Source organism: Vigna unguiculata, chromosome 6, assembly GCF_037176805.1.
Source record: "Vigna unguiculata cultivar grain cowpea cultivar isolate G323 ecotype 2 chromosome 6, ASM3717680v1, whole genome shotgun sequence".
Classification (NCBI taxonomy): domain Eukaryota; kingdom Viridiplantae; phylum Streptophyta; class Magnoliopsida; order Fabales; family Fabaceae; genus Vigna; species Vigna unguiculata.
This window is the reverse complement of record NC_140797.1, coordinates 4,778,981-4,851,069: the sequence shown is the minus strand read 5'-3', so window position 1 is coordinate 4,851,069 and position 72,089 is coordinate 4,778,981. Positions and strand designations below refer to the sequence as shown.

Below are 72,089 nucleotides of genomic sequence, written 5' to 3'. Positions count from 1 at the left end.
CTAATGTAATGTAGTGATCAATCAAGGATCAATCCTAGGATAGGCAATTGGACTTTAAATGATTCTTGAACAAGTTTGTGAAATGGAGGAAATTTGTTTAAAATATATTATAACAATTACTAAAACTAACGAAATTCGTATGTAAATTTATGTGTGTAAGGTGTTTGATGAAATTACTAAGAAAACTAAAATACATGTAAGTTGTTTGTGAAAATGTCAATGTGCAACAATCACTCAAAACTCTTAATCTATATGCAATATAATCCTAACATGCTCCTAATACACAAATTAACTAAATGCACTTACTAGAAACAAGATTAGAATATGATAAGCACGAAATGAAAATCTAAATGAAGAAATATGAATATACGTGAATGCAAAGTGCAGGGCAATGTCACAAATCAATATAGCATGGATGAAACAATGATGTAATGGTACAAAATACGTGAAGTGATCTCTATTGAACATGGAAACTGAAATCATGCAAAATGATCGAGTAGAACATAATTTCCCAATTTTTGAACCTTGATATAACGTAATTAACGGTCAAATCCACATATGAAAAAATGAACACAATGAATCATGAAATTGCTATGGAAATGGTTCAAATGAGTAATGTATTGCATCATAACTATATTAGGAACGAGAAACAAACACAAAAATGTACTGGAGTCAGTGATGTGGTGTGTTGGTGATAGCGTGAATGATTGTGGTTTGAGAACGTGGTGTGTGTGTATATGTATTTCTTGCAAAATGATGGACCCATGTTTTATCAGTTTTTTTCAAAATTGAAATTGTCTATTACAAGTCATGTAACTACCACAAATCCATTTCCAAACTAACTAACTCCTTGCTGAAACAACTAACTAAAGTGCTCTACACTAGCAACCTAGGTAGCAGGTTTCCCATAGGAGCTACTGACTGGAGAAAATCATCATCATTTGTGATTGTGTCCATGCATGCTTTGCAACCTCTCATAGTAGGTGTTGCAACCAGCTGTATGATAGCTCACCAATTCCTTCGAATTTAACTCTATCACGTGCATCTTCCAATGGTAGCTTTGGTCCATCACAACCCTCCATCTCAACAACTTTCTTTGGTGTTAGGGTTGACTTTAAAACCTTAAACCTTTTATCTGCATTATACTCACAAAGCTAAAAATTAATGTTAGTCACATTAAAACTCTTCCTAATGACACTTAAGCTAGACCACAAACTCTACTCCTAAGTCTATTTATCTAAACTAAGATGCTATGAACCTATATATTAATCTACCATCTATTATAAACCACATTCACTAGACCATCCTAAGAGTACTTTTAGGACTTGCACTAAAAATGTACTTAAAAAGGCCTAATTAAGCTATTTTAGTAAAATTAGACTAAAAACCTTATTAAACTAAATTTGAGCTAATTACTCCTAGTTAACAACTTAAACTTACCCAAAACACCACAAATAGCTAAGAAAAACTCTAAAGATAAGGGACTTATCACACCAGCACACCTCAAAACATCCAAAGTACATTTATGCAACTAAAAAGATATTTTAACACATTTTTGTAACTCATGCACAATAAATCCAAGTATAACAAATCTTAATTTAAACAATTTATTAAGCATAAAACCAATTAAGAAGCCAAGATTAAAGGCTAAATGAAGGCTCAAATTTGCACTCATCACTAAATAAAGTATTATTTCCTTGTGCACACTACAAAACTCTCAAAATCCTAGCCCATCATAACTCACTCTACACAAAGAAACACCTCATATTTGGAAATTTGAGCACAACCACGGGACCTCTGACACTAGAGACTCACTCTCACCTCATGAGTAATAGATGCAATCATGACCCAACCACATGTAAGCATCACCCAAACCAACCAAATGGAGAAAGTTATAAAATACTTACCTCAAGTCAGCTTCTAACTATCTTTGCAAAAAGCCTTACTCACCATGAGCTCAAAACCACTCTTTTATCTTAAATCAAACGAGTAGGTCACCACAAACTTTAGAGAGAAGTGAGAAAGAAATGCGAAGAATAGAATTCTAGTGAGAAGTATAATTTTTCTAATAACACAACTCAATGAAGAAGATTTTTTACTTATGCGTGTTTTCTAAAACCAAGCCAAGCACAAAGTTAAAAGCTCTTTAGCCCTCTCTCGCACATTTGTCCTCTTGATTTTTCCTCACCACTATGCTATCACACTCACGCGTGAGTGAAACACCTTCACCACGCAGTCAACATGCAACTAAACTGGTCAACACATACATAACTTCTAACGCTCTAAACCTCGACTCATCTAACCAATGTAAATGCCCTCATCGTTTGCCATGTGTCTTTCACACCAACGATGTTTGCCTAGTATAAAACACATCTAGCTAGGGATTGGCAAAAATCCAATTTTCTTGATTCGATCTACTTTTTCTCCAATCTAATCCATTTAAAATCCATTTTATTAAATTTGGATTTCAATATGATTTATATCTTATAATTTTTTGGACTCGATATCCATTCTTTGAATCCAAATTTTCAAACATGGAAAATCCAAAATATCCAATGCAAATTTTTAATCTAAATTTTTAGTTGGGTTGGATTGAAGGACGAGATGGTTTGACCTAGACTGAAGGTCGAAACAGACCGGTACAGGTCGAAAGTTGACATGATCGACCTTGATGCAAGGTCAAATTGGGTCAGCTCAGGACGAAGGTCGAGTCTGGTCGACCTTGGCTGAAGGTCGACTGAAATTAACCCTAACTCAAATTTGGACAAGTCAGGCCCGATAGAAATTTGGCTCATTCAGCCTTGACCAAATTTCTATGGAGAAGGCCTCAACTGAAATTTGGCCGAATTCGGTCGAGTCGGTCCCAAACGAAATTCGGCCGACTTCAGTCGAGTCGGCCCCGACCAAAATTTAATTGAGTTTGTCGATTCGGCCCCAAACGAAATACGATCGTATTCGATCGAGTCATCCCTGACTGAAATTCGGCTAAATTCGAACCAGTTGGTCCAGCTGAAATTCGTCCTAGTCGGCCCGTCTGAAATTTGGCCGAGTCTGGTATGTCTAAAATTTGGTCAAATTTGCCTTAAATCGGCCTTGACCAAAATTCAGTCGAATTAAGCTAAGTCAACCCCGACCTAAATTCGGCCTAGTTGGTCTAATTAAAATTGAGTAGAGTCGGTCCCTATCAAAATTCGACCAAGTTGACTCCAACCAAAATTGGGCTTAATTCGACCGAGTCAGCCCTGATGGCACAAGTTTTAAAAAATTCAATTCAAGTTTCTTGTTTAAAAAATGGATTTTTGATTTTAAACTTGATCCAAATATTTGGATCTGGATTTTAAAAATAAATCGTAACTAGTTTTGTAGCAAAAATAAATTTGGATCCAAAATATGCTCCAATATTTGGATATAAAATGGATTTGGATTGAAACTTTAAAAATCCAATCTACATCTAGCACTTGATTTCTACATCTTACATGTAACATCCTAACCGGATATTACTAGTTTAAAATAGAATAAAATAATAAGAAATACCAAATCACGTTTATTTAAAACAATTTCCCAAAATGTAGGAAAATTTAAACTCTATTATAAGCACCAAAATATAAAATCCCTAAATGCGTTCAACGTTTATTGTTGAGAATAAAGAAAATAGGGATTGAGATTAATCTCCCTTATGTATAAACCACACATAAGGTAATCTATTTATAATAGAGAGAGGTACAATTAAAAAGAGTAATTGAAAATAAAAAGAGTAAATAAAAGATATTATTTGATATTGTGATTAACAATATCTAACAATATCTTAATAATATCAAACAATATCTAACATTTTAAAATACCAAAATGAATTATAAGTAACTGATTACAAAATAGTCATGAAAATCCATAAAAGTCCCTCATGCTAGCCTATTTCCGCCTCTAAGCATCCACATGCTCACTTGCAACAACATCTGCTGTAAGAGCCGCATAACTTAATTAATTAATTAATAAATGCGGGTAGGAAGAACATTTATGGTATTTAATTCTAATTTGTATGATGTGGAAAAGTACTAGCTCAAGTGGTTAAGAGTACTTAATTATGTGAGAAGACTTGGGTTCAAGTCCTATGTATGTTGTAAGACCCGCTAAATTTAAATAATTAAATAATTAATTATTTAATTAATGCGAGTGAGAGAAGCCTTTATAGCATTAAATGCTAACCTTCATGACGTGGAAAAGTACTAGTTCAAATGGTTGAGATTACTTTGATTGTGTGAGAGGACTTGGGTTCGAGTCTTATGTATGCCATTTGTGTAGGATTTAATTTTATTTATTTCTTTTTCTAATATGTATGTGCGTGTAAGTAAAAAGATAGCAATTGGGTTATACTAGTTGGCATGAAATATGAATTGGCATGATGGTTTGGTATTAACTTAGTAATTGCATGGTTATGGGTTCTAGCCTTAGGAACCAAAATTTATCAAAGTATTAACTAGGGGCGAATTCCAATTTTGGGCCAAAGTTCAGGGACTAAAAACATACTTAACCCTTTTTTTGCTAATGCTAGATTTGGGTGGAATGGGAAGGGTTAGGGGAAAACCCTAACTGAACTAGTAGCCAAGGGAGGCTGAAAAACAGCCATAAAGGGACCATGAATGGCCATTAACCATTAATTAAGTGAGAAACCCGTTTTTGCCTTATTAACCTAAATTTAAGCATTGTTTAAAAGGTGAAATTTGAGTATTAGGAAGGGTTTTGCCAAGGTTGAGACTATACCAGAAAGAGAGTGCAAAAGGAGAGTAATTGTGAGTGTTGGGTGAGGGTTGGAAACAATTATGCATGACATAAATTCGTGATTAGCCACGGTGTTACGAAATCAAATTATTATATGATCTACATATATTTGTTGATGTGTATGAATCTGTGAAATGGTGTGTCATGGGTTTGGTTGATGTTTTTGTTGAGTTCCAAACTATGATTGTATGCCATGAGAAGTGTGAGGGATAAATAGAGGGTATATATTGAGGGAGAACAGTGGCAAGAAAGGAACTTTCATCACAGGTTATAGGTTGAGTGTGCATGAGGGGTAGTAAAGGAGAAAAAGAAGAGTGAGTTAGCTAAATGAGTGTATGTTGGTATGCACTGAAAATTATAGGAAGTTTATGACCATGTGTTAATTGCCAATAAAGGTAGGATTGATATGAATGATATTGCATGTGTGGTATCTATGTTTTAATCAATGAGTTGAAAGCAGTTTTGTGATATTATGTTGAACTATGTTTGGTAAAACTGCTGTGGTATGAATTTTTATAGTCATTAAATGGTATGACCAAAAGACTGTGAGCATGTGTCCATGATGATGAGCAAATTGGTGGTGTTGTGAATAGATGTGATGTATTCTAGTTAAAGGTTTATGTCTGGAAAAGCTTACTGTGCTGTAATTCCATGTGCTGAATGTTTTGGGATCCTATAGGACCAGTTTTAGTGCCAAAAACCAGTATCATTGTGCTATTGGTATAGCGCCTGGCGGCGTGAGCGAGCCGCCAGGCGAACGGGAAATAAATCAGTGACAGTGGTCACAGCGTAAGTAGGGCGTCTGGCGGCGGGTGAAGGTCGCGCCAGGCGGTGACGACGGAGCAAGGCGCCTGGCGGCGTGGTGCTGGCCACCAAGTGGTGGCGGTACAGAGACGGTACTATAGGTGCGTGGCGCCTAGCAGTATGTTATGCCCGCCAGGCGGTCTGGAGCTGAATTTTGCCTAGCGGCGTGAGATGCGCGCCAGGCAGTTTTGGTCCAGTCATGGTGCGCGAAGAAAATTTTCTACACCGCTTTGGGGGATGTTCATGATGCGATGCTTTGGTTGGGGGGCCAGTTACAAGTGCAACTTGTATTGGGGTAACATGTGACCACTCTAGGTTGTAGCCTGGTGGTTTAGGAAGTCCAGTGGAGTGTGCAGATTGTGGCTCGTACAACGAGGTTTCGGATGATTGCCCTCTTCAGTGGATTCTGATAGAGATTTGGTAGTCTGGAAACAACTACAAACTTAGGTTTGTTTTGGGGAACTCCACTTGGTGTCACGGTGAGATGCTATGGCAAAGTTATTCCCACGTGTGGACTATCAAGTGGTGGCCTGTAGTCGAAGGGGCGAGTAGACACTCGTACACCAAAGATCGATCATTGATCTTACCTAAAGGGTATAGAGATGATAGACGTCTAAAGGCAAGTGTTGGGAGTGAAGAAGTAAAAGAAAATGGGGAAAGTGTACTAACTTGGGTTTAAATTTGTTGATGTTGTATTTTCATATTATATTGTTTGGTTTTATTTAAATGAGCTCACCCTATATGTGTGTGTCTGGCGATGATCATGTAACTTGTTACATGGGAGTAGATGTTGATGCAGGTGAGCAGACAGATGCCTAGAGACAGAGTGGAGATATCTCAGGGTTTTATCACTAGTCATTATGATGAACTATGATTATATATGTAATAATTTTATAGACGATTTTAATTGTAAACACATACTGATGCGATTTATTTTATCTATATTGGCGCGATGGACTTTAATGTTTAAATCTTCCCGCGTTTTTGGGAATTTGATGATTAATAAATGAGGTGATTATTTTATTTATTTTCTTATTTATTTTAATAAGTAATTTCCGGCTAGGACGTTACATATGCCAATTATGTGTATTTATTTGTTATTGTTTTAAATATATGTTAATCATGTAGTGGAATAATATAATACTTGAATTATATTAGTTAACAAGAAACATGAATTGGCTTGGTGGTTTAGCATTGATTTGGCATTGGCAAGGTGGTGGGTTCAAACCTTGGAGAACCTGAATTAAACTTTATTTTTGCCAAACTTAGTTTTGGCTTGAATGTGAAAAGTTGAAGGAAAACCTAGATGCATGGGCAGCCAAGGTTGGCTGAAAAACGGACCATAAAGGAGTAATGAATGATTCCATGGGGTCTTTGGGGAGTGAGCCTATCGTGTTAATGTGTGTATGTGTTGTATGCCTTGTTATGAAATTGAAATATGAATTGCTTGATTTACTAGTTAAAATGTGGCGCATCCACGCTATGGCAAATATGAGAAGAAGGAACAAGGCTGGCGTTGACGAGATTGCACAGGCGATCAATTGGATGGTGGACGCTATGCAGCCTGTGGCGGCACAACCCAAGGCCATAGTACCACCAGCGATACCAGTGACTATGGAGGATGTGCTGAAGCATAAGCCGTCAAAGTTCAATGGCAAAGCTACTCCTGATGAAGCTGATGCTTGGCTCAGGAAGTGCGAGAAAATATTCAGAGTGCTGGCGTGTACTAAAGCACAACAGTTGAGCTTTGCCACGTTCCTGCTGGTGGGCGATGCGGAGTACTGGTGGACGGGAATGCAGCAGATGCAGACCCGTCAGGAGGAGGTGAGCTGGACGAATTTCAGAACCAGATTTCTAGAAAAGTATTTTCCAGATTCAGCTAAACATGTACTAGAGGCGGAGTTCCTCACATTCCAGCATGGAAATCAACCTGTGCAGACCTATATTGATCGCTTTAAGTACTTAGCGAGGTTTTACTCGCAGGCGATCATAGAGGAATGGCGCTGTCATAAGTTTGAGGGAGGCTTGAGGCACGAGCTGCGCAGAGTTCTGGTGCCATTGGGGATCCGGGAGTTTCCAGTTCTGGTGGAGCAGGCCAGGACCGTAGAGAAGCTGGAGATTGGACCCAGTCGGGTCGCGAGAGCACAAAAAAATACTCTTAAGGCCAGACAATAGAAGACACCATACAACAGGCCACAGTCTTCCTCCTTAGAACTGCGATGTTATAATTGTGGTGGCCCACACCTTCGTAGGAACTGTACGAAGGCGGCGGGCAGTTCAGGTGCTGGTACGGAGCACGTGAAATGTTATAAATGTGAGAAGATGGGCCACTATGCCAGTCAGTGTCCCACTAAGAAGACAGCTGGAGGGGTAACACCACAGCAGAAACCCCAGAAGGCGTTAGCCGATCGACCCCGAGCTGCGGGGAGAGTGTTTGCATTGACCAGTACTGAGGCCACTCAGTCAGGTAACCTCATCCTGGATCGATGTATATTGCTTAATAACAGTGTTTTGGTTCTGTTTGATTCAGGTGCTACTCATTCGTTCATCTCCCAAGAATGTGTGAGTAGGCTTGGACTTGTAGCTCGTGATTTGGGGTGTGAGCTGGCAGTCTCGACACCTGCATCAGGGCAAGTATCTACCAATCTGACATGTTTCGGTTGTGTTATTGAAGTGGCAGGACACAAGTTCAAAGTGAACCTCATTTGCTTGCCATTAGAGGGATTGGACGTGATACTTGGGATGGACTAGTTGTCGGACAATCACGTCTTGATTGATTGTGGACGGCGCATTATAGTATTTCCTAAGACTGATGGGTTACTCTTTATCTCCACTCGTGAGGTGGTACAGGAAGCGGTTGGTGGAGGTTCATGTTATGTGATAATGGTGCAGCCGGGGAAGAGAAGTGTAGTTGATCTGGTTAGAAGCATACCGGTAGTGGGAGAATACGCCGATGTGTTTCCAGATGAAGTGCCTGGATTACCACCCAGCATGGATGTAGATTTCACTATAGATCTCGTCCCTAGAGCTGGGCCAGCATCGATGGATCCATATAGAATGGCCCCGACAGAGTTGGCTAAATTGAAGAGGCAGATTGGAGATTTACTAGAAAAGAAGTTCATACGACCGAGCGCGTCACTGTGGGGGGGCCCAGTGCTACTAGTCAAGAAAAAAGATGGGAGCTCCCGACTTTGTGTGGACTATCGTCAACTGAATAAATTGACGATCAAAAATAAATATCCGCTGCCTAGAATAGATGACTTGTTGAACCAGTTGAGAGGAGCAGGGGTATTTTCAAAGATTGATATGCGATCTAGGTACCATCAAATCCTGGTTAAACTGGAAGATGTTCAGAAGACTGCATTCCGGTCGCGTTATGGTCACTATGAATATGTAGTGATGCCCTTTGGAGTGACCAACGCCCCAGCAATATTCATGGATTAAATGAATAGGATTTTCAGACCTTGGTTAGATAAGTTTGTCGTTGTATTCATAGACGACATTCTTATTTACTCCAAGAACCGGGAGGAACATGCACAGCATCTGTGTGTGGTGTTAGAAGTGCTCAAGGAGCATCAGCTGTGTGGGAAATTGTCCAAATGTGAGTTCTGGCTGGAAGAGGTTCAGTTCCTTGGTCATGTGATCTCGACGCAGGGTATTGAGTTGACCTGGCCAAGGTTGAAACAGTGATGAATTGGGAGAGACCTAAAACAGTATCAGAGGTGAGGAACTTTCTAGGATTGGCGGGTTATTATCGAAGGTTCATGGAGGGATTCTCGAAATTGGTGAGTCCTATGACGCAACTCACCCGTAAAGATCAACCCTTTGCCTGGACGGACGGTTGTGAGAAGTGTTTTGAAGAGATGAAGATAAGATTGACCACGACTCCTGTCTTAGCCATTCCTGATACAGCTAAGACTTTCGAGGTATACTGTGATGCATCATATTAGGGGTTGGGTTGTGTATTGATGCAAGAGAAGCGCCCTGTGGCTTATGCGTCTCGGTAGTTGAAAGTGCATGAGAAGAATTACCCGACGCATGATTTGGAGCTAGCTGCAGCAGTGTTCGCTCTGAAAACTTGGCGACATTATTTGTATGGTTCCTAGTTTCAGGTGTTCAGCGACCACAAGAGCTTGAAGTACTTGTTCGATTAGAAAGAATTGAACATGAGGCAACGTAGGTGGATGGAATACCTAAAAGATTATGACTTTGAGTTGTTGTATCACCCTGGCAAATCAAATGTTGTTGCAGACACTTTGAGCAGAAAGAGGGTGCATGTATCTGCTATGATGATAAAAGAGCTAGAACTTATTGAGCAGTTGCGAGACATGAACTTGGGGTTACGCACCGGGGTGGATTATATACGGTGTAGTATGCTGCGAATCACTAACGAGTTTCTGGATGAGGTTAGGGTGGAACAGGGGAAGGATTTAGAGCTGCAGCAGATAATAAGTGAGTTAGGCACCGAGAAGAGGAAAGATTTCAGAATGAGTAATGACAACATCCTACAGTTTAAGGAGAGGGTCTGTGTACCCAGGAGTCGAGTACTGAGGAAGATGCTTTTAGAGGAAGAGCATAAGAGTCGTCTTAGCATACATCCAGGTATGACTAAGATGTATAAAGACTTGAAAGCAACATTCTGGTGGACGGGCATGAAGACGGATGTGGCTGATTTTGTAGCATCATGTCTGGTGTGGCAAAAAGCAAAGATAGAACACCAGAGGCCGGGGGGTACCCTGGAACCATTAGAGATTCCTCAGTGGAAGTGGGACAACATAGCGATGGATTTCGTAACCCATTTACCTAAGTCTACCAGGGGCTATGATGCGACCTGGGTGATTGTGGATCGATTGATGAAATGTGCTCACTTTTTGCCGATAAATCAGAAATTGTCAATGGATAAATTGGCAGAATTATATGTGAGGGAGGTGGTCAGACTGCATGGGGTGCCAGCCAGCATAGTATCAGATCGGGATCTGAGGTGTACATCGAGGTTTTGGTAGTCGCTGCAAGCAGCACTGGGTACGATATTAAGGATGAGTTCAGCCTATCATCCCCAGACTGATGGATAGTCAGAAAGGACCATTCAGTCCTTGAAGGACCTCTTGCGAGCTTGTGTGTTGCATCATTTGGGGAGTTGGAGTGAGGTACTCCCTCTGGTAAAGTTTACTTATAACAACAGTTACCACTCAAGTATAGGAATGGCTCCTTATGAGGCATTGTATGGGCGGAGATGTCGGACTCCATTGTGCTGGAATCAGGATGGCGAAACAGTAGTGTTGGGTCATGAATTCTTACAGATGACCACAGAGAAAGTGAAGATAATCCAGGAGAGGATGCGAGCTACCTAGAGTTGACAAAAGTCTTATGCTGATAAAAGACGACGACCATTAGAGTTTGAGGCTGGAGATCATGTGTTCCTTCGCGTGACTCCAACCACTGGTGTTGGAAGGGTTCTCAAGTCAAGGAAGTTGACTCCCAGATTCATTAGGCTGTATCAGATCACTCGGAGGATAGGTCCAGTGGCGTATGAGATTGCGTTACCGCCCCATTTGGCGAATCTGCATAATGTATTCCATGTGTCACAATTAAGAAAGTACATTGCAGATCCTTCACATGTGTTGGAAGCGGACGACATCCAAGTTCGGGAGGATTTGACGATGGAGGCTGGACCTGTATGAATCTTGGATTTCCATACCAAACAGGTGAGGGGTAAGGAGATTAGAACTGTGAAAGTCCTCTGGGATGAGGCTACACAGGAGATGACCTGGGAGATGGAGGACTTGATGAGACGCTCCTACCCACATCTATTTCCTGGTAAGTTCTAATTTTTTAGGACGAAAATTTTTATAAGATGGGGGGAATGTAAGACCCGCTAAATTTAAATAATTAAATAATTAATTATTTAATTAATGCAAGTGAGAGAAGCCTTTATGGCATTAAATGCTAACCTTCATGACGTGGAAAAGTATTAGCTCAAATGGTTGAGAGTACTTTGATTGTGTGAGAGGACTTGGGTTCGAGTCTTATGTATTCCATTTGTGTAGGATTTAATTTTATTTATTTCTTTTTCTAATATGTATGTGCTTGTAAGTAAAAAGATAGCAATTGGGTTATACTAATTGGCATGAAATATGAATTGGCATGATGGTTTGGTATTAACTTAGTAATTGCATGGTTATGGGTTCTAGCCTTAGAGAAAACCTAAATTAAACTTTATATTTTTTTGCTAATGCTAGATTTGGGTGGAATGGGAAGGGTTAGGGGAAAACCCTAACTGAACTAGCCAGCCAAGGGAGGCTAAAAAACAGCCATAAAGGGACCATGAATGGCCATTAACCATTAATTAAGTGAGAAACCCGCTTTTGCCTTATTAACCTAAATTTAAGCACTGTTTAAAAGGTGAAAGTTGAGTATTAGGAAGGGTTTTCCCAAGGTTGAGACTATACAAGAAAGAGAGTGCGGAAGGAGAGTAATTGTGGGTGTTGGGTGAGGTTTTGGGTCTGAATTGGTAGAAGAGCAAGAGGGAGATTGGCAAACAAGGAAGAAGTAGCACATTTAGCAAATTGAGCAAGGAATCCAGGTTAGGGGAGTTCCTGTTGATTGTCTGATGTTTTCTTTTATTCATTATTGACTGAATCGTGATGTATGCGGGGTTGGGATTGCAATTTATGTGAAAATCAGAGGTGAAATCGGGTTCCTGGAATTTTTCCAGAAATTGCCTGGCGGGTCGCGCGTTACATCCAGGCGACACAAGTACTAGACCCAGTTTCTAGGTATCAGCGATGAACCGCCTAGCGGCAGAGGATGAACTTCCAGGCGACACGAACCCAATTTCACTGTTTTTGGTCATTTTTTATATGAAATTGGGAGGTTAGGGTTTATGTTGAGGGTTGGAAACAATTATGCATGACATAAATTCGTGATTAGCCACGGTGTTACAAAATCAGATTATTATATGATCTACAACTATTTGTTGATGTGTATGAATCTGTGAAATGGTGTGTCATGGGTTCGGTTGATGTTCTTGTTGAGTTCCAAACTATGATTGTATGCCATGAGAAGTATGAGGGATAAATAGAGGGTATATATTGAGGGAGAACAGTGGGAAGAAAGGTATGATTGATACGAATGATATTGCATGTGTGGTATCTATGTTTTAATCAATGAGTGCAACTTGTATTAGGGTAACACGTGACCACTCTAGGTTGTAGCCTGGTGGTTTAGGAAGTCCAATGGAGTGTGCGGGTTGTGGCTCGTACGACGAGGTTTCAGATGATTGCCCTCTTCAGTGGATTATGATAGAGATTTGGTAGTTTGGAAACAACTACAAACTTAGGTTAGTTTTGGGGAACTCCACTTGGTGTCACGGTGAGATGTTGTGGCAAAGTTATTCCCACGTGTGGACTATCAACTGGTGGCCTGTAGTCGGAGGGGCGAGTAGACACTCGTACACCAAAGATCGATCATTGATCTCACCTAAAGGATATAGAGATGATAGACGTCTAAAGGCAAGTGTTGGGAGTGAAGAAGTAAAAGAAAATGGGGAAAGTGTACTAACCAGGGTTTAAATTTGTTGATGTTGTATTTTCATATTATATTGTTTGGTTTTATTTAAATGAGCTCACCCTATATGTGTGTGTGTGGCGATGATCATGTAACTTTTTACATGGGAGCAGATGTTGATGTAGGTGAGCAGACAGATGCCTAAAGACAGAGTGGGGATATCTCAGGGTTTTATCACTTGTCATTATGATGAACTATGATTATATATGTAATAATTTTATAGACAATTTTAATTGTAAACACGTACAGATGCGATTTATTTTATCTATATTGGCGCGTTGGACTTTAATGTTTAAATCTTCCCGCGTTTTTGGGAATTTGATGATTAATAAATGAGGTGATTATTCTATTTATTTTCTTATTTATTTTAATAAGTAATTTCCGGCTAGGACGTTACATATGCCAATTATGTATATTTATTTGTTATTGTTTTAAATATATGTTAATCATGTAGTGGAATAATATAATTCTTGAATTATATTAGTTAACAAGAAACATGAATTGGCTTGGTGGTTTAGCATTGATTTGGCATTGGCAAGGTGGTGGGTTCAAACCTTGGAGGACCTGAATTAAACTTTATTTTTGCCAAACTTAGTTTTGGCTTGAATGTGAAGAGTTGAAGGAAAACCTAGATGCATGGGCAGCCAAGGTTAGCTAAAAAATGGACCATAAAGGAGTAATGAATGATAATAAACATTACCATTAAAACTTAAATTCGTTTTTGGTAATTACCTAGTTCTAAGGCACCTTTAAAAGGCAAAAATTAGGTTAGGAGAAGGGTTTTGCAAGGCTAAAATTGCACTCAGAAAATAGGGCACGAATTTTGTTAGAGTGGTGAGGTTTGAATGAGGTTTTTGGAACCGAATTGAGAAGAACCAAGGGGGGTCTTTAGTGATTAAGGGAGAACTCTTCTAGTGTCAAAGCTTAAGCTAAGGAAACTAGGTTAGGGGAGATGGAAAATCGTGCTTTATTGTATATTATATAATTGCATGAACTATATGTTGAATAGGTGTATTTAGACTGTCCAAATTGTATGAAATTTTACATTTTTGGAATTTCTCCAAAAACCGCCTGGCGACGTGGGATATGTACGCCAATTCTAGATTTTTGTTTGAACTGCCTGGCGGTGATAAATTTCCGCCAGGCGACACGAACCATTTTGGGTTCGATTGTGACGATTTTGGGGTTCTAGGGCGATTTTGATCATGGGGAAACCAGAGTTATTCGTTGAAAAGTGGTTTGATGTTGAACTGACATCGAATTTCATGTTATGGATAAGTTAATTCGAATGAAACAGTGTTAAGGTTGAAAAGACTGAGGATTTTTGTTGCTAGACAAATTAGGGCTGTAATTTTAAGGGAAAATCTGTAGGCAATGATTGAAAGAATGCAATTGGGACGAGAATCGTATGCAATAAGTGTGAGAAATGGACTGAAATCATGGTTGTCGCAAGTCCTAGGGTTCACCAAAATTGGAGGAATTAGTGATCCTGGAAAAAAATGCAGGAACCGCCTAGTGGCTCTCAGTTTGAAGCCAGGTGTCGTACCAGAGAGCAGGATTTGGGGGTTCTCGGTGCATTTTGGTCGGAAGAAACCATTTTAGCTCATGAATGATATAAGTTTGGGGGTTGGGAATGATCTAACGGGAAAATTGAGGTACAAACTTAAATGGTTTAGGGTGATGCAATAGAATAATCCGGACTCAATTGAGGCTAATGGTATGAATAGAAGTGCAAAGAGGATACTGTAACAGAAGTAAAAGTGTAAAGGATTGGTGAGACAAGTAGTATGTACTTCAGCACAGGTATAGGTGAAAGTTCATAGGGTAATTTTGGGTTTGGTAGTTATGGAATAGAATAAGGTATAAAGACTCATGAAATCATGTAATAAGAAATGTGATATCAGTAGTATTGGCACTGGATTGTGAAGAGGACCCTATAACAGTAGTAACTAGCTTGGCATTAACTTAAGGATAAGGAATTCGTGATTAACAATAGTATGGAAATGAGAAAGCTTGATTTGGTAATTGTGATGGTAGTAGTAGAATATGAAATGCTATCAAATTAGGAGAGTGATGATTAAATCTCACGGTTGTTAGTAACCATCTAAGTTTTAGGATACTGGGATAATGACTAGATGAAAATGATGTGAGAAATTGTGCCAAAATGGAGCAAAAACTAGTAATGCGAAACACTGTCATGGCGCCTAGCGGTGATATGCGAACTGTCAGGCGATAACGGTGACACAGTGGGGTCCCTGGACTTGGGATGCCTGGCGGCAGAGGGCTTTCCGCCCAGCGATAGTTGCTACAACAGTGACATCTGGAGTTCGTGTGCCTGGTAGTGGGGGTGGTCCTGTCAGGCGGTATCTGCAACGTTGTGATTTATAAGGCCCTTGGCGCCTAGCGGTACGTGTCACCCGCCAGGCTGTTTGGAAGCTAGCAGCGCCTGGCGGCAAGTGTCCCCCGCCAGGCGATTTTGCTGCTGCAACATTGGTCTATTGAAACTGAATGCGTGATCTACAAGGCTTTTCGTGATGCTTCAAGGTGGAATTATTGGGTTCCTTGAGTTATGGCTCAGAACGTATCCCTTGAGTTGTGGCTCGAGATAGGGGTTAAAGCACGTGGTACTCCTTGAGTTGTGGCTTGGAATAGCATCTCTTGAGTTATGGCTCAGAATGGCAGATGAACACGAAGAACTCTTGAGTTGTGGCTCGGGTTGGCGAGTGTTGCCGGTGTAAGTGTGTTGGTTGTGGCCAGTATGGATGGATCCAGATAGATTGCCCCCCTGAATTGTTAACTGACGAGTTTGGTAGTCTTGGGACGTTGCGAATTAGATTCGTATTTAGGAACTCCACCTGGCGTTATAGTGTATGATGTAACATGGTTTCCAGCATGTGCTCTATCGATTGTGGCCGATAGGTATGGCAACAAGTCATCTTGAAGTAATCACTAGAAAATGTAGAACATGAATAGCCTGGTTGTGGCCAGGTGGTATGAATCAAAGGAATGGAAGTCCTTTGGAATGATTGTATTGTTTATATTGATATGTTGTATATGTGTATATATATTTGTATATGTTTGATCTGTTAAGCTCACCCTATGTGCTTGTGTTTGGCGATGATCGTGTATGCGGTACACGTGAGCAGATGATGTTGATGCAGGTGGTTCTGGTGAGACTTAGCCACGGAGCGGGGATAGCATGGGAGCTATAGATATATTTTATGTTTTTGGAAATAAATTGTAAACTCTTATGAATTTTATTTGGAAGTAATAAAGTTTTAAATTTCTCGCGCTTTATGGGAGATGAGGTATTATTAATTGCGATGTAATTATTGTTTTATCTATTTTATTTATTTAAATCTGTAATATCCTGACGAGATGTTACATCTGCTCTCGTGTAACACGTTACATGATCATCGCCAAACACAAGCAGCTCAAAATAAAAGATAACAATAAATTGAAACTTAAACCCACGACCCTTCTCAGAACTATAATCCTCAAACCCAAACATTAACATCTTCCAGTGTACGCCACTTAATTCTACAACCTTTGATGATAAGCTTAAGACGACTATTGCCGCCACAAACTCCAACACATAGCCCCACCATCTACTGGTCACCACCAATAGATCACATGTGGGAATTATCCAGTTACAGACTACAATTCGTAACACCGAGTGGAGCTCCCCAATACGGACCACAATCCATATTCATCAAAAGACTACCATCCTCACCGACTTCGACCGTGAAGGGCAACCAAGTGAACCATCTATACTAGCCACCACTAGTACAGTCACACCCAGAATTCCAATACCAACAGGCTCATCCCTAAAATGGTCACGTGTTTAACCCCCATTATAAGCTACAACTTGTAAAGGGTGTAAGACCCGTGGAAAAAAAATTAATTAAATAATTAATTAATTAATAGATGAGGGAGAAAGGGACTTTTATGACATTAAATGTTATTGGTATGACGTGGAAAAGCTCGACCAATTCGGTTTGTGTTGGATGCCTTATTGAAGTGGTAGGACGCAAGTTCAAGGTGAACCTCATTTGCTTGTCGTTTGAGGGACTAGATGTGATACTAAGGATGGAGTGGCTGTCAAACAATCACGTTGTAATTGAATGTGAGCGGCACAATGTGGTATTCCCGGAAGTTGAATGGTTGGCACTGATATTTACCCGAGAGGCCCTAAAGGAGATGACAAAAGGAGCTACTTGCTTCATGATAGTGGTTCAAGTAGAGAAGAAGAGTACAGTTGACCAGATCCAGAGTATACCAGTAGTTGAGGAATATGCTGATGTATTCCCAAATGAAGTCCCCAAATTACCGTCGAGCAAGGATATAGATTTCACTATTAATCTAATCCCTAGAGCCAAGTCAATATCTGTCACACCATTTAGGATGGCATCGAGAAAATTAGCAGAGTGGAAGAAGCACAAGATTTTCTAGAGAAAAGGTTTATTCGGCCTAGTGCATTATTGTGGGGAGCTCAAATGCTATTGGTCAAGAAAAAGGATGGAAGCTCGAGGCTTTGTGTGGACTATCGTCAACTGAAAAAGTTGACGATTAAGAATAAATATTCACTATCTTGAAGGAGATTACAGACTCACCTAGAAGGGTTTTCTAAGATGGTAAGTCCCATGACACAACTCACCCAGAAGGATAAACCTTTCTGATGGACAAAGTTGTGAGGTGTGCTTTGAAGAGATGAAAAGAAGGTTGACCATGACTCCAATATTGGCAATTCCAGATATGACCAAGACATTTGAAGTATATTGTGATGCGTCGTACCAAGGTCTGGGTTGTGTGTGGATGTAAGAGAAAAGGTCGGTGGCATATGCATCCCGACAATTAAAGGTGCATGAGAAGAATTACCCCACTTACGACCAAGAAGACCCCAAAATCTTTTTAAAATCAAGGCTTTGATACCAAATGTAACATCCTAGTCGAATATTACTAGTTTAAAATAGAATAAAATAATAAGAATTCCCAAATCGCGAGAAAATTTAAACTCTATTATAAGCGCCAAAATATAAAATCCCTAAATGTGTTCAATGATTACAAATACTAAAACCAATTATAAGTAAATGATTACAAAATAGTCAAGAAAATCCATAAAAGTCCCCCATGCTAGCCCCTTTATGGCTCTAAGCATCGACATGTTCACCTGCAACAACACTGCCCCCGTGTAACACGTTACACGATCATCGCCAAACACAAGCAGATAGGGTGAGCTCAAAATAAAATATAATAAAATATAACAATAAATCGAAACTTAAACCCACAACCCTTTTGAGAACTACAATCCTCAAACCCGAATATTCACATCTTCTACTGGATGCCTCGTGATTCTACACCCTTTAATGATATCCTTAAGACGACTCTTGCCGCCACAAGCTCCAACTCATGGCCCATCCATCAACCGACCACCACCGATAGATCACACGTGGAAATTATCCAGTTATGGACTACAATCTGTAACACCGATTGGAGCTCACCAATACGGACCACAATTCGTATTCATCCTAAGACTACCATCCTCATTGGTTTTGACTGTGAAGGGCAATCAAGTGAACCATCTATACTAGCCATCGCTGGCATTCTCACACCGTAATTCCAATATCATCAGGCTCCAACCTAAAATTGTAAGACCCGAGAAAAATTAAATAATTATTTAATAAATGCGGGTAATAGAAGCCTTTAAGGCATTTAATACAAAATGCTATGACGTGGAAAAGTACTAGCTCAAGTGATTGAGAGTACTTTATTATGTAAGAGGACTTGGGTTCAAGTCCTATGTATGCTATTTGTGTGTTATTTTAATTTGTGCATTATTTTATTAATATACTTAAATGTGAGTAGTGATAATGAAAGCCTAAAATTATAGGAATTATCATAAATATGAATGGGTTGAATTGGTTGTGCAATTGCTTTGTGTTTGAGTGGTTGTGGGTTCAACCCTTGCTGAGAACAAATTAACTTTCTTTTTGCCAAATTTCCATTTGGCATGGATATGAAAGGGTTGAGGAACCCTAGCAGCCAAGAAAGGCAACTTAGAGGGCTAAAAAGCATTCTGTTAATAGGTATTGAATAACCATTAAGTCACATTCTAGTTTAATTTTCGTTTTAGGGTGTTAAAGGGTAATTAAGAGAGGATTAATCTTGAGAGAGGGAGAGGAATTAGAGAGAGAGGCCTGGAATCGTGGTACGAGAGTTTGAGCAAAGAAGTTCTGGCACATTAGCATGGACTGTAGAGAAAATAGGAAGTGGAAGCCATTGTTGGAGAGAAAGCAAAGGATAGGGTGCTTTTGGGTTAGAGACATCAAATCCGAATTTGGAGCAAGGAATCCAGGTAAGGGAGTTGTTTTTAACTGTTTTGATTGGTGAATAATGTACTGTGAATTGGATGAACTGAATTGCATTAAACCCTTGTTAAATTATGTTGTTTTTGCAAATTCTGGGTTTTAGCCCAGAAACCGCCTGGCGGGCATGAAGGTGCCGCCAAGCGGCACATAAGTGTTTACCCAAATTCTGGGTTCTGTCACGTGTTGCCTAGCAGTGGGTTAAAATCTGCTAGGCGGAGCCTGAATTCTAATGTTGTTTTTGTTGCTTTGGTGAATTTGTGATATACTAATATTCTAGTTCGTCTTTGTTTCAATTGTTTGATTGATTTATGTTGTGCTATTGTTAGTATGGGGTGACTGTGATTAACCATGGAATAGGGAACATGAAGGGTTCATGTTGAAAAATTGTAATCCTTTTAATGAGTAGAATGAGTGATCCTCCAAGTTGTAATTGGAAGGGCTTGACTATAGAAGTATTGCATTGACAAATTTGGTTTGTATTGACCGAGACATCAGGACCATAAGAAGAGGGATGGATTTACGCGAGTGTAGAGAACTTGGGTCCTTACCCATAATCTGGCATGCCGCCTGGCGACATCTCATTGGCCGCCAAGCGATAGCGACGTTACAGGGTTATTTTGGGAGAATTGGTTAATCAGCCTTGGGGGGAACTGACAGGGAGATGAGTGATGACGAAATCGGCATGAAAAGATGATATTATTATAGGAAGAGGAAGTGTAGTGGACTATAGACAATATAATAGACCTAAGGATGAACTTGGAATGAATTAAAGTCAAGAAATTAATGGACTCTAGTGACGATTAGTAATCTTCATAATGGAACAGTGAGAACGAAATGGTATTGGTACATTCTGTGAATATGGGGGTTTCGGTAAGGTCAATTGATAATGATTGGCCGCTGAATAATACATTGATTGGTTAGGTATAAGAGTTGGGAATGATTAGGTTTTAATGGTAACTGAAGTAAGAAAAGCTTTGATGAGAGTCTTTAAATAGTCAAATTTATGACTGCACGCTACTTTTCAACTAGAGTATATTCACCTTAAGGGATAGATTGAATGTTTGGGAAGTACCAATAGGCTATCATTAGGGAATGCTATGATTGGGATAAGGGTAGAACGAGATAAATTGATATCAATAGTATAGAATGGAGAAATATTAGAATGGATGAGATAACCTTAAACTTGACTAAGGTATTGTGTAAGTTATAGTGACTAACGAGTGGTAGAGGTTCCATAAGGAATGGAGTAATAAATCTAAGGAACGAAAGGATTGCAAGGAAATACTGTATATGGAGTAAGTACTAGTCTTGGCGTCAAGAGTGAAGGTGTAATGTCATTTCCTAAGACAGTGTGGTCAGGTTCAGGTGCCAAAACTAGTAGAGATGTGAATCAGGTATGGCGCTTGGCGAAAGTGGGAATGCCCGCCAAGCGATAGAACCTCCAGGGAGGTCCCTGAACCGTGCAGCGCCTGGCGGAAGGGTGTGATCTACCATGCGAAAGACGTTCTACAGGAGGGGTTGAACTGACCTGGCGCCTGGCGGCAAGGAGTGAACCGTCAGGCGGTCTAGGCAGATTTCGCCTGGCAACACTTATGTTGCGCCAGGCGAGAATGTTGTTGTTCTTGGCTTGTTTGTGTGTGTGGTTTTACGCAATGATGCTATACTTGGATCAGGAAATGTTGTGCCTTGAGTGGGTAGGTTCATGGATGGTGGTGAACATGTGATGATATGAGTGGGGAGGTTCATATCCAGTTACTCTTGTGTGGGGATATGATCGAGGTAGGTTCGTATGTTCCGTGTTCACACTTGAGAGATGCTGCGTGCTGGGAGGTACGTGGCTAGTGGATCACATATGTTGGACTACGGACGGGTAGGTTCGTAGAGCAGGACTATGAGCGGGGAGGTTCGTATGGTAGGAATACGAGCGGGGAGGTTCGTAGAGGCATGACCATGAGCGGGCAGGTTCGTGTGAGCGTCAGATTCCTGAGTCCAAGGCTAACTATTTGTGTGATTAAAGGTTGAAAAGCCTTGGGGAGTAAGGTCTTGGCCAAGAACTAAGTAGAATGAATAAGATTGGTGTCTTAATTATATATTCTATTAATTTATACTTTATTTCAAATTTTATCAGCTCACCCTTTCTGTTTGTGATTGGTAATGATCGTGTGATTCGTTACACGGGAGCAGATGATGATACAGGTGATGTTGTGGATGCGTAGACGACAGAGTGAGGGCTAGCTGGGATTAGAGCTAGGAGATTTTACTATGATTTCATTTATGTTAAAGAATTTTGGAAGTTGTACATTTTTATTACTATCACTTTATAAATGTTGGCGCGTTGTTTGAACATTTTAAATGTTCCCGCGTTTGGGAATAATAATATTGCGACGTTTTAATTTTATTTTTCTTTATTTATTTATTTAATTAAGTAATATTCCACAGGGATGTTACAAAAATAGTCACGTGTTTAACCCCTATGACAAGCTACAACTCATAAAGGCCCCTCAACAAGTGATCTCCTCAAGGCCTACTTCCAAAGTTGGTAGAATCTTCCATGGCAGGCCAACTCTACACATGAACCTGCCTGGCGCAACACCCACGTCGCTAGGCGAAATCACACTCCAGACCGCCTAGCGGGCACCTCACGCTGCCAAGTGCCACACGCTTTCGAAAGCCTCTATCAGATTGTTTTCGCTTGGCGGGACCTCCTCCTTCTGCCAAGCGTCACGCATTCCAGTGGCCATTGTTTTGGCCGCTATCACTTGACGACACAGGGTGAGCCGCTAGGCGCTATACTAGTATCGTTAGTGCTACTGGTTTTTGGTACTTTGGACAGGTTATAAGATACCATGTCACCCCACATGCATTTAGAACATAAAAAATCAATTTATAAAACTATAACGGCAGGATCCAATTATATTTCACACAACATTCACACCATGAACTCATAAACTAAAATCATGCCATCACACACACTTTACCAAGACACCATATTCCACATAATTTTACCAATTTATTACATGTAAGACCCATGAAATTTAATTAATTAAATAAATAATTAATTAATAAATGCGGATAGTGGAAGCCTTAGTGCATTAAATTCTAACTTATATGACATGGAAAAGTACTAGCTCAAATGGTTTTGAGTACTTTGGTTGTGTGAAAGGACTTGGGTACAAGTCCTATGTATGCCAATTATATGTTATTTATTTGTTATTATTTTTATATATGTGATCATGTTGTGGGATGATATAATCCTTGAATTATATGTGTTAGCATGAAATATGAATTCGATGAATAGTTGAGCATTGATTTGGCATTGGCATGGTTGTGGGTTCAAGCCTTGGAGAACCCAAATTAATCTTTATTTTTGTTTTTCTAGTTTTGGCTTGAAGTTGAAGGGTTGAGGGAAACCCTAGCAGACCTAGCAGCCAAAGGGGGCTGGAAAACAATCTAATTAAGTGTGCTTGAATGATAATTAACAACAACAATAAGACATTTTCATTTTAGGACTTTAAACCACCATTAAAAGACCATTAAAAAGCAAATTGAGGGAGAAATGAATGGTTTCTGCAGTTGTTAGTGTTGGATAGGCAGAGAAGTGTGAAAATCAGTGGAATTGAGAGAGTGAGTGGACCTTTGAGGCTGAATTGAGAGAAGCCAAGGAAGGCTATTGGTGAAGCAAAGGAGAATCAAGGGATACTCAAAGCTTTAAGCAAAGGAAACCAGGTTAGGGGAGTTCTATTTTGTGGTTGTATGTGTAATATATGATTTCGTGCTATACTTGATGAATGAGGGGTGATTTATGTGTTTTTGTTGAATATTGTCACGTTTCTGGAAAATTCCAGAAACTGCCTGGCGTTATTGAAGGCCCGCCAGGCGACTCATGCCTCTAGAACCCATTTTTGGGTTCTCTTCTATGGACCGCCTGGCAGTTAGGTGTTGTCCGCCAGGCAATACGAGCTAGCTTGCCCAGTTTTCTCGGGTTTTTGGTGTTCCAACGATGTTGGGACGTTTAGAAAGGATTCCTATGATGTGTGTATGATTGGTATGTTGTGTGATTATCTGTAATTGCTTAATTGGTGGAACAGTGTATGAACATGCATATGAATTTGGGATTTAGGGTGCATGCTGGGATTGTAGATGATTAACATAGATGATGTTTATGAATGGTACACTGTTGCGTGGAATGATGATAACATGGTTATATTATGAATCCTGGATGTGTTGTGCCTGTGAAATTACGCCACTTTGAAGGTGAACATTGAAACTGTGGGGTTTACGAGTCACGCTGGATGCGGGAGAAATCTGGCAAAACCCAGATTTTTAACGCACCGCCTGGCGGCATTGAGGCTGCCGCCAGGTGACCCATCAGTGCTACGGAAAATTGGACTTGGTTTGTGATCTGGTCATGGGGCGGTTAATTGGGTTGTCATTAAAATGTGTTGTGGTGTGTGATAGACAATGATTTAGTATGTATGTCCTTTAGTAATAAATATGAGATTTATATATGTGAGATGGATGGATTAGGTGTTTCATACATATGGGTTACTACAGCGGTAGCTTTGTTATTAAGTATAGGTGCAACACAGTTTTAATCATGGTGGCATGAGTATATGAATATTAAACGATATGATTTTTAGGCTTGGAGTATATGGTGTGTATGTGGCAGGTTTAAGGTAATACTTGATGAAGAGTATGTGTGCATGATAAACTCGAATTGGCATGATTTGGGCGTGTAGTTGTAATTTGGATAGGGTACTGTAAACTGTATAATTGTGTTGTTGCAAATGGTGGGTACCATATTGACAATTTTGTGACTTATTCCATTAGTGAATAAAGTAAGGCATGTTAATGCTTGATAATAATAGATTTGGGCAAGAGCTATTTGTACATATTGAGTTTTGGTTATGGTGTTATGTCTTGAATACTATGATTGATGTGTGAAAGATGCCTTGCATATTTGGGGTCTCTTAAGACCTGATGAAAATGCAAAAAACCAGTAGCATTGCGCTACTGGTATGGCGCATGGCGATAGGTACCTAAAATAGAGGCAGTAGCCACTAGACGCGCATGGCGCCTGGCAGTAGGGGGTGTCCCGTCAAGCGATGACAGAGCAGCGCAGCTCTTGTTTAGAGCTTGGCGCCTGGCGGTGGGCGATGTCCGTCAGGCGGTCTAGAACCAGTTTTGTCTAGTGGTGTTTGGGCTGTGCCAGGCGAATCCGCTGCTGTGATTTCTTTTATTGTTGTGGTGATCTATGAACTTGAAGGATTAAGTTCACATACATTTGTGTTTGGGCTTGAAGGACTAAGTCCAATAAGGGTATGGGATGTGCTTGGTGGAGGGACGCATGATGGGCATGGAACTGGTTAAGTTCCCGTCGGCTAGTAATGGGCGAAGAGTCCATAGTATGGTGATTACATGCGTCAGATGCATGATGGGCAAGGAACAGTATGTTCCTGTTAGCTACTATTGGGCAAGGAGTCTATAGTATGGTGATTGCGTGCATGCTAGGGTCCGAGCGGGAAGGCTTGGATGTTTGCTACATAGAGTTGAACCACGAAAAGGTTAGTTTCGTGGGAGCACAGTAAAGTTTCAAGACATAGATTCATGCATATGACTCATGAAGGACTATGAGATCAGGGATGGATAATTTGTAATAATGCAATTTTTATGCAAGATTTATTTTTCTTTGGGATGTGTGTCATATTTTATATATATATATATATATATATATATATATATATATATATATATATATATATATGCATAGCTCACCCTATCTACTTGTGTGTGGCGATGATTAGATAATTAGTTATCCGGGAGCAAATGATTTGACAGTTGAGCCAGGAGATACTTGAGTTGAGAGAGTGGGACATTATGGGGACTTTGAAGACTTTTAATAATTGGATATTTCATGTTTTCAAACAGTTTATATTTGAGTTATTTTGTGAGTTGTAGTAAATGTTAACCTCGAATTTTAGCAAAGTATACTATTTCATGGTTTTAATTTTCCCACGTTTTTGGGAAAGTGTGGTTATAAATGAGGTTTGATAGTTGTACTACACCTAGGCGGCCTAACCTGACTACAACCATGAGATCCGCCTACATAGCCCCTTAAGGACGCAAACTATAATAATGTATGTCGAACAATCAATAGTAAGCGGCCTAAGCCGCTAACTTAAGCAAATTGAACGAGAACTTGATAAACCTAAAACACTACCAACCAGGATCCTAGGGCCTTCAATAACCAAACTGTGGGACCTGGGCTTGGCCCAGGCCCAGCTGCAGCCCAATCAAAAGCCCAGCCCATGACGTGGCCAGACATAATTAATAATCTATAAATACGCATGGACCCTACGAATTAAAGGTACGCATTCATTAATCCCTTAATCACGAGATTTGACTTTCTGAGAATTCTTAGCTGACTTGAGCGTCGGAGCCTTCTCCATAGGTAACCCCTCATAGGCCAACTGGAAGGAAGCCTACTGAAGAGATTGCAGATTGAGGTAAGGTAACATTTGTGTCTGACATCTCTTATTTGTTCTCCACAGGCACAATTGGTGCCCACTGTGGGGAACGAAGTAATACTTCACGGATCAACCAGCATTTACTCGAAGATGGTGTCTACCTACAGTAGAGCAGGAGTTAACAAGCAAACTGAAGCAGGTCATGTAGCACCTGTTGGTACCACCCCGGACTTGGCCGCTATCCTGGAAGGCCAAGCCAAAATGCAACAAGAGCTAGCTGATTTGAAGAAACTCAGTGTTGATGAAATGAAGGCACTCAGATAGGAAAACTCTCATCTAAGGAGGAAGATTGAGGCTGACCCCACCCAAAAGGGAAAAGCCAAGGAAACATTCGAAGCCACAAAGTCCCCAGCTTTCCAGCCTAGTGAGGAAGAAAGTGAGTACAATCCTACCTCGCACACCTTCACCACCACTCAACAGACTAACATCATCTTAACCCATCATACACACTTCCATCCCACCCTCCCAGGACACCCTGCAGCACGTACCCCCGCTGCCACCCTCCCCACTGCCCACATCCCACCTCACAACTATACCTCCACCTTTCCTACCCTCATCCACCATCCCTTTCCATCTCACCCGCTACCATCACAACAACCCACGCACCGTCACCCTTTTACTGATTTCATCGCCAACACCCCTCTCCCTGCCTAGTGGGAACCTTTCACATTGGACCGTTACACAGGCGAAATCGATCTAGACAAGCACCTTAAAGTATACATAACACATGTCGCCCTCTACACTTCTCACGATGCCGTTTTCTGCAAAGCCTTTCTAACCACCCTTAAAGGCCCCTCCCTCGAATGGTTTACCACCCTACCCCCATACTCCATCGACTGCTTCGACACCCTCTCCCACATGTTCACTATTCACTTTGCTGGCAGCCGCCCACATCAAACCACAACCATTTCTCTTCTCGGCGTCAGACAAGAACAAGACGAGACGCTGCGAACCTTCATCGACCGCTTCAGCAAGGCCGCCCTCCGAACACCACACCTTAACCAAGAGATGATACTTCAGTGTATGGCACTCACTCTCAAACTCGACCCCTTCACCAACAACGTCTACCTACACCCACCTGCCTCTATACATGAACTGAAGCTCTGCGTCGCATACTACATCCTTATGGAAGAGATGCAAACTCTCCACACAAAATTATGCAACGACTACACACCCTCCGCGGCCACCGCCCCCTAAACCACCTTCACGACCTGATCCTAGACTCAGGGAACCTCGCCAACCTCGCTTCACCAGATACGCACCCCCAAGTGTTCTTAGATCCCGCCTTCTTGATGAAGCTCTTCAAGCCAACCTCATCTCACCACCTCGCAAACCGTTCAATCCTCCCAACGTCGACATGACCAAATACGGCTGCTATCACCGTAACAATGGCCATACCACAGATGAATGCAACGCACTCTAGGATAAGATTGAAGAATTGGTTCGTGTTGGCCATTTCCGCTGCTTCATCCGTAGAGACGACAACCCCGACCCTCCACGTTCCGACCACCGACATCCTCCCCACGATTCCCATCACGATAGACGTCCTAACCATCCCACCAGTCGTGGCCCCCAACCTGTCCGCACTGATGTTTCCCCGACCGATCCCCCACTACGCGACACTATTAACACCATCTCTGGCGGCTTTGCTAATGGAGGATCCACCTCCTCAGCTAAAAAGAAACATCTTCGCGACCTTCAGTCCATCAACCACATAACCCACTCCTACCACAGACATTGCATGCCTCTCATCACCTTCATAGACGATGACTTCCATGGTGTTGATCACCAGCAGGATGACCCAATGGTCATCACGGTTGAATTGGAGAACTACGCAGTCAAGAAAGTTCTTATCGACCAAGGCAATTCAGTCGACATCCTCTACTGGACGACATACCAGAAACTACAGCTCCCAACCACTGCCATGGTTCCCTACGGTGAACCTATATATGGCTTCTCTGGGGAGAAGGTCTCCACTTGCGACTACATCGACCTCCATACCATCTTTCGTGATGGCACTCAAACCAAAACAATCCCTATTCGTTTCCTTGTCGTAGACGCGCCTACATCATACAATGTACTTCTCGGTCGCCTATCCCTTAACATTCTCGGCGTAATCGTATCTACACCTCATCTGGCCATGAAATTTCCCTCCCCATCTGGAGACATCCTTACCATCCACGGCGACCAATGGCTCACGCGACAATGTTACATGACCAGTCTACGACCACAACTACCCATCCTTCAAACACACAACTACCCATCCTTCAAACACACAACATTGAACGTCCATTTGGCTCTAACAGCCTTATCTGGCGATGATTTGCACCCTAGGGTAGGTCGCGATGCACGCCTCGAGCCTGTTGATGAAACTTTACCCCTGGAACTCCCTAATGGACGCACCCTTAAAATGGCCACCGGTCTTCAACACGAACGGCGTGAAATACTCACACCTACCCTCATCAGCAACACCGACCTCTTTGCTTGGTCCGCCGCTGACTTACCCGACGTTGACCCTCAAGTCGCAGTCCACAAACTTTCCATTTATAAAGAAGCCAGATATGTCTCTCTGAAGAAACGAAAGCTTGGTGAAGAACGTCGACTAGCAGCCAAGATCGAAGCCGACAAGTTACTTAACACAGGTTTCATCGAAGAAGCCCACTACACCACCTGGCTCTCCAATGTGGTTCTAGACAAAAAAGCTAACGGTAAATGGTGAATGTGTGTTGATTACACAGATCTCAATAAGGCCTGCCCAAGGGACGCCTACCCCTTGCCCAATATTGACCGGCTAGTTGACGGTGCCGCCGACAACAAGGTCCTCAGTTTCCTATATGCATATTTCGGATACAATCAGATCCCAATGGCCACAACTGATATGAACAAGACCACTTTTATCACAGACGATGCCAACTACTTTTATAAAGTTATGTCGTTCGGTCTCAAAAACACAAGAGCAACTTACCAACGATTGATGGATAAAGTTTTCAACCATATAATAGGCAAATGTGTCGAAGTATACGTCGACAACATGGTTGTCAAATCCCCGAGTCATCACCAACACGCTCAAGACTTATCCATAGTGTTTTCCGCGTTACGGCAGTACAACCTCCGCCTCAACCCCGAAAATTGCGTCTTCGGTGCCGATCGTGGTAAATTCCCTTGCTTCATGCTGACACAACGCGGCATAGAAGCTAACCCTGAAAAATGCAATGCCATCATTGAGATGCGAAGTCCCAACACTGTTAAAGAGGTACAACACCTCATCGGCCGTCTAACCGCCATATCCCTCTTCCTACCCAAACTAGCCAAGCAAACCCAGCCCATCATTCAACTACTCAAGAAATCTGTGAGGTTCTCTTGGAACGACTAATGTGAGCAAGTTTTTCAAAACCTCAAAAACACTCTAACTTCACCACCCATCCTCCATAAGTCGAACACTCATCAACCCCTCCTTGTCTACATCACCGCCATAGATCACACCGTAAGCGCCGCACTAGTTCAGGATGTCGATGGCACTCAGCACCCTATATACTTCGTCAGTCGAACCTTGCAGGATCTAGAAACCAGATACCAAATGGTGGAGAAATTGGCCATATCCCTAGTACACACAGCGCGACGCCTACGCCCCTATTTCCAAAACCACAACATCATCGTCAAAACCGATTACCCCATCCAAAAGATACTCTAAAAGTCAGACCTTGTCGGTCGCATGTCGTCTTGGGCCGTAGAACTATCCGAGTTCAACATCTGCTATGAACCCCACGGCCCCATCAAAGCTCAATACCTCCTCGACTTCGTCAATGACCTGCAACACACTCCCGAAGAAGACCAGTGGACACTTTACGTTGATGGTTCTTCGAACCCGAAGGGGGCAGGTATCGATATTGTCCTAGAGGGCCCCAACGACATCCTCATTGAAAAATCTCTCCATTTCGCCTTCAGGACATCCAACAATCAAGCCGAATACGAAGCCATCCTTGTCGGGTTATCCCTTGCCCGCGAGTTAGCGTCAAAACACTTACGTGCAAAACTGATTTTAAACTCACAGTGGGCCATCTAAATGACGAACTCCAGATCAAAGACCCTACCCTCTTGCAATATTATCACCTAGTCCGGAACGTCATTCAATCTGCTTTTGAACGAGTATGCATCCAACACATCCCCAAAACTGAAAATGTCAGGGTCGACTTATTATCTAAACTAGCCAGAACTAAGCTAAAGAGCCGGCACAGATCCCTCTTACAAGAAACATTATCCGCACCATCCACAACAAACACTTGCCTTAACCTAACCCAAAACCAAGCCGGCAATTGGACAACTCCCTACATCCAATACCTCTGAATCAGTAACCCCCCACCTGATGCTAACAAGAGTTGGCTAGCTAAAGCCGCCAGGTATACAATGATAGGAGATGACTTATACAAGCGGGGATACGACCAACCACTCCTCAAATGTGTCACAGCCGAACAAGTCCAGTACATAGTAAAAGAATTACACGAAGGCATATGCGGATATCATTCCGGCACACGAACCATGACCACCAGAATCCTCTGCGCTGGTTACTTTTGGCCAACCATGGAGGCAGATTGTCACACCTTTGTCAAAAAGTGCATACCTTGCCAAAAGCATGGCAACCTCATCCACCAAAAGCAAGAACAACTTCACTCCATACTCTCCCCATGGCCCTTCGCAAAATGGGGAATGGACATCCTCGGCCCTTTTTCCCCAGGCAAAGGCCAAGTAAAATTCCTCATAGTAGCCATCGACTACTTCCCCAAGTGGATAGAAGCCAAACCACTAGCCACCATTACAGCCCAACAAGTTCAGCAGTTCGTCTGGAAAGATATCATATGTCGATATGGCGTCCCACACACGATCATAACTGACAATGGTCGGCAATTCATAGACAAAGAACTCGCTAAGTTCTACACCGACCTCGACATTAAACATGTAACCAGCTTTATCGAACATCCGCAGACCAATGGGCAGGCCGAAGCAGCCAACAAAGTCATACTAGTTGCGCAAACGGTTGGATAGCGCCAAAGGACGATGGCCAGAAGAGTTAGTGGAAGTATTGTGGGCCTATAGGTGTACCCCCCCAGTCAGCAACAAACAAATCTCCTTTCAGCCTAGTATACGGCGCAGAGGCTATGATACCGGTAGAAATTGGCGAACCATCTTTGCGTCGAGAACTATACGACCCGGATCAAAACCATCAAAACATGTACACCCACTTCAACCTCCTATCTGAATTAAGAGAGAAAGCCTAAATACGCAACTTACTAGCTAAATAGAGAGCGACCAGAAAATATAACGCAAATTTATGCCAGCGATCATTCGCCAGAGGAGACCTACTTTAGAGAATGGCCAGCAGCGCGAGAAAGAAGGATGGCAAATTCTCTGCCAACTAGGACGGTCCGTATCGAATACGCGAGGATGCCGGGGGTGGCGCTTACAAACTTGAACAACTAACAGGCGAAGAAATACCAAACACATGGAACATGTCCCATCTCAAATTCTACTTCAGCTAGAATACTTACTGTACCGAATACTTGTAACCCTGGGTGTAGTCTTTTTCCTCACCTGGCATTTTTCCCTAAGGAGACTTTTTGCCAGGGAGTTTTTAACGAGGCACCCCAAAAATTATGAATAAAGCAAAGGGTTCTTGATTACGTGCTCATCTCTTCTTCCATCCTTTACATTGTTATTAAGTTCCCCACCATTACCACAAGTAAGCGGCCTGGGTCGAACACCCTTAACTTAATTTCAAATCGTTTAAGTTTCGCACCCTTTCCACAAGTAAGTGGCCTGGGTCGAACACCTTTAACTTAATTTCAAATCGTTTAAGTTCCCCACCCTTACCACAAGTAAGTGGCCTGGGTCGACCACCTTTAACTTAAATTCAAATCGTTTAAGTTCTCCACCCTTACCACAAGTAAGCAGCCTGGGTCAAACACCTTTAACTTAATTTTAAATCGTTTAAGTTCCCCACCTTTACCACAAGTAAGCGGCCTAGGTCGAACACCCTTAACTTAATTTCAAATCGTTTAAATTCCCCACCCTTACCACAAGTAAGCGGCCTGAGTCGACCACCCTTAACTTAAATTCAAATCGTTTAAGTTCCCCACCCTTACCACAAGTAAGCGGCCTGGGTCGAACACCTTTAACTTAATTTCAAATCGTTTAAGTTCCCCACCCTTACCACAAGTAAGCGGCCTGGGTCGAACACCTTTAACTTAATTTCAAATCGTTTAATTTCCCCACCCTTACCACAAGTAAGCAACCTGGGTCGAACACCCTTAACTTAATTTAAAATTGTTTAAGTTCCCCACTCGTACGACAAGTAAGTGGCATGGGTCGAACACTCTTAACTTAATTTGAAATCGTTGAAGTTCCCCACCCTTATCATAAGTAATCGGCATAGGTCGAATACCCTTAACTTACAATTGTTACAACAATCGCACTCCAAAACCTTAAACTACTTCCCAATTTAAAACGGACTATAACCAATTACGGCCTACGTCAAAACACATTCACGGTAACATCATTCCACACGCTCCTATAACACATCCTATCGGCATCACACAACAACAAACATACCAAGAACAACCATCACATTAACGGTAAAGTAGATAATGTACAGATTAACGAAAAAATAGAAAATGTACGGATTAATACAGACTTAGAATCAAAATCAAATCAAAGTATTTAAACATCAATCCTGAGCTGCCCCCTATTCGGCATCTTTCGCATCCACAACATCATCAGGATTTGCATCTACTTTCTCCGCCTCCGCCATCTTTCCCGCATCTTCCTCGAGACTAGACTCCACCTCATCACAAACATACCATCAACCACATCCTTATTTACATCAAATCTAACATCAGCAACATCAACATCCTTGTAAAAGAAGGTCGTTTGTCGCAACCCCTTCTGGAATCCGTTTATATGCTCTTGGATAACACAACTCTTCAAATCTTCTAGCTCCACCTCCAAGCCGTCATGTTACTCCTTCAACTCATCATAATCGGCCTCCAGATCTGCAATTCGGCCCTTCAACTTCTCTTCCGAGTTTAGGCAGCGCACTCTCCAAGTTGCTAGTCTTTTCCTTTCCTTTTGCCATTCCTCATTTTCCTTTTCCAGAGCTTCTTTCTCCTCGGCGTGCTTATCCTCCTACCCTTGCAACTCCTCAAGTTTTGCCCGATTTCCTTCCTTCAACTCTCTTTGATACAAAGACCCCACCCGACACCCCAGTATTAGCACCTTGCTACTAAATTCCACCATAGTCCTCACCAGATGATTAGGTTCCATGTTATCAATTGAGTTGATCAACGTCTCCGGCACATTGATTTCGATATCTCGTTGCACAACCATCTTCAGCAGCTCGATCAGGCCAGCCTCCGGTCCTTTTGCGCCACTAGACGACCCCGGCCCTAATAGAGCGACTCACACTTTCTTCATGTCTTTGCCTTTGTCAGGCCTAGCCGGCAACACGGCCTTTCTCTTCGTCCCACCGTGCACATGTACATCCACCAACGACTCTTGCAAATTAGGAACCTCTATGTTCCCAACAGCTTTGGCTCTGGCCGCTTTGTCTTTCTACAATGTCTGAAAAAGCGTTAGATTCTTTTTTCCCATCTGCGCCATATGACCTGCAAACAAGAACGCACATCCATTAGTCAACTCAAACACAATACAATACTCAGAAATACAAAAATATACCTTCAATATCAATAATCGGATGAACCAAATTATAAACCCTAACTAAACCCTTAATGGGCATTTGTTATGACTTTGGCAAGTGTACCAAGTCGTGCAAGTAATAAAAATGGTAAGTCCAAGTATCGTTTTCCCACGGAAATTGCGTTTGTTTAGTTAACTAGGTGTACTTACTAATTTAAGCGTTGAATGTAACCATTGATTAATTCGAAACAAGTGAAAACATAAGGATTTCTAAACTTTAAAGTGATAAAATACCAAGGCAAAGACTCATTGGGGTTGGAATTCATGACCAAAACTCTAAGCAAGCACCTCACAATATAAATCTCTCATCTACTCAAGCATTGACATCAAAGGTATTCAATCCCTAATCCCTTAGGGGTATGTTTTGAACTTTTATGTAAAAATTACTAATCCCTTAGAGGTTTAAACACAAAAGACACATTAAAAACGATGTCTAGAATGACCAAAAGCTTTGGTCTATGTCTAGAACCAAATCTTTAGGTTGTTCTATCCATGTCTAGGGTTCCAAAACACTTTCCAATGACTAGATACCACCCAAAACGCATAGATATTCCATCATGCACGAAAATAATTTAGATAGAACACAAAAACAGTGAAAGAGATTCTATTGCATAGATGAAACTATAACGAGTTTAGGTACATTACATCCAACCCCAATGAGATGGAGTTTAGCTACTCCTATACATCTAGAGCACAAATGGAGTTGAAATGGTAGAATGGATGAAGAAAGATTGATCCTTTAAGCTCCAGAAATGTCTCTGCCTTCGTTTTGAGTTCCAGCAGTGTTCCTCCCACCAAAAACTGTCTTTCTGTTCGAGTCTCGACACTTTTAATGTTTGAGCAAAAAGATAAACTCGCTGGGCCAACATTCATTCTCGCTGGGCTAGAGAGCCTTCCTCGCTGGGCTAGTGAGTCTGGTTCGCTGGGCTAGTGAGTCTGGTTAGCTGGGCGAGTACATCCAGCTAGCTGGGCTAATGGCTCCAGGCAGCAACTAGTGAATTTTTTTCCAATCTTCCATTCTTTTCTACAAAAGTCCACAAACATCAAAGTAAACATGTTTTTGAAATAAATAACAAAATCCTAAATTCTTTCATGAGATTAACACAAAAATACATGAATAAAAGACAATTAAGAGGTTCTAAGAAGTGTAAACAATAGGTAATTATCACACTTATCAACTCTCCCAAACTTGAATTTTTTCATGTCCTCATGGAAAGAAAAACTATCAAAACAGCAAAGAGAAGCAAGGCTAGCCTGATCAACAAAAAGAGAAGCATATGATATCAACTCACACTATCCTTATCACAAAATAGAGAAAATTCTTTTGCATTTCAAAGAGTGAACATGGAATGGTGCTTTTATCAACACAAATCCTTAAACCAGAATGATATATGGCACACAGGAAAGAGAATCATCACAGCTTTCTCCATGGTAGTGTTTCACTCAACTAACAAGTGTTTAAACAACTCGAACTCAGCATGTCAGAAAACTACTTCATCAACCTTTGCACTTCTTCTCAAAAACACTTCACACAACTTGATTTAGATCAAAAGGTCTTTAAGGGTTGTAGCTTGGCTTGGCTAGAAGAAACATGGTTTTTCTTGGATTCAAAGACACCAAATGAGAAGAAGAGAACAAAAATATGCATAAATCATTCATCAACATCCTCTACCTTCATATAAAAAAATAGGCTCCCATATCCTTCTAACCTCATTTTTATCTGTAGCAACCTCTTTGCTTGCCTTTTTCTTTTGTTCATTCATTTTCTTTTTCTTTTTCTTTTTCTCTCTTTTTTCTTTTATAGAGATATTCAAACATTACTAAGAGGCATTCTTAACCAATTCACCCCTTACTTTTTCACACAATCTTCCCCCAAACTTAATCCCAACTTATACCCTCATAACATACTATTTGTTCTCTTCTTCTAGGGTGTGGGTAAAGATGTATTTCTCTTTATAGGCTTAGGGGTCACAAAAATAACAAAGCTCAAAAGGTTTACAAAAGATCAAAGTCAAGCATCAAGGGTGGCTATTTGGCCAAGTAGCTATGTAACATAAAAAAACAAAGAAGTGCCTTTCTCATATCTAATCAAGTGTGTATGTGCATTTACAAGAATCATGCAAAACTCAAATCCATAGCAACAACAACTTTCTCACATACACTCCCAAACACATTCTCACAATTCTCACCATTCAATCCCCTGGTCATAATCACACAAGGTTAAGGAATTAATCAAATTGCAACCACGTCCACATTCTCACTCTTGGATTTGCAAGCAAAATGCTCAAGATCATGCAAGGATAACATGAAAAGACATCAAAGCTCCCAATGCCAACAACAAAATAAGGCATCCAAAACAAGGCTGGCCAACAAAATTATGAGAAAAAGAGAATTAGTTCAACTATCAAGCAAGTGTTTCACCCTAAAACAAGGTACTGAAAGCAAAAACTAAATAAACAGCTGGCTAATAACACAAACTAAAACACTAAAAAAAAACAAAACCAACAAAAACACCAATCAAAGTACTCCAGACTGCATCAGGGTCCTCCCTGCTCTTCTTCTTCAGCATCAGGGTCCTCCTGACCTCCTTCTTCTGCATCAGGATCATCATCAGCAGCAATAGTACCTCCCCCCCACTGAGACTCAGGCCTGCCCACAGGCCAAGGAATGCGTGCCTCAAACTGTGCTCCTGTCATGATAAGATCATCTGGAAAATCTGGAACACCTAGAGACAAATGGTGCATGCTATCTATGATGTTGACTTGGCCTTGCCGAAGTGCTTGATGACCCAGCCACATGTCCTCCTGTCTTGCAAACATTTTGGTCATGGCTGCTTGGAAGGATGCCTCGAAAGTGGAGGAAGGATCATGTGTGGACTGAGAGGAAGAGGAAGCTCGGGGTGGACGGGGTACTCGGGGTGGTGGTGCAGGTTCATTGAGTTCCACCCTACTAATGCAATTCTTCCTTATGAACTTTTTGTCTATGGGTGGCTGGAGGGAGAGGAGTACAGGAGTGTCAGCAATGATTCCCTTTTCCCTACAAAGAGCTGTGATAAGTGCAGGAAAACCCAACTTTACATTCTCCATGTCCGCAGTGTAGGCGATATCCTGAGAAATGTGGGCCCCCACGTCCATGTCCATACCTGTTACAAGCCCATAAATGAGATAAGATCTCATTAAGTTAAGATCTGAAGTATGAGTGTTGGGGCTTAGGTTGGTGTAGGAGAAGGCACTCCACATTTGTGCCAATGAGGTTAGATGCTTCCGGAGAATGCGGATGGGATTGCCATTGACGCCCAACATGTAAGTATGACCCGGGGTGCACAAAGCTGAGGCAATTGCATCATGATCCTTGTGAGCACTTGAGAATTCACTAAATGGAGTTACGTGGCCCGCAGGAGGTGATGTCGTCCTCAAAAAGGTATTGATTGTCTTCCTGTCATATTTTATCAGCTTCCCCCGCACCCTACATTGACGGGGACCATCCCTCACCTGCTGGTATGCGTTTGCATAGAACTCTTTTACCAACACTTCATCAATTTCATTAGGAAGGTCTGCTAACACCTTATGCCAGTTTCGCCTCTCAAGCTCCAAACGAAACTCATCATACTCCCCAGGATTTAATTTGACCTTCCTCTCTGGTATCAAGCTCCTGGGCATTATCTCGGCAAAGCGGTTGGCAGCCGTCTCTGAAGAGAATTTATGTTGATCAAAATTCTGCACCATGTCTGATTCCATGAAGTCTGGTTGGGGATTCTGAGAAGAAGAGCCTCGGGTAATTCTCTTCTTTTTAGCAACATGGGAAGTCTTAGGAGGAGCCATCTGCAAAAAGAAGAACACAAAGCATTACACTACACAAAACTAGGATTACAACTAGAAGTAAAACAAAACAACACAATAAGAACAAACAAGGTTGCTGAATAAAAACACAAGATTACAGGGGTGAGCAAGCAAAACCAGAGAAACAGCAAAACCAGGTGGATTCGCTCGCTGGGCGAACAGGCTCGCTGGACGAGAGGTCTAAAAACTGGAAAACAGTGACAAGGATCGTCACTCGCTAGGCGAACAGGCCCGCTGGGCGAGAGGATCTCGTTGTACAGGGAATGCTCGCTGGACGACTCACTATGAATCAAAACAACCCAAAACATACAAGCACGCACCCGCTAGGCGAACGCAAAGCTAAACCAACTACAACTGACGAAAAAGGCACACAAAATGGACCAAATATCTAATACACACAAATTCAAGAAGCATGAACATGAAATCAACCAAAACAGAACCCTAACACTAATCTTAAACATCAAAACAGCAGCAAAACAACAACAAAATGAGAATGGAAGCAAAAATCACTTACTTGATGGAAGAGACAAAGAGAAAACGTGAAAGATGGAAGCAAAAGTGCAAAGTGTGAGCTTAGGTGAAGGTGGAGGCGCAAGTGAGCGAGGAAGAGGGAAGGGGAACGGCTAGGGTAAAAAGAAGGGGGAAAAAAAGATTAAAAATGAAAAGTAATAATGGGGAATAACCGTAGTTGCTCGCTGGGCGACTGATACCACTCGCTGGGCGAGCTGCTTCGGAAATTTAAAAAGCAGGCTTGACCAAACTACCCGCTGACAGCATTAAATGCTGCGCAGTCGCTGGGCGAGTGGCACCGCTCGCTGGGCGAGTGGTCAGGTTTTCCCCCCAAAAATTCGAATTTCAATTTTTTTTTTTTAGTGAAAGAGAGTCGCTGGGCGAGTTTATGCGCCCAGCGAGTAGCTCCAGGGGCAAAAATTCGTTCAAAAAGGGCTGGGCGAGTAGTACTCGCCCAGCGATTTTATTGGACAAAAGATTTTGTTGGTGCAGGGGTCATGCTCGCTGGGCGAGTGGGGGCTAGCTGGGCGAGTCTGCATAATTTTGGAACTGTTTTTCTGTGAAAAACCAGACTCGCGAAGCTAGTGGTCACTCGCTGGGCGAGCAGTCACAGACCTGATGCACCCAAAAATTGGTGAAATTGAATCTACTAACTAAGAAAAACTCAAAACACTGGGTTGCCTCCCAGTCAGCGCTTGTTTAACGTCATTAGCTCGACGCCTGTAGGCTCATGCGTCATCTAGATGAATGACAGTGGTGAGGCGTTCAACCTCACCCCCCAAATAGTGCTTAAGTCGCTGTCCGTTCACAACCCAACTCCTTTGTGGATCTTCCGAGGAGGGATCCATCAGCTCTATTGCTCCATAGGGTTTGACTTCCTTGATGGTGAAGGGTCCAGACCATTTAGACTTCAACTTACCCGGAAATAATTTGAGCCTTGAATTGAACAACAACACTTGTTGGCCGGGTTGAAATTCTTTCTTAAGTAGCTTTCTATCATGATACATTTTAACTCTCTCCTTGTAGCTTTTAGAGTTCTCATACGCATTTAACCTCATCTCTTCAAGCTCCAGCAATTGGATCCTCCTCTTCTCAGCAGATAAAGAGGGCTCAAAATTCAAAAACTTCAAGGCCCAGTATGCCTTGTGCTCCATTTCCACAGGCAAGTGACATGATTTGCCATAGACCAACTGGTAAGGTGATAATCCAAGAGGAGTCTTCATGGCAGTCCTATATGCCCAGAGGGCATCATCAAGTTTTAAGGACCAGTCTTTTCTAGATGAAGCCACGGTCTTCTCTAAAATCCTCTTAATCTCCCGATTAGACACCTCGGCTTGACCATTAGTCTGTGGATGATAAGGTGAAGCAACCTTGTGCTTCACTTCATAGTGTTTCAAGACTTTGGCCAATTGGGCATTGCAGAAATGGGATCCTCCATCACTGATGAGAACCCTGGGGACTCCAAACCGAGAGAAGATTTGTCTCTTTAGAAACTTGATGACAGTCTTGGCATCATTTTTCTGACAAGCTGTTGCCTCCACCCACTTACTGACGTAATCAACTGCCACTAGAATATACTCATTGTTGAATGAAGAAGGGAGGGGACCAACGAAATCAATTCCCCAACAATCAAAGACCTCCACTTCTAAGATAGCTTGCAGTGGCATTTCATGCCTTCTCGAGATGCTTCCAATCCTTTGGCATTTATCACAGCTCTTAGCATGAGCATGAGCATCCTTAAACAAGGTGGGCCAATAGAACCCGGATTGAAGCACTTTAGCAGCTGTCCTATCACCATTGAAGTGACCACCATATGGCGAGTTGTGGCAATGCCACAGGATCCCTGCAGCTTCCTCTGCAGTAACACACCTCCTCAAGAGATTATCAGCGCCAAGCTTAAACAAGAAGGGATCATCCCAAATGAACTGCTTTGCATCATGCAAGAATTTCTTCTTTTGCTGCCATGTAAAATCATCGGGGAGAACTCCAGCAGCTTTGAAATTAGCCATGTCAGCGAACCATGGCCTCTCCTGAATTAGCATAAGCTTTTCATCTGAAAAAGCTTCTTGGATCTCCTTCTCTTTGCATGTCACTTCCTCATTCACTAACCGAGAGAGATGATCAGCAATAACATTTTCACTCCCCTTCTTATCCCTAATCTCCAAATCAAACTCTTGAAGCAAGAGAACCCATCTAATCAACCGAGGTTTGGAGTCAGGTTTGGTCAACAAATATTTAATGGCAGCGTGGTCAGTGTAAATGGTAACTTTAGACCCAATGAGATAAGGTCTAAACTTCTCAAGCGCATACACAATAGCCAGAAACTCCTTTTCAGTTGTGGCATAATTCAATTGAGCTCCATTCAAGACCTTGCTTGCATAATAAATGGCATGAAACAATTTTTCTCGCCTCTGGCCAAGAACAGCTCCTATAGCATAGTCGCTGGCATCACACATTATCTCAAAGTCTTGTTTCCAATTTGGAGCAATGATCACAGGGGAAGAAATCAATTTGTTCTTCAATATATTGAAAGCTTTCAAACACTCTTCATCAAATTCAAACGGAGTGTCTTTAACAAGGAGGTTGCACAAGGGTTTGGCAATCTTGGAGAAATCTTTTATAAATCTTCTATAAAACCCGGCGTGCCCAAGAAAACTTCTAACCCCCTTCACATTAGTAGGAGGCGGCAATTTCTCAATTACATCAACCTTGGCATTATCCACTGCTATCCCCCGAGATGAAATTTTATGTCCCAACACAATTCCTTCACGCACCATAAAATGGCATTTCTCCCAATTGAGCACAAGGTTTGTGTCTATGCACCTCTTCATCACCATATCTAAGTTCTTCAAGCAGAGATCAAAGGATTTGCCAAACACAGAGAAGTCGTCCATAAATACTTCAATGCACTTCTCAACCAAGTCATCAAAGATGGCTAACATGCATCTTTGAAATGTAGCAGGAGCATTGCACAGACCAAACGGCATTCTTCTATAAGCAAACACACCGAATGGACAAGTGAACGCAGTCTTTTCTTGATCTTCCGGATTTACCACAATCTGATTATATCCAGAATAACCATCTAAGAAGCAATAGTACGCTTGTCCTGCTAAACGTTCCAACATCTGATCCATGAAGGGAAGGGGGAAATGATCCTTTCGAGTGGCTTGATTAAGTTTCCTGTAGTCAATACACATCCTCCACCCGGTGACCGTCCTAGTTGGAATCAACTCATTTTTCTCGTTCTGAATGACTGTCATACCTCCTTTCTTTGGCACCACATGCACAGGACTAACCCATGCACTATCAGAGATCGGGTATATCATTCCAGCTTCAAGGAGTTTTAGCACCTCCTTTCTCACCACCTCCTTCATAGTGGGATTCAATCTTCTTTGTGGTTGTGCTATGGGCTTGTAATCTTTCTCTAACATAATCTTGTGCATACAATAAGTTGGGCTTAACCCCTTCAAATCAGAAATGTGCCACCCTATAGCTCCTTGATTTGCCTTAAGAACTTCAATCAGTTTCTCTTCTTCAGCTTTAGATAGAGAGCTACTAATTATCACAGGCTTCCTTGCTTCCCCTTCCAGGAACACATACTTGAGGTGATCAGGCAACAATTTAAGCTCAATCTTGTTTTGATCATCAAATTTTTCCTTCTCCAATTTTTCCACTTTCACATCATTAGGAAATATCTCCTTGAGCTTTTCTAGTTGTCTGGTCACTTCCTCCACTTCCGCTTCCTCATCAAGGGTCAACTCATCACATGCCTCAATCAAAACCCTCTCAAGTGGGGACTTCACATGCAATTGGCTCTTGGTAGTCTCAATCACTTCTTCTAGAACATCCACTCTAAAGCAGTTGCTATTATCACCAGGGTGTTGCATAGCTTCCAAAACATTGAAGGTGACAGTCTCATCTTCCACACGCACCTTGAGATGACCATTATCCACATCAATGAGCACCCTTGCAGTTTTCATGAATGGCCTGCCCAATATAAGCGGAACTTCAGTGTCTTCTTCCATGTCTAGAATGACAAAATCCACTGGGAAAGTGAATTTGTCCACCTTCACTAGCACGTCCTCAATGACTCCATAGGGGCATTTGATAGACCTATCTGCTAACTGGAGTGTCATTCTTGTGGGCTTCAATTCCAAATCTCCAATCCTCCTCATCACAGAAAGAGGCATCAAGTTTATGCTTGCTCCCAGATCGATTAGTGCTTTCCCAATAGCCAACTCGCCAATAGTGCAAGGAATAGTGAAACTACCGGGATCTTTAAACTTTGGTGGAAGCAACTTTTGGATGATGGCACTACAATTTCCCTGGACTTCGATGGTCTCTTCTTCAATGTACTTTCTTTTCTTTGTGAGCAACTCCTTCATGAATCGAGCATATGAAGGCATTTGTTGGAGGGCCTCAGAGAAGGGGATATTAATCTCAAGCCTCTTGAATATGTCTAAAAATCGCCCAAATTGCTTCTCCTTCTCTTTTCTAGAATGGATTTTAGGGTAAGGTAGGGGCTTTTCAACACTTTTTCCTTTATTCTTCTCTCTCTCACCCATTTCTTTATGTCCTCCTTCAACATTCTCATCATCTTCTTCAATGCTCTCTTCTTTTCTCTCATGTAACTCTCCACTCTCTTCTCCTTTTTCATCATCTCTATTTACTTTTCTCTCTTCTAACACCTTTCCACTCCTTGTAGTAATAGCTTTAACATGCTCTTTTGGGTTAACTTCAGTGTTAGCCGCAAAATTTGTATCGGATTTCTCCTCCATCCTCTTAGCTATTTGCCCCATTTGCACCTCCAAGTTACGGATAGCAGCTTCGGTGCTCTTGTGGTTGGATATTGACACTTGCATAAATTGATTGAGTGTGTCCTCAATCTTTGAAGTTCTATCTGCCAAAGAGGGATGTTGCTGAAATTGTTGAGGTGGTGGTCTATTCGAGGGTCCTGCTTGTCCCATGTTTGGGTGAGGCCTCCAACCTTGGTTGTAATTACCTTGGCGACTTGTATTACCCATGTAATTAACCTCTTCTTGAGATGTGTTTTGCATGGCACACTGCCCATTGGGATGATCCCCACCACACAACTCACAATTTTGCAACTGTTGTTGGTGTTGAGCTTGAGAAACATTTCGGAGATCTTGCGGAAGTTGAGAGAGCTTCTTCATGAGAGCTTCAAGCTGTTGTGTCATGATTTTGTTTTGTGCCAGTAGAGCGTCATGAGACTGAAGTTGTAGAACACCCTTCTGTTGAGATTGAGCTCTCTCATTGTGCACTTCATTGTCATTGGAGGCCATATTTTCAATCAATTCTCGTGCTTCAGTAGGTGTCTTCCACTTAATACTTCCTCCCGCTGATGCATCCAACATTAACTTTGAGTGAGATTTCAGCCCTGCCAAGAAAAGTGTAAGTTGTGTGGGCTCATCAAACCCATGAATGGGAGTTTTTCTGAGCAATCCCTTGAACCTGTCCCATGCTTGCCCCAAGGACTCATCCACGTCTTGCTGGAAAGCAGAGATTTCTTGTTTGCCTTTGTTAATCTTGGATTGAGGGAAATACTTGCCCAAGAATTTGGAAACCACATCCTCCCAGCTAGTGAGACTGTTTTCGGGGAAAGAATTTAGCCAAACCTTGGCATTTCCCGCCAACGAGAAAGGGAATAAACTCAAGCGAATGGCTTCATCAGGCACTTGATAGATTTTTACTGTATTACATATCTCTAAGAAGGTGGCCAAATGCGTGTATGGATTCTCATTAGCCAATCCATTAAACTGATTACTTTGCACCAAGTGGATTAGAGCTGGCTTCATCTCCATATTTGTAGCATTCACCGTTGGTCGAGCAATACTGTTGAAATTAATGGTCCCTGTGAATGCAGCATAATCTTCCAACGTGCGTCTTCTTTCACCTCTAGCATCATCATGCGGATTTTCTGCCATGTCTTCCTCTTCTTGATCAGATGAAGAAATGAGAGTTGGATCAGAAATAACAGTTGCTTCTCTAGCTTCCCTGCTTTGCCTTCTTCTTCTACTATTGTTTCTTCGAGCCGTTCTTTCAATTTCAGGATCAAAGAGCAAATTATCAGCTCTAGTTCTACTTCTCATGCAAAACAAGAAACACTAGAAAAGAGAAGTTACGCAAAAGGGTAAGTATATACAATTGGACTATATACAATCAAAAGTGTAAAAGGCAATAAATTAATGAATGAAATGAATAAGCCTAAATCGGTAAATAGCACACAATTTGCCTAAACAACAAACAATTCCCCGGCAACGGCGCCAAAAACTTGTTATGACTTTGGCAAGTGTACCAAGTCGTGCAAGTAATAAAAATGGTAAGTCCAAGTATCGTTTTCCCACGGAAATTGCGTTTGTTTAGTTAACTAGGTGTACTTACTAATTTAAGCGTTGAATGTAACCATTGATTAATTCGAAACAAGTGAAAACATAAGGATTTCTAAACTTTAAAGTGATAAAATACCAAGGCAAAGACTCATTGGGGTTGGAATTCATGACCAAAACTCTAAGCAAGCACCTCACAATATAAATCTCTCATCTACTCAAGCATTGACATCAAAGGTATTCAATCCCTAATCCCTTAGGGGTATGTTTTGAACTTTTATGTAAAAATTACTAATCCCTTAGAGGTTTAAACACAAAAGACACATTAAAAACGATGTCTAGAATGACCAAAAGCTTTGGTCTATGTCTAGAACCAAATCTTTAGGTTGTTCTATCCATGTCTAGGGTTCCAAAACACTTTCCAATGACTAGATACCACCCAAAACGCATAGATATTCCATCATGCACGAAAATAATTTAGATAGAACACAAAAACAGTGAAAGAGATTCTATTGCATAGATGAAACTATAACGAGTTTAGGTACATTACATCCAACCCCAATGAGATGGAGTTTAGCTACTCCTATACATCTAGAGTACAAATGGAGTTGAAATGGTAGAATGGATGAAGAAAGATTGATCCTTTAAGCTCCAGAAATGTCTCTGCCTTCGTTTTGAGTTCCAGCAGTGTTCCTCCCACCAAAAACTGTCTTTCTGTTCGAGTCTCGACACTTTTAATGTTTGAGCAAAAAGATAAACTCGCTGGGCCAACATTCATTCTCGCTGGGCTAGAGAGCCTTCCTCGCTGGGCTAGTGAGTCTGGTTCGCTGGGCTAGTGAGTCTGGTTAGCTGGGCGAGTACATCCAGCTAGCTGGGCTAATGGCTCCAGGCAGCAACTAGTGAATTTTTTTCCAATCTTCCATTCTTTTCTACAAAAGTCCACAAACATCAAAGTAAACATGTTTTTGAAATAAATAACAAAATCCTAAATTCTTTCATGAGATTAACACAAAAATACATGAATAAAAGACAATTAAGAGGTTCTAAGAAGTGTAAACAATAGGTAATTATCACACTTATCAGCATTTTATCGCTAAAGAGCATCACTGCGTCAACCACCTCCTTGTCTGCCACCGACAACTCCTCCCTCTCCATTCCCTTATACTTTCAAGGATTACCGGTCCAATAGAAAGGAAACTTAGTACTCCCATCGTTGGTGTAAAAATGTGAACGTCCAACTTACTTCACCACCACTTTAAAGAACCCATCTTTAAAATGTTTGAAAGATTGGGTAAAAGCATCCAATCTATTTATTCTAGGTCGACTGACAAGCGATAACCATGTAGTTGGACTTCTCGGCCTTGTATCAAAGAAGTAGAGAAACGCCCTCGGAGAAGGTTGCAAATACAACGCCATACATAACACCCGAAACGCCTACAAATACCCCCAGCTGTTTGGATGCAGTTGAGTGGGAGCGACGTTCAGGAACCGCAATAACCCCATAGTAAACTCATCAAAAGGCAACCTGATATGCAGCTGTGAAAAATGACACATATACATGTAAAAGAACTCCTCTAAAGCCCCCTCTTGGTCATGGCAGACATATTCGATAGCACTAACCCTCTCCGGCATCACAATGTTCCTTCGAGCGCCCTTCTCAAAAATAGGTGTACAATTTAGCCATGACTTTAGCAGTCCTCACCACCGGAATATGGAGTATTGTGTTCGCACATCTGTCGCGACCCATTCGTATCCCGCCTTCACAGGCCAATTGCTCTCCACTAACTCTTCTGGCGGATCTTCCCTAACTTCGACTATTGTCTCCATCGGAATCCTCCCTAAATCTCCTGTTTGTTCCCTATCATTACTATTTGAATGACTACCTCCACTCTGTAACATCCCGTCTGGATATTACGGATTTAATAAAATAAAATAGAAATAATACATCAGCATCATTTATTTAAAATCTCAGGTAATAATAATGTCTCGTTTCCCAGAACACGGGAAATGTAAAAGTTCATTAAATTCCCAACGAGTCCATAAATACAAAATAATTAGTTTAGTCCAGTAGGCCATGAGCCTTTACATCATATATTTAAATAGAGTGATAAAAACATGAGCATAAAAAAATTCCCATCAACATCCCCTCTCCGCAGCTAAGCCTCACCAGCTCCACCTGCATCATCACCTGCTCACGTGTACCGCGTACACGATCATTGCCAAACACAAGCAGATAGGGTGAGCTAACAGTTCAAACATACAAAAATATATATCAAATATACATATACATGTTTAACCAGTACAAATACATAACAACAACACAAATTCTTTCTTTATAATGCATGGCCACAACCATATCAAGTATCATTTCCTTTCCCACAGAATCTTGCTCTAATTCCCTCACATGGCCACCACCATGTACCCCGATGCACCTAATGGAAGTCACGTTACCTTCCCTCCACATGGCCACCACCATGCATAATAAGTACATCAGGAAACCTCGTTCGAGTTCTTCTCATGGCCACAACCATGCGAGCAGTGTTCTCTATCTTCTATTGAGTATCTCCAGGTGCCTTGCTGCCACACCTATCGGCCACAACCGATAGAGCACGTGCGGAAACCATGCTACGGATCACACACCGTAACGCCAGGTGGAGTTCCCAAATACGAACATAGTCCGTAACGTCCCAGGACTACCAAACTCGTCAGCAACCACTGAGGAGGGCCATCCATATGGACCCATCCGTACTAGCCACAACCAGCACACTCACACCGGCACACACGCCAACCCGAGCCACAACTCAAGGTCCCTCGTGTTCATCCGCTATCCCGAGCCCACAACTCAAGGAAAGTCATTACGGGCCACAACCCATAGAATGCCACGTGCTTAACCCCTATCCTGAGCCACAACTCAAGGATACGTTCCGGCTACAACCCTTGGAACACCAGCAAGCCCACTAACGAGATATTCTTAGGAGCCTTATAGACCATGCTTTACAATTTCCACTTCATCCCAATAAGATAGCAATAACACCTGCCTTGGGAGTTTCCCATCACCCTCACTTCCTTAAAATAAACTCCATTGTGTAACTTGTCCAGCCTATCTCACCTAAGCGAAATCATTCTCGCCTGGGCGAGACTCCCACTCGCCCAAAATTAATATACCTCGTCTAGGTGACGAGTTCAACAATAACCACCAATCTTCCCTCGAGATCTCGCTTAGGCGAGAGGTGCTCGCCTGAGCGAGACGCCATTCCGCTCAGAACAACATTCGATCTCGCCTACGCGAGATGTCCAATCAACCACCTAAAACACCCACGAATTCTCGCTTGGGCGAGGTATACTCGCCTAAGCGAGATGACCTGTCTCCCAAGACCAAACCACATCGCCTGGGCGAGATACACGAGCAAAATAGAGAACACACGCCCCTGCATGTCTCGCCTAGGCGAGCCTAGCTCGCCTGAGCGAGAATTGCAGGTTCTGGCACTAATTCGCGCACATACACATTGCAACAGAACCCAATTACCCTCCCAAAATATACCAATCCAATTTGATCACATTGCACCATCAGAACAACATTCTTTATACACATTAGAAACCCAAAATCCCAAACTTGCACAACAGCAGCCCCTCAAATATAGAATACCCCTCCTATTCATGTAATTAGGTAAAATCCCAATAAAATAGCACCCAAACACCCAAACCCCTAATTCGCCACGTAAGGGGCACGAAAATTCATGGCATAGTATCATCACAATCATGCACAATTTACCAAACATACAATTTACAGGTTCAGCTCCCCTAACCTGAAAAATCCTTTGCTTAAAACTTGATTTTGGGAACTTTTCCCGGAACACCAATGCCCTCTCTTAGCTTCTCTCCCAAATGGCTCTCGATCGCTTCAGACCTCACTATTCACTCTCAATTTTCGCACTCCTACTAAGCTTCTCAGAAAACAGCCTCCAAAAACCCTCTTTCCTTCTCAAATTTTACCTTTTAAAGAGTCCCTTAATGTGGTTGGTGGCAAAAACGAAATTTGGTTTAAGTGTGAGATTCATTGTTAATCAAGGCCTATTATTTTGGTTATTTTTCAGCCCTTTGGCTGCCCCTTCTGCTAGGGTTGTCTCTACCCCTTTCATATTCAAGCCACACTAACTTTTTAGCAAAAAGAAAGTTAAATTTGAGTCCACCAAGGTTCGAACCCTACACCATGCCAAAGCTAAATCAACTCTAAACCATCAGACCAACCCATGTTTCTTGCTAACACATACAATTCAAGCAATATCTCATACTGAGTGTGGCTCAACATATTATTAAAACATTAATAACAAAATACACATAGTTGGCATACATAGGACTGGAACCCAAGTCCTCTCACACAATCAAACTACTCTCAACCACTTGAGCTAGTACTTTTCAACGTCACACATAACAGAAATTAATGTCATAAATGCACAACTCACCCGCATTTATTAATTAATTATTTATTTAATTAATTAATTTCCGCGGATCTTACACACTCTCCTTTGACCGCTCACTACTCGGACTCAATAAGGAAAAGCTATCACTACTACTAGACACACCTGTTCTTTTTTAGGAAGACGGTAGAAATAACGAAGATATTGGACACGATCTCATAGCTTCCCCCAAAATTCTTGCAAATGAAACAAAGTGAAATTCTTCCGTTCTCATGCATTTGTATTTATAATCATCATTTCAAACGTTTCAACGGCGCAAACCCTTCTGACAAGACCTCTACGGCTTGCCACCCCTTCACCTCCCACGAACCTATTCAGATTCCAAGCCTTAACATTGTTCATCACACTTAAAGGCTGGGGGACTGGTGTACTACACCTAGCCGACCCAACAAAACACACCAACACTTATCATCCTTTGCCGCTATAGATGCACCGGCATAAGCTGGGGGACTGGTGTACTACACCTAGGCAGCCTAACTTGATTACAACCATGAGATCCGCCTACATAGCCCCTTAAAGACACAAACTATAATAATGTATGTCGAACAATCAATAGTAAGCGGCCTAAGCCGCTAACTTAAGCAAATTGAACGAGAACTTGATAAACCTAAAACACTACCAACCAGGACCCTAGGGCCCTCAATAACCAAAATGTGGGACCTGGGCTTAGCCCAGGCCCAACTGCGGCCCAATCAAAAGCCTAGCTGATTGTGTACACATGAACCCCACAAATTAAAGGTATGCATTCATTAATCCCTTAATCACGAGATTTGACTTTCTAAGAATTCTTAGCTGACTTGAGTGTCGAAGCCTTCTCCGCAGGTAACCCCTCTTGGGTTCAAACCGGTCCCAGTTGAGACACCAGCAAATACCATAGACCAACTGGAAGGAAGCCTGCTAAGGAGATTGCGAATTGAGGTAAGGTAACACTTGTGTCTGACATCTCTTATTTGTTCTCCGCAGGAACAATAGTTATAATTATGTTTTATTTATTTTATGGAATCCATTTTTTTATTTAAAAGTAATATTCCTTATCAAAGCATAAGTTTTGAAAATGTTTTTGAAAAATATTTTGGGCCTTTTTGGGGAGTGAGCTTGCTATGTTGTACATGTGGTTGTGTGTGTTTAAATCTAAGGAGGTGGTGGTTTATTAGACTGATGAAGTGATGTTTAACAGTTGAATATGTGGCGTATCCAGGCAATGACAGCTCATAGGAGGAGGAGAAATACGAATGGTGCTGATGAGATTGCGGAAGCCATTCATCGGATGGTGGATGCGATGCAAAACCCTATTCCAGCCCTGCCAAGAGTGACAATTGCACTAGTGAGAGTGGCGACGGTGGAGGATTTTGTGCGACATAAACCCGCAGAATTCACAGGTGGGGCCACTCCCGACGAAGCTGATGCTTGGCTTCGCAAGTGCGAAAAGATATTTGGAGTGATGAATTGTGCTGACGAGCAGAAGTTGGCATTTGTTGTATACCTATTGAACAATGATGCTAAATACTGGTGGGCAAGCATGCAACAACAAATACAGACGAGGGAAGAGCTAGTGACTTGGGCCAACTTCAGGACTCGCTTTCTAGAGAAATACTTTCCAGATACAGTTAAGCAGGACAAGGAGGCTGAGTTATTGGCCCTGCAACTGGGAAATATGTCGGTGCAAAAATATGTTAATAAATTCGAACATCTGGCAAGGTACTATTCTCAAAAATCACTGAAGAATGGAGGTGCCTTAAGTTTGAGCGGGGACTCAAACATGAACTAAAGAAGGTGATTACACCTCTGAGAGAAAGAAGATTTTCAGTCTTGGTGGAACAAGCCAAGAGTGCAAAATTTCTAGAAAGAGGGCCAAATCCCATAAGTCAACATCAGAAGAGTGTCGTAGAGGCTAGGCAGATGAAGAAGCCTTACAGTCGATCGCAGACTTCTCAAGATCCCACTTGCTACCAGTGTGGCGGACCCCATCTAAAGAGAAATTGCCCTAAGCTAACAGGTGGCATGGGAGGATCAGGTGACCGTCGCAAGTGTTTCATATGCGATAAACGGGGTCACTTAGCCAATAATTGTCCAGAAAAGAAGAGTCTTGGTGTGAAGAAACCAGCAGCATCACCAGCAGAAAGAGCTAGAGCGGCTGGTAGAGTCTTTGCCCTGACCACAATAGAGGCTACTCAATCAGATAACCTTATTCTCGAGCCTTATTTATTGTTAGGTCAATCAGTATTAGTGTTGTTGAACTTTGGAGCAACACATTCTTTCATCTCTAATGCATGTGTGGGGAGATTGAGTCTAGAGAAACGTGACTTGGGGTGTGAGTTGCTTGTTTCGACTCCTTCCTTAGGTCAGGTAGCTACCAGTTCAATCTGCGTTGGGTGTTTAATGGAAGTGGTAGGTTGCAGATTCAAGGTGAACTTGGTGTGCTTGCCTTTGGAGGGACTGGATGTGATATTGGGGATGGACTAGTTTGGTGTTCCCAGAACATGAAGGGTTGGAGTTGATCTCAACTCGAGAAGCTGTGAAAGCATTGCAAGAAGGGGCCACATGTTTTATGGTGATGGCTAAACCAGAAAAGAAAGGTGCAACAGAGTTGATTTAGAATATTTCTGTTGTCAATGAGTACGCAGATGTGTTTCTGGACGAAGTACCAGGATTGCTGCCGAGTCGAGACATTGACTTCACCATTAACTTAATTCTTGGTACGGGTCCTGTGTCCATGACTCCATACAGAATGGCACCTACAGAATTGGCAGAACTCAAAAGGCAAATTGAAAATCTGCTAGAGAAGAAGTTCATCCAGCCCAGTGCGTCACCGTGGAAAGCTCTGGTGTTATTAGTGAAGAAGAAGGATGGGAGCTCAAGACTTTGCATTAATTACCAGCAGCTGAACAAATTAACCATCAAGAATAAGTACCCACTGCTGAAGATTGACGATCTACTAGATCAATTGAAGGGAGCAGGAGTATTCTCCAAAATTGACTTACGATCTGGATATCATCAAATCTTAGTCAAACCGGAAGATGTATAGAAGACGGTGTTCAGGTCGAGATATGGGCATTATGAATATGTAGTGATGCCATTTGGAGTAACGAATGCACCGGCACTATTCATGGATTACATGAATAGAATCTATCAACATTGGTTAGATAAGTTTGTCGTTGTCTTCATAGATGACATTCTTATTTACTCAAAGATGAGAGAAGAGCATGTTGATCACTTGAGGGTTGTATTGAAGATACTCAGAGATCACTAGTTGTATGGGAAGTTGTCCAAGTGTGAATTTTGGCTGGAAGAGGTACAATTTCTTGGACATGTTATCTCAACCAAGGGTATTGCAGTGGACCCGGCTAAGATTGAAACAGTACTTAAGTGGGAAAGGCCTAAGACAATGACAGAGGTGAGGAGTTTTTTGGGCTTAGCAGGTTATTACAAAAGATTTGTGGAAGGGTTCTCAAAGAAGGTTAATCCATTGACACAACTTACAAGAAAATATCAGTCATTCTCTTAGACTGAAAAGTGTGAGGAATGCTTTGAGGACATGAAGAGGTGTTTGACTACCGCCCTAGTGCTAGTAATTCCTAATATTGAGAAAATGTTTGAAGTGTATTGTGATGCTTCATATCAAGGGTTGGGGTGTGTATTGATGCAAGAAAGCAGGCCAGTAACATATGCTTCTCGTCAGCTGAAGGTGCATGAGAAAAATTACCCGACTCACGATTTGGAGCTAGCAGCTATTGTTGGAGGCACTACCTGTATAGGTCTCAATTTCAAATTTCTAGTGATCACAAAAGCCTGAAATACTTGTTTGATCAGAAGGAGTTAAATATGAGGTAGCATAGGTGGATGGAGTACTTGAAGGACTACGACTTTGAATTGCTTTATCACCCAAGCAAGGCAAATGTCGTAGACGACGCTTTAAGTCGTAAGAAGATGCATATGTCTTGCATGATGGTAAAAGAGTTGGAGTTGATTGAGAAACTCCGAGATATGAATCTGGGAATGCAATTTGGGCAAGGGTTCATATAATGCAACTTGTTGAAAGTCACTAATGAGTTCTTAAATGAAATACGTGTGGCTTAGGGACATGATATGGAGTTGTAACAATTTATAGGATGGTTGGGTACAGATAAGGGGAAAGACTACCAGATGGGAGCGGACGACATTCTACGCTTTAAAGGTAGAGTGTGCCTGCATGGAGGACCTTTATTCAGGAGGCAGATTCTGAAAGAAGGTCATCAGAGTCGTCTTAGCATACACCCATGTATGACTAAGATGTACAAGGATTTGAAGGAGTCATTCTAGTGGAATGGGATGAACTTACATGTAGCAGACTTTGTTGCTCAATGCTTGGTATGTCAAAAGGACAAAATTGAACATCAAAGGTTGGGAGGTACATTGCAACCATTGGACGTACCTTAGTGGAAGTGGGACAATATCTCTATGGATTTTGTGACACACTTGCCGAAACCGACAAGAGGGCATGATTTAGTCTGGGTAATAGTATACAGATTGACTAAGTGTGCACACTTCCTACCTATAAATCAAAAATGGACGATGGATAAGTTAGCAGAAATATATGTACGGGAAGTTGTGAGACTACACGGGGTGCCAGAAATCATAGTGTCAGACTGAGATCTGAGATTCACTTCACGGTTTTGGCAATCCTTGCAAACAGCTTTGGGTACTCAGCTGAGAATGAGTTCAGCTTATCATCCTCAGACGAATGGTCAATCCAAGTGGACTATCCAATCATTAGAAGATTTGTTGAGATCTTGTGTGTTGGACCGTCTAGGAAATTGGAATGATGTGTTACCCTTGGTAGAATTCACATACAATAATAGTTATAATGCTAGTATTGGAATGGCACCGTATGAGGCACTATATGGAAGGAGATGTAGAACTCCATTGTGTTGGTATCAGGATGGTGAAGCCTACGTGCTTGGTCCTGAGTTTCTGCAGCAAACGACTGGAAAAGTTAAACTAATCCAGGATCGGATGCGAGCCACACAAAGTCAGCAGAAGTCCTATGCTGATAAGAGACGGCGACCATTGGAAGGGTTCTTAAGTCGAGGAAGTTGACCCTCGGGTTTATAGGACCCTATCAGATCACGCGGAGGATTGGACCGGCAACATATGAAGTTGCTTTGCCACCTCATCTGGCAAACTTGCACAATGTATTTCATGTTTCCCAACTGACAAAATACGTTGCAAGTCTAGACCACGTACTAGAGGCTGATGATGTTCAGGTGTGGGAGGACTTGACAATGCCAGTCGAACCAGTTCGCATTCTTGACTTTCAAGTCAAACAACTAAGGGGTAAGGAAATAAAGACAGTAAAGGTGCTCTAGGACGAGGCTACTCAGGAGATGACCTGGGAAATGGAGGATCTCATGAGGAAATCCTATCCTCACCTATTCCCTGGTAAGTTCTCTTTTTCGAGGACGAAAAATTTTAAGGTGGGAGGAATGTAAGACCCGCGAAATTTAATTAATTAAAAAATGCGAGTAGTGGAAGCCTTAGGGCATTAAATTCTAACTTATATGACGTGGAAAAGTACTAGCTCAAATGGTTGAGAGTACTTTGGTTGTGTGAAAGGACTTGGGTTCGAGTCCTATGTATGCCAATTAGGTGTTATTTATTTGTTATTATATTTTTATATATGCGATCATGTTGTGGAATGATATAATCCTTGAATTATATGTGTTAGCATGAAATATCAATTGGATGAATGGTTGAGCGTTGATTTGGCATTGGCATTGTTGTGGGTTCAAGATTTGGAGAACCTAAATTAATCTTTATTTTTGTTTTTTTAGTTTTGGCTTGAAGTTGAAGGGTTAAGGGAAACCCTAGCAGACCTAGCAGCCAAGGGGGGCTGGAAAACAATCTAATTAAGTGTGCTTGAATGATAATTAACACCATCAATAAGACATTTTCGTTTTAGGACTTTAAACCACCATTAAAAGACCATTAAAAAGCAAATTGAGGGAGGAAAGAAAGGTTTATGCACTTGTTAGTGTTGGATAAGCAGAGAAGTGCGAAAATAAATGGAATTGAGAGAGTGAGTGGACCTTTGAGGCTGAATTGAGAGAAGCCAAGGCTATTGGTGAAGCAAGGGACAATCAAGGGATACTCAAAGCTTTAAGTAAAGAAACCAGGTTAGGGGAGTTTTATTCTGTGGTTGTATGTCTAATATATGATTTCATGTTATACTTGATGAATGAGGGGTGATTTATGCATTTTTGTTGAATATCATCGCGTTTTTGGAAAATTCCAGAAACTGCCTGGCGGTGTTGAAGGCCCGCTAGGCGACTCATGCTTTAGAATCCATTTTTGGGTTTTCTTCTATGCACCGCCTGACGGCTAGGTGTTATCCGCTAGGCGATACGAGCTGGCTTGCCAAGTTCTCTCGGGTTTTTGGTGTTCCAGCGATGTGTGTATGATTGGTATGTTGTGTGATTATTTGTAATTGCTTAATTGGTGGAAGAGTGTATGAATATGCATATGAATTTGGGATTTAGGGTTCATGTTGGGATTGTAGATGATTAACATAGATGACGTTTATGAATGGTACATTATTGCGTGGAATTGATGATAACATGATTATATCATGAATCCTGGATGTGGTGTGCCTGCAAAATTACGCCACTTTGAAGGTGAACATTGAAACTGTGGGGTTTACGAGTCACACTGGATGCGGGAGAAATCTGGCAAAACCCAGATTTTTAACGCACCGCCTGGCAGCGTTGAGGTTGCCGCCAGGTGACCCATTAGTGCTACGGAAAGTTGGACTTGGTTTGTGATCTGGTCATGGGGCAGTTAATTGGGTTGTCATTAAAATGTGTTTTGGTGTGTGATAGACAATGATTTAGTATGTATGTCCTTTAGTAATAAATATGAGATTTATATATGTGAGATGGATGGATTAGGTGTTTCATACATATGGGTTATTGTAGTGGTAGTTTTGTTATTAAGTATAGGTGCAGCACAATTTTAATCATGGTGGCATGAGTATATGAATATTAAACGATATGATTTTAAGGCTTGGAGTATATGGTGTGTATGTGGCAGGTTTAAGGTAATACTTGATGAAGAGTATGTGTGCATGATAAACCCAAATTGGCATGATTTGGGCGTGTAGTTGTAATTTGGATATGGTAATGTAAACTGTATAACTGTGTTGTTGCAAATGGTGGGTACCATATTGACAATTTTGTGGCTTGTTCCATTAGTGAATAAAGTAAGGCATGTTAATGCTTGATAATAATCGATTTAGGCATGAGCTATTTGTACATATTGAGTTTTGGTTATGGTGTTATGTCTTGAATACTATGATTGATGTGTGAAAGATGCCTTGCATGTTTGGGGTCTCTTAAGACTTGATAAAAATGCCAAAAACCAGTAGCATTGCGTTACTGGTATAGCTCCTGGCGGCGCGGGGCGAGCCGTTAGGCGATAGGTACCTAAAATAGAGGTAGTAGCCACTGGACGCACATGGCGCCTGGCGGCAGGGGGTGTCCCGCTAGGCGGTGACGGAGCAGCACAGTTCCTGTTTGGTGCTTGGCGCCTGGCGGTGGACGATGTCGCCAGGCGGTCTGGAACCAGTTTCGCTTGGCGGTGTTTGGGCTGCACTGGGCGAATCCACTGTTTTGATTTCTTTTGTTGTTGTGGTGATCCGTGAACTTGAAGGACTAAGTTCACATACATTTGTGTTTGGGCTTGAAGGACTAAGTCCAATAAGGGCCTGGGATGTGCTTGGTGGAGGGATGCATGATGGGCATGGAACTGGTTAAGTTCTCGTCGGCTACTAATGGGCGAGGAGTCCATAGTATGGTGATTACATGCGTCAGACGCATGATGGGCAAGGAACAATATGTTCCCGTTGGCTACAATTGGGCGAAGAGTCCATAATATGGTGATTGCGTGCGTGTCAGGGTCCGAGCGAGGAAGGCTTGGATGTTTGCTACAAGCGAGGAGTTTGCGGGGCAGGACTATGAGTGAGATAGGCTCGCAGAGTTAGACCATGAAAGGGTTAGTTTCGTGGGAGCACAGTAAAGTCTCAAGACATAGATTCATGCATATGACTCATGAAGGACTATGAGACCATGGATGGGTAATTTGTAATAATGCAATGTTTATGCAAGATTTATTTTTCTTTGGGATGGGTGTCATATTATATATATATATATATATATATATATATATATATATATATATATATATATATATATATATATATATGCATAGCTCACCTTATCTGTTTGTGTGTGGCGATGATCGAATAACTTGTTATTTGGGAGCAGATGATTTGACAGGTCAGTCAGGAGATACTTGAGTTGAGAGAGTGGGACATTATAGGGACTTTGAAGACTTTTAATAATTGGATATTTCATGTTTTCAAACTGTTTATATTTGAGTTATTTTATGGGTTGTAATAAATGTTAACCTCGAATTTTAGCAAAGTATACTATTTCATGGTTTTAATTATCCCGCATTTTTGGGAAAGTATGGTTATAAATGAGGTTTGATAGTTATTATTATGTTTTATTTATTTTATTGATTCCATTTTTTTTATTTACAAGTAATATTCCTTAGGGATGTTACACTACATATCATATTGATTTTCAACCAAAGTTACAATTTCACATAAAGGACATTCCCAAACAGAACTATACCTTGCCATTGATTAATCCCAACAGTTCTTATTACCCTATAATAACACGTTGTCCATCCACTTTAATAAAATTACCTTCCATGCATTTTCCCTTTCCATTGCCCCCTATTCCATTTATATCATTATCCTCTACTAAGTGTAATTAAAACCCCCAACACACCTAAACAAAAAAAAAAACTAGATTGCACATCTGCACTGGTCTGTCGCCTAGCGACATTTTAAGTACCGCTGGGCGGTGCATACAATTTGGGCAGATCCCAATTTTTTCCTGCACCAGTACGAACCCTAATTTCCCAAAACGCAATTCTAGTGATGCAACATCCCCCAATTCGTGCTCAATCATCATTATAAGTGCATATTTAATCAATTTACATGCAATTTCATCCAATCACTCACCACTCTTAAACTGAAATTAGAGTCACTATTCATCAAATAATGCAATCCCAGAAATTCAATCACCTCGCCAATCATAGAATTATACACAGATTCCATTCAGTCCTCTCAAACATCACATCAAGCACAAGAAACCAAAAATTGGGCAATCCAGTTCGCGTCGCCTGACGGATAAAACACAGCGGCCAGGCGGTTTATAGCAAACCCAAAAAATTGGGTTCAGAACGCAGGCGTCGCCTAAAGGGGGTGTTCGACGCCGCTAGACGGCTTTTGGTATCCAAGATGACATGACTTTGCTTTGGATAAAAAACAACCTATTAACCTTAGTCAAAGTCATGTGATTTGGCAACAACTTTTGCTATAGCGGCGGATCTTGACCAAAATTTCTAAGGGAGCTAAAATAATATACTCAATTTATATAATATTGTCATTAGTTTTTTCATATTCTTGAACTTATCAAATAATTGAATCATAACTATATCTTTTAGCTATTTTTTGTTCAATGTAAATAATCATATTATCTGCAAAATATTCATTTTCCATTTTGCTAATATGCACATATCGATTCAAAAATCATCACAAGCTTTCATTTCATCATTGTTATGCTTATGCGATGAGCAACCTTATTGTCTTGTTCTCATATTCACTTCTTTTTTATTAATTCTAAAACATAAATTTATTCTTTTATTTTTTTATCAATATACCTATTTATAAAACGAGTTTAAGACTAAAAAATAATTTTTTTATAATCTAATCAAAAATTGCGAGACATAATTACTCAAAAAATTATGATAATCAAGTTACAATTAAAAACCCTCTATAAAAAAATCACATAATACATTATTTTCTCTTTTATATTCATAAAAAATAAATATACAAAAGGATAATGAGATAAAAAAAACAGAACTAAATATTAAACAAGTATTGTATTACCAAGTGATTTTTTTTCCTTTAAGAATAAGAAAAGATATGAAAAAGATGAGGACAAAAATAATGAATTTATGTTTAACTTCTTTTTTCTTTTTCAGTGACAAAAGAAATTAGATAAGAATAAAAAATAAATACAACATGTGAAAAAACACAAAAAATAATGTAAAGAAAAATAAAAAATTATCTTAACAATTTTATATTGTACTATTTATTAATATTAAATATTGTACTTTATAAAAGAAATAAAAAAATAATTAATTTGATTTTTATTAATTTTTTATGGATTATTATCTAATTTAAAATGGTACACATAATTTAAAAAAATTAAAAATATATATAATTTAAATAATTTAAAACACATAAAAGTTAAAAAAAATTTTAAAAATTGGGGGAGGGTCGTGGCCCCGCCCACTCCTTCGTGGCTCCGCCACTACTGTTTTGCTAAAACACCAAAGTCTTGTCTATTTAACACAACATCAACTTAATCAAAATGAAGTCGTTGTAATTTCAAGTCGTTGTAATTTCTCGTATTGATATTGTGCCACATTGGTACAAAGTGATAATTTTTTAAAATTTTTAAACCATTTTAGTAAATTCAGAGTTGAATTGCACCACATTGGACAATGAACAAGAAAAATGTCTATTTGGGAAGCTAATGTCCAGAGGTCCATTTAGGGAAAAACTTAAAAAGAAAAATTATTTAGGCTTAAATAATAGTTTGGTCCTAGTTTTCGTTCGGTTTTTTCAATGTGGTTCTACTTTTTTTTTTCAATATGGTCATAATATTTGTCAATTTTATTCAATTTGATCCTTTTCGCTAACACTGTTAAAATAATTAACGAATGTGAACAGTAACCGCCACGTGTCATTTTGATTTTTTTTGATTTTTTTTTGATTTTTTAATTTTTTTTTTAATTTTTTTATTTAAAAAAATGTATACGTGTCAAGCTCATATCATGCCACGTGTCACTTTGTGATTTTTTAATTTCTTTAAATGTAATTTTTTTTAATTTAAAAAAAATCTACATGTCAAGCTAATATCATGCCACGTGTCAGAGTCAGTTTTTTATATTCAATTTGGTTCCAATATTCGTTAATTGTTTTCAATTTGGTCCTAATTTCTTTTTTAAATTTAACATTTATGTTCCTCTCCAAATTGAGACAAAATTTAATTTGTATATATTAAAATGCCTATTTTTGTTAAATATTTTTAATTTAGAATTAGAGTTAGTTTAAAATTAAAATGAAAAAAAGCGATAACACCAGTAATTTAAAATTTTAAGAGGTTAAAAATATTTAATTTTAAACCAACTCTAATTTTAAATTAAAAATATTTAATAAAAATATGTATTTTAATAAGAATATCCATATAACATTTATATACAAATTATATTTTGTCTTTGGAGAAGAAATAAAATGCTAAATTAAAAAAAAAAACTATGACCAAATTGAAAACAAATAACGAATATTATGACAAAATTGAATATAAAAATCTGATTCTGACACTTGCATGATTTGACATGTGGATTTTTGTTAAATTAGAAAAAATAAAAAAAAATAAAAAATCACAAAATGACACGTGGCATAATATGAACTTGACATGTGTACATTTTTTTAAATAAAAAAATTAAAAAAAAAATTAAAAAAAATAAAAAAAATTAAAAAATTAAAAAATGACAAAATGACACGTGACGGTTACCGTTCACATTCAGTTAACTACTTTAACAGTGTTAACGAAAAAGATCAAATTGAATAAAATTAACGAATATTATGACCAAATTAAAAAAAAAAAAAATAGGACCACGTTTAAAAAAATCAAACGAAAACTAGGAACAAACAACTGTTTAAGCCAATTATTTATATCCAAAATTTAATAATTGATCCATTATGGCTGTCAAAGTGAAATTGTTTTTAAACATTTTGTATTTCCCTCCATTGCTTCGGCCTGTAACGCAACCATTCCCGCCACTCCTAAATTTCTCTCGAACAGACAAAATCCCTAACAACGAATTTTCCTTTACCCAAAATTCGAACCAAAGCAGAAACCTAAACAATGTGTTCATGGCAAATCCTCTCTCACTCTCCAAACAATTTCCACTGGCAAATCACCCAACAAGTTTCCCATGCTTCTCCCACTCCTCTCCCCTCTCCCATTCCCCTCCCTTCCATGGCCGATCTTCTTCTCCAAGGTTCCAATTCTCAATTCAATCCAACATTTTCAATTTTCTTTTCCCTTTTCTTTTTGACATTAATAATTTTCTTCCATTGATACTTTTTTTCGCAGGCTCACCGGCTCTTCTTCCCTCCCACGACGCCGGTGCGCGAGGTATTTGCTATGCCTGTACAATCTAAACCAGTGAATATATTAATTATTCAACAAAACATGTTCTTTTTAGTTTTAGCGGGTAGATGAGTCTTGGTTGTGAATGTTTAGACTGGTATTAATGATTTAATCATTCAAACAACGAAAGTTCTGATTTTTTTCTCTGAATGTATTAAAAGTGCAACACATTCAAGCATCATAATGGTTATGTAACTTGTTTTTAGAATATTAAAGCCTGATTGCTAAAATGCAGGTGAAGAGCGTGCAATGGATGAAACTCTCAGCTTCTCGAATTCGCTTTTTACGACAGGCTCTGGGAAAAAAGTGACCATATCTTCTAGAGGTCTGGTTAGAGCAAAGACATTGCTGAACACCATTGATATTAATATCCAAAGTACAAGTAAATTGCGTGCATTTGGCGAAACAGCCGGAAAGCAACAACTACAAGAATATGAAGAATCACCTGCACTGAAGCTGCATACAGTTATCAACAGTCCTTCTGTTGGGGGTCTTCATGCATTGAATAATGGTTTGGAGGAAAGGAATGCATTCAAGGAACCTCCGATTAAATTTCGCACTGCAGGTGGAAGATCTATATCCATTTCGAGTGGCGCGCTGCAGCGAGCTCGGAGCCTTCTCGGTGATCCGGATGTGGGGGATTTGTTTGAAGGAGGGGATACCGGTGATTCAGTCTTCTCATTTCCTTTGGAGCGACAAATTGACACTGCTGCCCCTAGTGATTATAGTGCTCCTGTCGTTCACCGGGTGACATCAGATAGCAATTTTAAGACGAAGAGTTTTACTTTCCCCATGAAGTCTTCTAGGCAAAGAGGATTGTCAACCAAGTTTCCTTGTGAAGGTGATGGGATTAACTTGACCAAGAAGTTTGATGCCGTTGGGGAAGAGAGTGATTGTGGCAGGAAAAGTACCGGTGCTTGTGGACAGAAGCCTCCGTATGGCAGGAGCCAGACACAAAATTCACTAGTATATGATTCTTCATTGAATTGTTTTTCTTCAAAAGTAGATACACGGGGTGTGGCAATACGCAGAGCATTGGCTGATGTTTCCAATACCATTAACACCGATACAACAAACAATAGGCAAGCTGGTAGTGGCAAACGGAGACTAGGGTTGTCTGTAACTGTTTCTCCCTTTAAAAAGCCACGCAGTTCCAACTCTCCTGCTCCTTTAGAGCAGGATGTTGAAAAATCTCCTCATGGTAAACATAGGCTAATAATGTTTAGTGAATTTCTTCAATTTTTGTGAGTTGCTATAGCTATTTCTGGTATTTGATCTTCAGATTTGTCTCAATTGTCCTCTGATATCTCTGAATGCAAAGGAGAGGTTTCTACCCGATATCCATTTCACTATCCAAGGGTGTACATCAAGGATTATTTTTTTGGGCGTCCAATGGAAAAGAGAGCGGTGAGTGTAATCTTTATATTTCTGCTAGGACTTAATGATCTCGGCACTTGGAACACTTTATGCACTGAATGAATTTTGTTTCAGTGTTTTCCCAATCTGAGTAGACAGGTGACATCACTTAATGCAGAAAAGTATGTGTTTCATAAAGGATCTGGTCATAATGGCATAGGAGCAGAAGCTTTTGTTCATCTATTGGCTCTCCATGGAGCTTCCATGCATTTTGCAACTAAAGAGTAAATTGCTTCTACCCTGAACTTTTCGCAACTAAGGTTAGGTCAGATAGCTAGTTGTATTGAATTGTGCCAGAAGGTTACTGCAACTTAGTATATTCAATTGTTATCTTTATGGCATGGAAATACATTATCCAGTTAAAGTTCTTTCGTGGTTAAATTTATAACGTAGGGGAGTTTGGTACATAAGGTTCTATTTCTGTTTATGTATTGTTACTCACAATCTTCTCATCTTAGTTTTACACTTTCATTGCACATTGCTAGGTGGGTCACAAATCATTACAAGTGGATTGTCTGGAAGTTGGCATGCTATGAGAGATACTATCCAGCTAGTTCAGCTGGAAATTTTTTGACTGTATCGAATGTGCTTGAGGAACTGAAGTACAGGCACGTGACTGCTCTAAAGCAACATACTTTGTGTCTATATAAAAACGATAGAACTTATGATGACATTTGGTTTGTAGATACGAAAGAGAAGTGAATCATGGCCACCGGTCTACCATCAAGAAAATTCTCGAAGGGGATGCAGTGCCTTCCTCAATGATGATTCTATGCATTTCAAATATTCACTGTAGTGATATAGTAGAAAGTGGGACTTGTTTTGAGACAAGACCTGGAGCTCAGATAACAGAAGCGGTGAAAATTGAACTAACTGATGGATGGTGTGAATTTCAGCTACCTCAGTGTCTGATTGCAATATATATATATATATATATATATATATATATATATATATATATATATATATATATATATATATATATATATATATATATATATGTGTGTGTGTGTGTGTGTGTGTGTGTGTGTGAGGGTCCCTGAGATACATAGTGATTTTCCCTTTCAGGTATTCAATGAATGCTATTTTAGATGTTCCATTGTCAAAGCAACATGCTGCTGGAAGATTGTTTGTGGGACAGAAGCTCCGAGTAATGTGTTGTCTGTATTTGTTGTTTATCTTACCTTCCTTGATTATGCCACTTTGATAATGTTGAATTCCGTTTACATATATGCAGCTCTCAGGAGCAGGATTATGCGGCTGGAATGGGCCAGTTTCACCCCTTGAGGTTTCTTACAGCTTAGGAATATAATTGAGTAATAAATGTGTATCCTGTCAGATGTTTTATGAAGAATCTATTCTAATTTCAGGTGTCATCATCAGTTAGTTTATTGCTGCACATAAATGGAACGTATAGAGCCCACTGGGCAGAACGGTTAGGATTCTGTAAGCATCCTTTATTATGTTATGTTAATGTTGTCAATTTTGCAGAAAAATATCATCCTTGAGTTTATTATTTTAAGCTGATTGGCAGGTAAGGTTGCCGGTCCTCCTTTGGCTTTTAGATGCATAAAAAGAAATGGTGGTCTAATACCGCAAACGTTGGCTGGAATTACTCGCATATATCCCATTCTTTACAAGGAAAGGTAACATCTATGTCCTAAAATTTCCCTTGAAATATTCACAGAAAAATTACTTTTCAAAAATGTACTCTAATTATGCAATGTAAAATGTATTATTAGGAAGCATTTCCTACAATATCACTTGAAATATGTGCACTAAATTGCTTATTGAGATATGTACTCTAATATTATAATGAAAAATGGTGATAATCGTTTTACTCATTAGGTTAAGCAGTGGACGGTCTGTTGTCATGTCAGAGAAGATGGAGAATAAAATGTCAGAGTTGTACAATCAGAGGTAACTTCTTAGACTATCCATGTATATCAATTTTTATTTGTAAGAAACACAGTAGCAGCTCCTCAGAGGGAGAATACTCACAATCCCAATAACAGAAATTATTCTTATACTGCCAAAGTTACTAACAGGAAAAACCCCTTTCATGTAAAATCCCTTCTCAGCAACTAACTCGCTGAACATGCCTGCAGACTGCAATTACTCTTTTTTCTAATGTGTTCTTTTTCTTCCTCCTCACAACATTGCAGTTCCTTTAGCCTACTGTTAATTGGCCTTGTGCGTCTGGTCAATATCTTACATTCTTAATATTCATCCTGTTAGAATCCTGTAAATATAGTAGCGTTGGATATTAAGACTATTAGGTTGGTCCTATTTATGTTAATTTCCTAAAAAAGGGTAATTGAATATTATGTAGTTATGGGTTTTCTCTTATAAATTCTATAAAAGGAAAAAAGTTATATAGATGTTGTGTCAAATGCAGACCCCATAGTTTGTATTTATACCAATTTACAAAATCAAACACTATAAATTCTTACATAACAATCAAGAATCAATGATCCTTATTTCCTAGAATCTATAATGTAACAGGTAATAACTAACAAATCTATAATAGTTAATTACTAATTACATTGTAAACTCCCCTCAAACTAGAGCAGATGTTATATGCACCAATATTGTCGCTAATGTGCGTAACCTGAGGGACTTGGTTCCAACTGGTCACTCCCGAGAGCACATTTTCTCCCACAAAATGACAATCTATCTCTATTTGTTTGGTTCTTTCATAGAAGACTGGGTTTATGCAATGTGAAGTACAACTTGATTGTCACAAAAAAATAAGATTCTTTCCATGGATGTCCCTAATTTTTAGCTGTTGTAGTTGTAACACCCAAAACCAGTGTCACATCTCCCTTAAAACGTAACCAGTTAATCGTCTACTAAAACGTTGTTCAACAAATTGTCTAATTAGGCGAGTTACTATGTATCGTCTAACAATTGTATTTTAGATCATCACACGTAGAAAATTTAACATACACATAATACTTTTTCTTTACTCTAATCATATTAAGATTTTTACAAAAGAGAAACACTTACAAACTATACAAAGGTTTTCCTTAGAGAATTAAAACATCAATTACATATGCATACAAAAATTTCCCAATAGTAGGGTAACCACTGCTCTGGCCTATTGCTACACATCTTTGCCACTTACTGCATCATTTGCTCGTGTGTCATAGCAAAAAACACCACAAAAACAAAAACATCAATAGAAACACCAATAAAACGCTAAGCTAACTTTAAAAGTAATATGTATATGTATATCAGATCATAAAAAATTAGATACTCATATCATCTAGCAAGCACACATTACCACGCATACATGTAAACCCTTATATCATTCATTTACTCCATGCATCTATGACTCATTGCCGAAAAATTAAGAGTACGAATATTGATCCAGAGATTATGTACTTGTCAAAAATGACATCTCGGATTAGACTTTGTGGGTAATGACTTCCCCGCGGGTGTCTCCCCACCCATTGTCATATGACAAGGTAAATCTCTATAATCCAATTGGAGACATGACATATGTATAAATACAATTGCCTCCTCTCCAACCTATGTGGAGACCTCCTTCGACTTTCACAACTCAACTATCTTTCTCTACTTGATGCTAGATAACTAGCAGAGTCATAATAGCCTCCACTCCGTCTCCATCCCATACTCTTTCAACACACAACGAACATAGTCTTTCCCACTATCTTGCACATACATCATATGCAACCATCATTCAATCAACGAAGTAGATTTGAACCACCATCAAAGAAATAAATATTTTGTTGCCTCAGTAAATTTCAATTTGTTTAGCTTCACAATGGAGTGGATAAGAATAAAATAAAGCAGGAAGTTTATATCGTATGATCTGAAAGTTGTGTGAATTGGAATGCCATAAAAGATATAAGGTGCTTACCATATTAATGCAATTGTTATTTTTACAGCCATAATGTGAATTTTATTTTTGTGCTCTGACTACCTATGTGGACACAGGCGCTCTGCTGTTGTAGATGGCATCATTTCTGAGTATCAGAAGGAAAGTTCGTACATTAATTATGACAGTGATAGTGAAGGTGCTAAGATTTATAACATGCTCGAGACAGCGGAAGAACCTGAATTCCTAATGGCAGATATGAGTGCAGAGCAGCTTACTTCTTTTGCTGCGTATAAGGCCAAACTAAATGTAAGGTTATTTTTCCTATCTTCCTAGAAGTCTACGAAGAAAGATATTTAGGATTTCATATCTGTCTTCAGGCAATCAGACAGTCAGAAAAGGAAAAATCAATAGAAAAAGCTTTGAAAGATGCTGGCTTGGGACATAGAGAAGTCACACCATTTATGAAGTTACGAGTAGTTGGATTAACTTATAAAACTCGACAAGACAAACCTAAAGAAGGCATAGTAACGATCTGGAATCCCACTGAGAAGCAGGTGAGGTTGGTGAGCCAATTGCAAGGATTAGCCGTATTTTCCTTGTCTTAATAATTAGTCAATTTTTTGGTTTTAGCTTTGCATGCCTAGCTATTTTTGATGCTTTTCCTTTCTATTATTTTATTACCTTATTGTAACTACTATGTTGTGGAGGTTAATTGATTTCACACAATTTCTGTGTAACTTATTTCAGCGTCTGGAGTTGGTGGAAGGAGGAGCATATTCCATTGCAGGACTCATGCCATCATGTTCTGATTTTGATATCCTTCACTTGCATGGTGGAGGATCTAGTACCAAGTGGTTGCCTTTATCTTCTAATGCAAGAGAACAGTTTAGGTATCTAACAATCATAACAAGGAGAAAAAAAAAGAATTTTTGCATGGCTATATTCTGGGTAGGACACGTTCTGAATCCTTATTTTTGTTATGTGTAGGCCATTTTTTCGCAGTAGAAAATCGACCCCGTTATCAAGTTTGGGTGACATCCCTCTTTCCAAGTATGTTGATGCTCTAGTCTATTTACGTTACATGAATCTTTCTGTTATCTGATAAAGAACATATAGCACGCTAGTATTTGATATTGTCTTGTAATTAATTTACACAGCGAGTTTGACATTGCTGCACATATTGTGCATGTGGGAGGAGTTTATACATCAAATCAGCATCAGAAGCAATGGGTTTTTGTGACTGATGGATCCATCATGAATGGTTTACAGTCAGAAAATTTAATCAACTCCTTGCTTGCTATCTGCTTTTGCTCTCCATTGATTGATCATGATTCATCATTTCCACTAATCAGCTACAACCTTGCAGGATCTACGGTATTTAAAATGCGTTATCTTATTATTGCCGTTTTTGATTTTATCTTTATGCATATGGTTAGTATTTATTTCCACCAATTCTCTTTAAAGTCGTTACTAATATCACTTTAGCTTTTATAACAACAGAAATATGTTAGCTCATTATTCCGGGCATATTGTTGCATTTTAACATATAGGTTCAGATAAGGTTTGACTGAACCAACTTTTACCACAAATAGAGTGCCAACGTCACATGTTCAAGTTGTCTAGTTTGCAAAACGTGTTATGTTGGATGAAGTTGTATGTTGATTATATGCAGGTTGGGTTTTGTAATCTTATAAAAAAGGAAAAGGACCATACAAACAACATCTGGGTTGCTGATGCTAACGAAAATTCTACTTATTATTTGAATTTTGATTCCTCAAACTGTTATCACCTCAGAAATGCTGCCAGCTCCATCAGAAGATGGGCAGACAATTCTAGTTTGGTATGATTCGTGGAACCCTACCATATCCAAACATGTTTCTACAATACAATGACACTTTTTTCTTTTCTGCAGGTAATAGAGAAACTGAAGGAAAAGGTGTTGTATGTGGTTGGTGATGATTGTAAAGCATAGGGAAAACTACAGATGTTCCTATTTTGCTCTATTGTCTATTACATTCACATCCCTTAGTTAAAGGTTAACCTGATCTTTTAGTTTCTTACCAATTATGATTATGTTTTTCTTTGTAATTAAAACTAAAATAATCCTAGAATATAAATAAAAATTTTCAAACTATACACTCTTTGATGTAGGATGGAATAAATAAGGAAAATGTTAAATTAAATGTGGAGAGAATTTGAAGGAGAATAAAATCTAAATATGAAAATGTAAAGTTAGAACCAATGTACATGTTAGTCTTTGAATATGTAATTTAATTCAGTGGGGCAATGATTTTTATCAAAATATTAGATTTAAATATAAGTTCTTTTTTTTTGTTTGATTTGTAATTTTAGTTTTTATTTTAAAATAGATATTTGGTCTTTATATTTTAGAAGACCTACATTTTTTAACTACAATTTTATTTTGTTATATTATTTATTCTGTTTTAGTTCATCTTCAAATCCAATTTATTTAAGTATACTAGAGAAACATTTAATTAATTAAAATGTAGAACATATAAACTCAATTGAAAAAAATAGCGTTTTCAAAATACGGGCAATTAAATTTGTAGTTTAAATTCATTTCAACTTTGATGGATTTTTTTTGAGAATTAATATGGAAAAGTCGTAAATTATTAAAACATTTTTAGTTTAACAAGTAAAAGAAATACTTGTATAACTATTATTTTGGTATTTTTTTTTTTATTTGAAGATTTTTTTGTACATATTTTTTATTTTCTCTTTCTCTTAAGTGACACATTATATCTACTAAATTTTCTTAGAGATGTTTTTGATATAATATTTTCTTTTTGTAATTTTTATTATGTTTTTCATTGAGTAGTTAAATGGTCGTATAAGATAAAAAAACAACAAATCATTTATGTTTTTATGGAAAATAATGATATGTGAGTTAAGTAGTAGGAGTAGAGACCGTTGAGCCGACAGGTCACTTCGTCCTCATCCCACTTAGGCATTGAGACATTGAGACAGTGACAGAGGCCAACATTCCTAAAGGCATAACAATCAACATAAAAAAATAGGTTAAATTAATCGGATGATATTCACTTTCATTTATGTGTTAGATTAGTACCTACTTTTAAAAAGATGTTAATTGAGTCTTAACTTTTAAAAAGATGCTTCAATTAGATCATTTTTAGCAAAAAAATATCAACACCGTTAACACCGTAACGGTATTGATATTTAAAATGACTTATAAAATTAAGTATTGATATTTATATCAAAATTTAGTGGTAAAAGTCATGAATTAAGTTAACAGTTTTAGTAATTTTTGTCTAAAAGGGACTTGATTAAGTCATTTTTTTAAAAATTTGGGACTAGACTGACACATTTTTAAAAGAGGGTACCAAACTGACACATCTAAACAAAAGTGGGTACCATCCGACTAATTAAACCAAAAAAAATATGATAGAACCACTAACTCAGTCACACATCTAAAGGCTTATCTGATCCAGGTCAGTATACATACTTAAGATAAGAGGGTTTTTTGCAGGTTGTTCACCACCACCTTGGATGGGCAAGCTCTGGACTGGTACTATATGCTACCCTCATACTCAATGGACTATTTCGAAGACCTGAGCTCCATGTTCCGAGCCCAATTTGCAGACACCTTGCCTGCCCTAAAGCACATAGAGTAAAGAGAGAGTGAAACACTTTGGCCTTTCATAGAGAGGTTCACAACCGCAACTGCCACTATCCCGGATATCACCTCATTCGTGGTCATGCACTCCCTAATTTGCGGTCTCTGACCGAGACCATTCTCAAACTCTCTTTTCACAGAGAGGCCGATTGACATGAATAAGTTGAGAGAACGCGCAACCTGTAAGACCCGAGGAATTTAAATAATTAAATAAATAATTATTTAATAAATGCGGGTAGTGAGAGTCTTTGTGGCATTTAATACTGGCTTTTATGATGTGGAAAAGTATTAGATCAAGTGGTTAAAAGTACTCGAAAGGACTTGGGTTCGAGTCTGGTGTATGCCATTTGTGTATTATTTTAATTGTTTATTATTTTAACAATAAACGCTTGAACATGATGAGTGACAATACAATCCTAGAATCATAAGAATTATCATGAAACATGGATTGGTTGAATTGGCTGTGCACTTTAATTATAATTATGTGATCATGTGTTCAAACCTTGTTGAGCATGAATTTAACTTTCTTTTTGCCAAAATTCTTTTTGGCTTGAATGTGAAGGGTAGAAACCCTAGTCTTCTAGGGAGCAGCTGGAAAAGGTTGGAAAACCTTTTAATGGTATTTTCGTTTTAGTCATTAAGGCACTTAAAAGTTGGGTGTGAGGTGAGTATAAGAGTGGAAGCAAGGAGAGGAAAAGGACTTTTAGTCATACACCAATTTTGTGTACTAAAAAGGAGAGTTACGAGTTGTTTTAGAAGCCTATTGATGTGTGGAAAAGGGGAAGGAGACGAGAAGTGGGTTTTACTATCATCAAGGTTTACAATAGTGGCAATTGGAAGCACGAAATCCAGGTTAGGGGAGTTGTACTTATTTGTTTATCATGTGAGTTGTATGTTTTTCATGTATGTCTGAACTAGGGATGCCAAATTCTACTCAAAAATTTTGGTTACTTGCGTTTTCTGGGTTTCTGCCTAGAAACTGCCTGGCAGTGTTCTTGGGGTCGCCAGGTGACACATGGGTGAGATGAACATTTCTAGGAATTTTTCACAAATCACCTGGTGGTGGCTTTGGGCCGCCAGGCGACACGCGAGGTTTTGGGGCTCTTTGAAGTTGTTATGAGATGCAATGTTCGCATGACCCGGGATCTATTTGTTTCTTCGTTTTGTTGAGTGGGTCTTGATATAAATTGAATTGATATGTTATTGTTTGATAGTAATGGGGTACCTGATAATTACATGAGCATAAGGGTCAATGAGGGTTGGGGGTTGAATTGAAAGCATGAATGTATTGTGCACGTAATTTTCTGGATTGTGATAAGTTTATGGAAATTTTCCAAAAACCACCTAGCGGGCCTTCAAAGCCACCAGGCGACTAATTTTAAAACAACCTAATTTCTAGGTTTATGTTAAGAACCGCCTAGCGGTGAAGAGTTGCCGTCAGGCGATGCGTGTTGGTGTTTTGTTCATGAAAAATGCTGTTTCTTGTGTTTTCATGGAGCAGATATCGAAGGGTGCTGGTTTTGTACCGCTAGGCGCCAGGTGCCTGACATATGGGCGCTGGGTGCTACAAATTTTTCTGGTCTGCGCAATTTTGGTAAAACTGCGTTTCTCGATTCGTTAACCGTCCGATTTAGGTAAAATTGTGGTAGGTGATCTATAACATGATGTTCTTTACTTTGAACGGTGGATATTTTATTTGGAAGTCTGTAGCTAGAGATATATGTTATGCATGATTGCTAGTTTGGAAGTCTTTAAAGTGCATGATCACGTAAGGATGATAAATTGTGGGCTTGGCATAATGCATTGAAAATTATTGTAAAATGAATAGATTGCTATTGTAAGATTGATATATATGAAATTATTGACATGCGACAAGGT

At 40.0% G+C, this 72,089-nt stretch overlaps 5 protein-coding genes and 1 non-coding gene across 7 annotated transcripts; 5 read left to right on the top strand and 1 right to left on the bottom strand.

The window, feature by feature from the left end:
• Positions 1 to 7,062: 7,062 nt before the first annotated feature.
• On the top strand, positions 7,063 to 7,755 carry LOC146885416 (uncharacterized). Its single transcript, XM_085674919.1, has one exon. It carries the CDS (start codon positions 7,063 to 7,065, stop codon positions 7,753 to 7,755), a length of 693 nt encoding a protein of 230 aa, XP_085531045.1.
• A 147-nt stretch (positions 7,756 to 7,902) lies between these two features.
• Positions 7,903 to 8,331, top strand: LOC146885415 (uncharacterized). Its single transcript, XM_085674918.1, has 2 exons — positions 7,903 to 8,047; positions 8,111 to 8,331. Exons 1-2 carry the CDS (start codon positions 7,903 to 7,905, stop codon positions 8,329 to 8,331), a joined length of 366 nt encoding a protein of 121 aa, XP_085531044.1.
• An 8,784-nt stretch (positions 8,332 to 17,115) lies between these two features.
• LOC114188297 (uncharacterized) lies at positions 17,116 to 17,598 on the top strand. The gene has a single exon (XM_028076898.1). The coding sequence runs from the start codon at positions 17,116 to 17,118 to the stop codon at positions 17,596 to 17,598; it is 483 nt and encodes a 160-aa protein (XP_027932699.1).
• Positions 17,599 to 38,824: 21,226 nt separating this feature from the next.
• LOC146885413 (uncharacterized) lies at positions 38,825 to 44,248 on the bottom strand. The gene has a single exon (XM_085674917.1). The coding sequence runs from the start codon at positions 44,244 to 44,246 to the stop codon at positions 38,865 to 38,867; it is 5,382 nt and encodes a 1,793-aa protein (XP_085531043.1). The 5' UTR covers positions 44,247 to 44,248; the 3' UTR covers positions 38,825 to 38,864.
• LOC146885414 (small nucleolar RNA R71) lies at positions 43,570 to 43,676 on the top strand. Its single transcript, XR_014996181.1, has one exon. It is a non-coding gene; the product is annotated as a small nucleolar RNA R71 (small nucleolar RNA).
• A 16,648-nt stretch (positions 44,249 to 60,896) lies between the features above and the next one.
• On the top strand, positions 60,897 to 68,620 carry LOC114187401 (protein BREAST CANCER SUSCEPTIBILITY 2 homolog B-like). Of its 2 annotated transcripts, XM_028075649.2 has the most exons (19): positions 60,902 to 61,141; positions 61,237 to 61,278; positions 61,529 to 62,494; positions 62,576 to 62,700; positions 62,785 to 62,933; positions 63,195 to 63,317; positions 63,395 to 63,592; positions 63,778 to 63,859; positions 63,947 to 63,997; positions 64,080 to 64,155; positions 64,244 to 64,355; positions 64,558 to 64,629; positions 66,673 to 66,862; positions 66,934 to 67,110; positions 67,304 to 67,446; positions 67,544 to 67,606; positions 67,714 to 67,930; positions 68,229 to 68,396; positions 68,469 to 68,620. In XM_028075649.2, exons 1-19 carry the CDS (start codon positions 61,006 to 61,008, stop codon positions 68,526 to 68,528), a joined length of 3,150 nt encoding a protein of 1,049 aa, XP_027931450.1. In that variant the 5' UTR covers positions 60,902 to 61,005; the 3' UTR covers positions 68,529 to 68,620. The 2 variants fall into 2 exon arrangements, 1 of the variants encoding a protein (XP_027931450.1); XR_003605251.2 differs by lacking the exon at positions 68,469 to 68,620 and having other exon boundaries at positions 60,897 to 61,141; positions 66,934 to 67,115; positions 68,229 to 68,370.
• The last annotated feature ends 3,469 nt before the right edge of the window (positions 68,621 to 72,089 follow it).

What these genes read in the sequence shown, in the direction of transcription:
- LOC146885416 (XM_085674919.1), top strand. Translation starts at nt 7,063, where the DNA reads ATGGCAAATATGAGAAGAAGGAACAAGGCTGGCGTTGACGAGATTGCA.
- LOC146885415 (XM_085674918.1), top strand. Translation starts at nt 7,903, where the DNA reads ATGGGCCACTATGCCAGTCAGTGTCCCACTAAGAAGACAGCTGGAGGG. An exon ending in TACTGAGGCCACTCAGTCAG is followed by an intron (nt 8,048 to 8,110) that starts GTAACCTCATCC and finishes TGTTTGATTCAG; the next exon opens with GTGCTACTCATTCGTTCATC.
- LOC114188297 (XM_028076898.1), top strand. Translation starts at nt 17,116, where the DNA reads ATGACGTGGAAAAGCTCGACCAATTCGGTTTGTGTTGGATGCCTTATT.
- LOC114187401 (XM_028075649.2), top strand. Translation starts at nt 61,006, where the DNA reads ATGTGTTCATGGCAAATCCTCTCTCACTCTCCAAACAATTTCCACTGG. An exon ending in GGCCGATCTTCTTCTCCAAG is followed by an intron (nt 61,142 to 61,236) that starts GTTCCAATTCTC and finishes TTTTTTTCGCAG; the next exon opens with GCTCACCGGCTCTTCTTCCC. An exon ending in ATGCATTTTGCAACTAAAGA is followed by an intron (nt 62,934 to 63,194) that starts GTAAATTGCTTC and finishes GCACATTGCTAG; the next exon opens with GTGGGTCACAAATCATTACA.
- LOC146885413 (XM_085674917.1), bottom strand. Translation starts at nt 44,246, where the DNA reads ATGAGAAGTAGAACTAGAGCTGATAATTTGCTCTTTGATCCTGAAATT.